A 71,514-nucleotide genomic window follows, 5' to 3' on the forward strand; every position below is an offset into this window, starting at 1 on the left:
GTGATTCCTAATCTGGTCTAACTTTCTAAGTATTAGCTACAGTTTAGTTCAGTGGTAATGCAGGTAAGTAAAGGAAGAATTACTGGCTATGGATGATTGCCGAGAAAGGGTCCCCCTTTGTATTACAAAGCAACCACCACGATACAGCCAACGATAGGTGGGGCGGAAGCAGCACAGTCACGCCAAAAAAAGGAAGAGAAAACAAAAAAGAAACAAATGCCGAGAACGGCGGATCAACGAAAAACGAAGAAGCCTCGCGACCGCTGCACCCACCGGAGAACTCCTGCCAAGCTCCACGACTCCGGAATGCCGGCACCAAGCAACACCTCCAAGAAGGGATGCAAAGACGACCACGCTACTGCGAAGGGTTTCCCCCGGCACGCGGCGAGGGGATAGGAAGGGTCGCCCCGACGCCCTCCAGGAAGGACTGACGACACCTGCAAGCGCCGCCACGCCGACAGGGATTTCTCTCGATCCCAATCCACCCCTCAGGCGCTCCGGAGCGCGCCACCAAACCGACCACCACCCTGCGCCAACACGGACTAGAAGCTTCCACGCCGTCTCACCACGGCACCACGAAGTAGGGTCTGCACAACGACGAGGAGGAGCTGGGACTAGGGTAGCAGCACCGTCGGTACGCGGGAGGGCTCAACCTCCACCGTCGACGACGGAAACCGACCGGACGCAATAGCAGGGGAAAACCAGACCCGTGGGCACACAGCTTCGGCCAGGCGCTCAAATGCCCATAAAGCCCCCGCCTTCGCGCTGCAGAAGACGTACCAACGGCGCCGCCGCCCGCCGTCCGAGCCGCTCCACCTCATCACCGCGCAGAGAGAAGCGAGGCAACACCAAGACTGACCCGCTAGGACCCAGATGGGGCCCATAGGGCCCAGATCTGGGCAGGGTTCGCGCCGCCGGCCGACCTGCGCCATCCCGCCGCCCCGCCGCCAAAGGGCGTCGCCCCCACCGCGACAGGTCGCCGCCAGCCGCCACCAGGCAGCTGGGCCGCCGTAGGCCATGGAACACCGCCGCCGAAAACGCCGCCCGAGCCGAGAATCCGCGCCGGGAAAGAGCAGGGGGCCGCCACCGCGAGCCAGCCCACGGCACCGCGCGGGCAGCGCACGACCGCGCCGGCCGGCGGCAGCGGCAGGAGGAGGAGGAGGTACGGGGCGAACTAGGCGGCGCGGTAGGGGAGCCGCCCCGGTCGCCCCGCTCGGGGGGGGGGGGGGTACGGGGGGAGGAGGGGAGGGGGTGGGGCGGGGGAGGCGCTGGGGTGCCCGCGCCGGCTGCCGGCGGCGGTAGGAGGCCGCCGGCGGTGAGGGGAAACCCTAGCAGGAGGACGAGAGGAGCGGGTAGGGGGGGGGGGCTATGGGTGATTGCTATGAGCGTATGAAATTATTAGTTGTGTAGGTTTCTTAAGCTACATGGGTTATTCTAGCTTGTGATGGTTAAATTGTTTTGGCAATGGCAGTACAAGATTACTTGTTCTAGCTTCATTAGTTGTAACCAATTGAAGTTTTTTTTTTTTGCGGGAGAACTCAAGGTAATTTGAAGATCCCACACCAGAGTATTCCGTTTTTTATTAACCTGCAACAGAGTGTGTATAGGAAAGTATACTTTTGTGAATTGTTAGTGCTCGCTTATCTTACTGTATTGTATCAGGCTGTTCATGTTCAAATTCTTCAGCGTTTTGTACACATGAAAGGTACTTCTGTAAATCAGTATTTCAAATTGGCATGGATAAGATGCATATAGATGCATGTATCCTTCTCAAGAATTAACATCAATTTTTCATTAGTTTTATGAGATCATTCCTTTTTCTTTTGGATAGCTTTCGTAGATATTTAAGATAGCTTTTTCTGTGAGCAAGCTGGACCTGATGCTCAAAGGACATAAAGTTCTAACCAAAGATGACAATGTGGATAGTCACATTTCAAAGTGATTTTTTTTCTCAGACACGTGTAAGTTTTGTCTCACTGTGTATCAAGTGAATGGTGAAAAGGTGAGAACCATTATAAACTGGGGATGGAGGATCATGCTTTCAAAGTTGGTCATGTTTCACAATAATACTTGTGCATGTGTTTGTGTGTCATCATCTTTATAATGGGTGTGATGGATGTTGTAGGTTCATTGGTGACAACCAAGAGCTCATGCTCAGAAATGACATCGTCTTGCTTCGTTTCTTCGCCCCAGCTAAAGTGCTTGATCTTGAGAAGATGACAGACAATTGATAAGAGTAGTCTTGACAGGTGCATTTGTCAAATTCTAGCTAACAGATTGAAAGCAAGTCTGCCTATTTGTGAGGTTAAGTTCCAATCAATCTTCCTTTTCTTTTTGGATCCAAAGTAGAGGAGATCATGTGACAGGCTGTTGATTGTCCAAACACTCTTTCCTCTAAAAGAGTGTAAATCTTGTCGATGGTTGTTTCCAACATGCAAGGACATGAGTACACACATTATATGTATCTATGTAAATCTTATATATGCTATGAAAGTTTTCCAGTGGAGACACGAGGCACCTTTCTGATTTAAGGAAATGGTTATTGATTTTATTTAAACTAGATGAAACCCGACATGTTGTGGGAATGTTTTTTGGTACATTTTGTGTAAACTATTCAAATCATCACTTCATTTTTTGTAAATGGTGAAAATATGCACTTGAAATAATTAACTTGTTATTCCAGGAATATTTTGCAAAATATTGTACTTATCATCTTAGATACAATCCTTGCACATTATACGGATCACGTTTTCATTCATTCATTTGTGCGAATAGCACATATCACATTATTTTAGAACTACAAATGTTTAATAATATAATGCGTGTTAGTGTTGACATTGCACGTGCAAGCTTACTTCTATTTTTTAAAGTTGCCGAGCAAGGCCTTAATCGTGGCAGATTTAGTGTTGACATTGCAAGAAAGTAGGAAACGTACGACACACTTGATACTGATACTCTCAACTAGTTAGTTAGGTGCACTTACCTTGGAATCTCATTCAGTTGGATGTTCAGAAATGTCTGCAACTGGATCATTAAGCTCCATGCCAAAATTTCCTTCACTAAAACAAAGAAGAAAGGCTGTTTAAATATATTTACCGCACGCCCAAATGTAACTAGCCTGAAGGGCGCAAAACTCCTACATCTGTGCGTTGGAAAACCGAAGAAACATGACTGAATTAGCATATGCCCAGTTACAAGTTACATCAGCTGTTGCTGTTCCACGAGGCTGGGGCGACCCTATAAAGAATCGATTTGCATGCAACTTGAGTACCTGGCAGACATGGCTATCATGAAGAAGCTGCTACCCGTCTTTGCCCTCGTGATGTTCCTGTCACACCTCCACGTCCATGCCGTCTCCGTATCCGTGCGCAGCAGCGCCAACGTTACCACAGAGAACAAAGAACAGCCACCGTCAAGGCAGGTGCCACATCAGTGGCTTCCTACATGGCAAATCCGGTCACTGCAACAGGGATCAGGGCTCGGTCTGTTGTAAATACGGTCACCGCTACCCGCAATTCAGGTGCTCGCCCCCGGTGTCGGCCGACACACCGGCGATACTAACTTTGAACAGCTTCGCACGAGGTAGAGACGGCGCTGGCAAATCGTTCTGCGACAACCGCTTCCACAAGGACACTGAGCTGATGGTGGCGCTGTCCACGGGGTGGCTGCGCCTGGACAGCAAGCGCAGGTGCAACAAGTTTATCCGCGTCAACGGGAACGGGCATGCCATGCTGGCCAAGGTCGTCGACGAGTGCGACTCGGTGTACGGCTGCGACGCCGAGCACAACTTCAAGACACCGTGCCCATACAACGACGTAGACGCGTCACCGGCCATATGGAAGGCGTTGGGGCTCAAGGAGGAGATTGGAGTGTTCAAGATCACTTGGTCTGATGTGTGAGCTATGCCATTAAGACCTTGCATTAAGCTATGTACACGCAGACATGCGGAAACGTAGATGTGTGCGTTGTTCTCTTGGTGATGGAGTCGCTGCTAATTAAAATAAGCCACCACTCGCTTGTATTTGATATTTTCACAACTTTATGTATTTGTCCTGTCTTGGTGCTATATTTACGATTCACATGTATATGATATTTTCTTGATTTATGTACTTACCTTGTTTCGGTGCTATATGTATTATTTGCGTGGATCTAATATTTTTTGAAATTTATGTATTTGCCCAGTTTGGGTACACACACTAGTAGAAAAAGAGGCTTCCATACGCCCCCATTAGTCCCCAAAATAATCGAACCGCGACCAAAGGGGTCTTTAGTCGCGGTTCGGGAGGAGACCCGCGACCAACTATCTGGGCCCAGCGCGCTCGGTCGACAGCTGGCGGACGGGAGGGGCTTTAGTCCCGGTTGGCCTGGCCAACCGGGACTAAAGGTCCTCAGGCTGGCCCGAAGGCCTTTAGTCGCGGTTGGCCAGTCCAACCGGGATTAAAGGTTAGACCTTTAGTCCCGGTTGGTCTGGCCAACCGCGACTAATGGCCCGAACCTTTAGTCGCGGTTGGCCAGACCAACCGGGACTAAAGGTCTAACCTTTAATCCCGGTTGGTCTGGCCAACCGCGACTAAAGGGATTTGAGGCCTCATTTTCAAACTCTACCCCCCCCCCCCTTGGATCGCCTTTTCAGTTTTAGAAAAAACAAAAGAAAATGATGGAAATGTCAAAAAAAATAAAATAAAATAAGTTTCTCATGTGATATGTGGTCTAGTTGTTGGGAAAATTAACAAATATGAATTTCGACTTTATTTGCAAAATCTCTCTGGAAATTCTTAAAATGGGCATAACTTTTGCATACGAACTCGGATGAAAAAGTTTTTTATATAAAAAATCATCTACTCGAAAAGTTACATCCGAATTTAATCGGGGGAACCCCGTTAAACATTTTCAAAATCCTCAAAAACCTAATAGAAAAAAAGATACGAGGCTTTTAAGATCTGGAGAGGCAAAAAAATTCAAAAAATTCAAATTGTGGTCAAACTGTGGTCAAACAATGGTCAAACTAATTATTCTAGAATATTAGTGTTACTAAATAATTATTTCATTTTTTTTTAAATTTTGGTCAAATCTGGTCAAACTGTGGTCAAACAGTGGTCAAACAATGGTCAAACTAATTATTCCAGAAATATTAGTGTTACTAAATAATTATTGTTTTTTAAAACAATAGTTTCAAACTCAAACAGTGAAATGTGTCACTTCATGCTCAAGCTAAATTCCTGAGGGTTAATAGAATTGACATCCTACTATTGTCAGGAAAACAACAAGTGCAGACTTGGAAACGAGGGAGAGGATGGGTGAGAGGATGGGTGCTCAGACTTGGAAACAACAAGTATAGAACCCGGAAGTTAAGCGTGCTCAGGCTGGAGTAGTGAGAGGATAGGTGACCGTCCGGGAAGTTAGATGATTTGGAATGATGAGGGGTGATTAGAGATTAGAGGATAAATTGAGCAGTGATGAGGGGTGGTGATTAGAGATTAGAGGTTAAAATAATTCAGAAATTTGAAAATAAAAAAAATTAAAAAAATTCGCAAAAAAACCAGGTTTAAACCTGCGGAGGAGGCCTTTAGTCCCGGTTAGCCACGAGAACCGGGACTAAAGGACGGGCCTTTAGTCCCGGTTAGCCACGAGAACCGGGACTAAAGCCTTTAGTCGCGGTTCGTAAGAGGCGCGACTAAAGGGGGGGTCTTTAGTCGCGCATATTTAGTCCCGGTTGCACAGCCGGGACTAAAGGCCTTTGCGAACCGGGACTAAAGGACTTTTTTCTACCAGTGACAGTATGAAATGAAATTGGAAAAATACATCAATTTTTAGTTCAACAAGACCTTGCATATATGACTGAGTACACACACACACACACACACTACCATATGTGATGTTATGCTCGTCATAGACATATATTTCACTATTTATACACAAAAACATTGAATTCTTCGGGCGGTAAAACTCGATGATTTTTGAGTTGCTCCTGGAATCGGTTCTTTCAGCGCCTACTGGAAAGAAACACCAGTATTGAGAAAAAAGAGAACCCTAAATGATGTGGAGGGAGCTGGTGAAATTAAAAAGCGCTTTGAGTACCACGAAATAACAAATTGCCAGGGAATATACAGAGGGAAACTCTAGTGCGTTACATTTGTAATAATTTAATCCGGTGGTGTATTACTTTGATGTTGCCGAGCTACACCTTAATCTTGGTGGATTCCATCCCATATATAATATAAGAAATTAGGAAACATATGTCGCTCATACGGATAGTCTAAACTAGTTAGTTAGTTGCACTACTTTCCCGTGAATTTCATTCACTTGGTTGTTCACAAATGACTATTAATGAAAACTCCATGCCAAAATACCATTCACTGAAACAAAGAAGGCGGCTGTTTAAAAATATTTGTTGCACGCCCAATTGTGATAAGCCCGAAGGTTGTAGAATACCAACCATCTGTTGGTTGCAAAACCAAAGAAAGAGACTGAATTAGTGCCAAAGAAAGTCAAATTTATTGTGAAAAAACTTCCATATTTTTGTGACTTATTACTACTATTATTATTATTGTTATTATTATTATTATTACTTTCTATGTGAGGTGTATATAAATCCAGGAACTAAAGGATATTTCCCACCGGGGCATGCTCTACCATATTTGATGATTTACAGGTTACATACTTATATTTATACCCCCATAAAATAGAATTCAAAATTCATTTGAATTCTATGGGCGGTAAAATACCGAGATTTATGAGTTTTTTCCAAAAACCGATTCTTCCGGTGCCTCCCAAAAAGACAGATGGTATGGAGAAGGGCGTGGAAGGTAGCTGCTGGAATTACAAAGCACTTTGAGTAACACCAAATAGAAAATTACAAGAAAAACTAGATACAAGGTTAATCACAAGTGAGTTACATTTGTAATAATTCAATCTGTCTTTATGTTATTCTGATGTTACCGAGCTAGACCTTAATATTGGCGGCTTCCATCCCCAGATATAATACAAGTAGGAAACGTACATCACTCTTGATACATATAATCTCACACTAGTAGAAAACAGGGCATAGGTCACAGGGCAGTTTTCACATTAGCCCCGGTTGAGTCACGAACCGGGACCCATGGGGGCATTCGTCCCGGTTCGTGAGCCCAGGGGGCCGGCCGGGGCCTCGTGGGCATTGGTCCCGGTTTGTATGGAACCATTTGTCCCGGTTCGAGCCACGAACCGGGACTAATGGTCCTCGCTCCTGGCCCACAACCATTTGTCCCGGTTCTTGGCATGAACCGGGACAGAAGGCCCGGATTTAGTACCGGTTCATGCCATGAACCAGGACCAATGAGGTGCCTATATATACCCCTCGCCCGTGACCAGAGCACTCCAGTGCTCTGTTTTTCTCTGGCCGGCGAGGGGAGGGCTTTGTGGTGCTCTAGCTCACCTCCTATGCACATGAGGTGTTCGATGAAATGCCCGAGCCACACTAGTTAAGCTTTGTCCTCTCGAAGCTCGACCTCAAAGCTCCATTTTCCTCGAGATTTGTCTAGGTTTAGCGGCCCGTCACGTCCCATTCCCGTCTTCACCGCCGTCGACCGCCCGCGCCGATCTCGTCGCCGGCACCACCGTGGTGAGCCTCTTGTTCTTATCTTCTTTTTGAAAGAAAAAAATTCTTACTTTAGATAGATACTTGTCTAATTTTCTTACTATTTTATTCCTTCTTATTACATAGTGCGATGGTTTTGGTATCCGCCCCCGTCGGCCCTCGTCCTGTCTATGATTCGGATGTGGTATATATTATCTTTTTATAACTATTTGATTCATTTATTGTTTATGACAAATATACCGACCAGCGTGACATAGATTTTATTTATCTAGGAGGTGGTTGAACCGGAAATTCTAACCGACCCTATTGTCGAGAGGTTAAATTTAGTTGAAGAAGAAAACAATTACTTGAAGGAAAAAATAAAAAAAATTGAGGAGGAGAAGATGATATTGGAGTTGCATGTTGCGGATGTCGTCGATGATCACAAGATCAAGATGGATGCAATGCGCTTGAAGATTAGAAAGATTAGAAAATATGCCATTCATACCGAGGCTTGGTATCATTATGCCGTTGGATCAATTGTTACCTTGGTTGCGATTATGATCGCATTTGTTTTCGCATTGAAATGTTTTACATAGTTTCAATGTATGGTTTAATTAATTAGATGCTCTGGAGAGCTATATATATGTTGTTAGATGAGAACTATGTATGTACTTTGGTTCTAATGTGATGATGAACTTCTATTAATTTGGTCACTTAATTATCTATTCATGATGTTCTGTAATGGTTTTTGACACACTTAATTATATATAATGCACGCAGATGAACCGGCAATGGATGTACGGTGACAGACACACCTCCGAGTACATTAAGGGCGTGCATGATTTTCTCGAAGTGGCTGAGGCAAACAAGCAGAATGGTTTTATGTGTTGTCCATGCCCTACATGTGGGAATACGAAGTCTTACTCTGACCGGAAAATCCTTCACGCCCACCTGCTTTACAAGGGTTTCATGCCACACTATAATGTTTGGACGAGGCACGGAGAAATGGGGGTTATGATGGAAGACGGCGAAGAAGAAGAGGACGATGACAACTATGTGCCCCCTGAATACGGTGATGCTGCAACGGGGGAAGCTGCTGAAGATCAAGAGGAACCAGACGATGTGCCCAATGATGCTGCAAGGGGGGAAGCTGCTGAAGATCAAGAGGAACCAGTGCCCGATGATGATGATCTCCGCCGGGTCATTGTCGATGCAAGGACGCAATGCGAAAGTCAAAAGGAGAAGCTGAAGTTCGATCGCATGTTAGAGGATCACAAAAAAGGGTTGTACCCCAATTGCGAAGATGGCAACACAAAGCTCGGTACCGTACTGGAATTGCTGCAGTGGAAGGCAGAGAATGCTGTGCCTGACAAAGGATTTGAGAAGCTATTGAAAATATTGAAGAAGAAGCTTCCAAAGGATAACGAATTGCCCGACAGTACATACGCAGCAAAGAAGGTCGTATGCCCTCTAGGATTGGAGGTGCAGAAGATACATGCATGCCCTAATGACTGCATCCTCTACCGCGGTGCGTACAAGGATCTGAACGCATGCCCGGTATGCGGTGCATTGCGGTATAAGATCAGACGAGATGACCCTGGTGATGTTGACGGCGAGCCCCCCAGGAAGAGGGTTCCTGCGAAGGTGATGTGGTATGCTCCTATAATACCACGGTTGAAACGTCTGTTCAGAAACGAAGAGCATGCCAAGTTGATGCGATGGCACAGTGAGGACCGTAAGAAAGACGGGAAGTTGAGAGCACCCGCTGACGGGTCGCAGTGGAGAAAAATCGAGAGAAAGTACTGGGCTGAGTTTGCAGCTGACCCAAGGAACGTATGGTTTGGTTTAAGCGCGGATGGCATTAATCCTTTCGGGGAGCAGAGCAGCAATCACAGCACCTGGCCCGTGACTCTATGTATGTATAACCTTCCTCCTTGGATGTGCATGAAGCGGAAGTTCATTATGATGCCAGTTCTCATCCAAGGCCCTAAGCAACCCGGCAACGACATTGATGTGTACCTAAGGCCATTAGTTGAAGAACTTTTACAGCTGTGGAATGGAAACGGTGTACGTACGTGGGATGAGCACAAACAGGAGGAATTTAACCTGCACGCGTTGCTGTTTGTAACCATCAACGATTGGCCCGCTCTCAGTAACCTTTCAGGACAGACAAACAAGGGATACCACGCATGCACGCACTGTTTAGATGACACTGAAAGTATATACCTGGACAAAAGCAGGAAGAATGTGTACCTGGGCCATCGTCGATTTCTTCCGACCAACCATCAATGTCGAAAGAAAGGCAAGCATTTCAAAGGCGAGGCAGATCACCGGAAGAAGCCCGCCATGCGTACCGGTGATCACGTACTTGCTATGGTCAATGATTTACACGTAATCTTTGGAAAGGGTCCCGGCGGACTAGCTGTTCCGAATGACGTTGAGGGACACGCACCCATGTGGAAGAAGAAATCTATATTTTGGGACCTACCCTACTGGAAAGAGCTAGAGGTCCGCTCTTCAATCGACGTGATGCACGTGACGAAGAACCTTTGCGTGAACCTGCTAGGCTTCTTGGGCGTGTATGGGAAGACAAAAGATACACCTGAGGCACGGGAGGACCTGCAACGTTTGCACGAAAAAGACGGCATGCCTCCGAAGCAGTATGAAGGTCCTGCCAGCTACGCTCTTACGAAAGAAGAGAAAGAAATCTTCTTTGAATGCCTGCTCAGTATGAAGGTCCCGACTGGCTTCTCGTCGAATATAAAGGGAATAATAAATATGCCAGAGAAAAAGTTCCAGAACCTAAAGTCTCATGACTGCCACGTGATTATGACGCAACTGCTTCCGGTTGCATTGAGGGGGCTTCTACCGGAAAACGTCCGATTAGCCATTGTGAAGCTATGTGCATTCCTCAATGCAATCTCTCAGAAGGTGATCGATCCAGAAATCATACCAAGGCTAAGGAGTGATGTGGCGCAATGTCTTGTCAGTTTCGAGCTGGTGTTCCCACCATCCTTCTTCAATATCATGACGCACGTCCTAGTTCATCTAGTCGACGAGATTGTCATTCTGGGGCCCGTATTTCTACACAATATGTTCCCCTTTGAGAGGTTCATGGGAGTCCTAAAGAAATATGTCCGTAACCGCGCTAGGCCAGAAGGAAGCATCTCCATGGGCCATCAAACAGAGGATGTCATTGGGTTTTGTGTTGACTTCATTCCTGGCCTTAAGAAGATAGGTCTCCCTAAATCGCGGTATGAGGGGAGACTGACTGGAAAAGGCACGCTTGGAGGGGGGAACTCAATAATATGCAGGGACGGATATTCTTGGTCTGAAGCACACTACACAGTTCTACAGAACTCTACCTTGGTGACCCCGTATGTCGATGAACACAAGAACAGTCTGCGCTCCAAACACCCGGAGCAGTGTGACGACTGGATTACATGTGAACACATCAGGACTTTCAGCAGTTGGTTGGAAACACGTCTCAGAGGTGACACCACTGTTTGTGATGAGTTGTACTCGTTGTCCAGGGGACCATCTTCGACTGTATTGACTTACAAAGGATACGAGATAAATGGGAATACATTTTACACGATCGCCCAAGATCAAAAGAGCACCAACCAAAACAGCGGTGTCCGCTTTGATGCAGCAACCGAGAGGGGAAAGGACACATATTATGGTTACATAATGGACATATGGGAACTTGACTACGGACATGATTTTAAGGTCCCTTTGTTTAAGTGCAAATGGGTCAATCTGTCAGGAGGCGGGGTACAGGTAGACCCACAGTACGGAATGACAACAGTGGATCTGAACAATCTTGGGTACACTGACGAACCGTTCGTCCTAGCCAATGATGTGGCACAGGTTATCTATGTGAAGGACATGTCTACCAGACCGAGGAAAAGAAAAGATAAGGAAGCGAATACATCATACGATGAGCCAAAGCGGCACATAGTTCTTTCAGGAAAAAGGGACATTGTGGGAGTGGAGGGCAAGACAGACATGTCTGAAGATTATGAAAAGTTTCATGAAATTCCTCCCTTCAAAGTCAAGGCTGACCCAAGCATCCTGATAAACGATGAAGATTATCCATGGTTACGGCGCAATAAGCAAATGACACAAGCGAAGAAAAAGTGAAGACTTTCTCCCGCAACTATTATGATGATACCATGCCAACTTTGTAATAGACGAGTATGATACCATTGTCCGTTTTGTACAAGAAGTGCATCTAGTTTTTGCCGTAACCCTCTCAACTTTCTTGCACATGCTATGTGGATGAAATGATGATACCATGCCAACTTTCAACCTTTTCAGAGTTCATTTGAAATGCTTTATAAGCCCTGAGTGCAGAGAGGTTAGGCCCGTAAGCCTGCTTTAGAGAGGAGCTCGACAGCTCAGGCGCACCGCACCTTATAAACAGGTGCGGCTCTCTCTTAGCTAGCGAGGTGGGACTAAACTCACCACCACGCCGCTGTGCAAGGCCATTGGTCCCGGTTGGTGGCACGAACCGGGACCAATTCCACCCTTTGGTCCCTGTTGGTGCCACGAACCGGTACTAATGAGGCTGTGGCCCCACGAGCACCTTTAGTACCTGTTCGTGGCACGAACCGGTACTAGAGTTTCTTACTAGCTAAGCAGTTTTTTAGTCCCACCTCGCTAGCTGAGAGGCACTAGGAGCGGTTTATAAGCCCTGAGTGCAGAGACGATGAAGAAGAGGCGCAATGCTCACGTTGCTTAGCTTCAAGCCTTGAGGAATAAGGTAGACTGCATCGAGCTATGTGCAGTGCAGTCTACACTATTCCGAAAGGCTTGAAGCAAATCAACGCGCATTGCGCCTCTTTTTTATTTTTAATCATTAAAAGCAAAAAGAATTTTCATAAAGAACTTTTTTTGATAGAAACTTTAATAGCAGAAAGAATTATCATAAAGTAAAATAAATAAGTAATTAGAAACAAAATAAAATAAAATAAATAAGTTTTTTGTTGTAAGTAGAAACAAAACAAAATAAATATAGCAAAAAAGAAAAAAAAAACTAAATACAGCAAAAAGAATTTTCATAAAGAACTAATGGCACTAATAGAAAGTTTATATGTTTTCTAAAACTAATGGCACTAACAGACAGTTTATAATTTTGCTGACCTAAAAGCAAAAAGAATTAAAAAATAAAGCAAAAAACAAAAGAAAATAAATAATGCAAAACAGAACCAAAAACTGGATTTTTTAAAAAAACTGCCACCTATTGGGCCACCACGGCCTGAATACGACTAGAAACCCAACCTGGGCCAGGATTCAGGCCCGCAGAAGGCCCAATAGGCCAACAGACAGCACAGTGTGACATTAGGCCCGTAAGCCTGCATTTGAGAGGAGCTCGAGAGGGCAGCCGCAGTGGGGCTTATAAACCACTCCGAGCCCCTCTCAACTAGCGAGGTGGGACTAAACTTTTGGCCGCGGGCAGCGCAAGGCCTTTGGTCCCGGTTGGTGGCACCAACCGGGACCAATGCCCCCCCTTTAGTCCCGGTTGGTGCCACCAACCGGGACCAAAGGCCGCCGCTTCCCGCCCTTTGGGCTGCTGAAAAGAGGCCTTTGGTCCCGGTTGGTGGCACCAACCGGGACTAATGCCCACCTTTAGTCCCGGTTGGTGCCACGAACCGGGACTAAAGGCTTTGCTATATAAGTCCACACTTAGGAAATTTTCGACATACCTCGCCAGTTGCCCCCGACGCCGCCAGGCTGCCCGTGCTCGCCGTCGCCGCCCGCTCCTCATCGCCGTCGCCCCGCGCCCTTGCCTCGACGGGTCGCCGCCCGGTGCTCGTCGCCGTCGCCCTGCCCCCACGCGCCGCCCCGCCTCGTGCTCCCCTGCTCGCGCGCGCCGCCTCGGCGCCCCGAGCCCCCCTGCCCGGCCCGCGCGTGCTCGCCGGCGCCCTCGCCGCCCCCGCCCCGTCCCGGCCCCGTGCGCCGGCGCCCTCGCCGCCCCCGCCCCCGCCGTCGCCATCGTCCTAGCCGCCCCCGCTGTGAGAGCCGCCGCCCCGGCTCTGTTTTTTTATTTTTATTAGTTTAATTTTTTTGTTCATATGTGATGTATATGTGTATGTGGCTATAATGTATATGTGAACAAAAAAATTTGTATGTATGTAGATGTTCAAAATGTATGAATATATATGTCAAAAATGTTTTTTTGTTCATAGAAAGTTTTTTGTTCATATATAGAAAGTTTTTATATATGACAATGGATATATATTCGATATATATGAGAAATGATGATCCACATGGAAAAGTTTTATATATGCAAAAGTTACAATTTTAGAAAAGTTTTATATATCTAGCTAGGAAGGGAAGAAGAAGAAAAAGAAGGATAGGAAAGAAGAAAATAAGAAGAGGAAAGAAAGAAGAAGAGGAGAGGAAGAAGAGGAGATATAAATAAGAAGAGGAAAAAAGAAGAAAAAGAAGAGGAGAAGAAGAAAGGAATAGAGGAGAAGAAGAAAAAATAGAAAATATTCTATTTTTTCTTCTTCTCCTCTATTCCTTTCTTCTTCTCCTCTTTTTTTTCTTCTTTTTTCTTTTTTTCTTCAATCCTCTCCTCTATTCCTTTCTTCTTCTCTCCTCTTTTTATTTCTTCTTCGTTTTCTTATGTTTTATCGGGTCTGTCGTCGTCGATATATACCCCCTCCCGATAACTTCAACACGAGGGGGGGTCGATATACCCCCTCCCCGATAACATTATTTTCCCGTGTATATATGTCGTCGTTGTCGATATAACCCCCTCCTGATAACTTCAACACGTGGGGGGGGGTCGATATACCCCCTCCCCGATAACATTATTTTCCCGTGTATGTATGTTGTCGTTGTCGATATTACCCCCTCCCGATAACTTCAACACGAGGGGGGATAACTTCAACACGAGGGGGGGTCGATATACCCCCTCCTCGATAACATTATTTTCCCGTGTATGTATGTCGTCGTTGTCGATATAAAACCCCCTCCCGATAACTTCAACACGTGGGGGGGGGTCGATATATACCCCCTCCCCGATAACATTATTTTCCCGTGTATGTATGTCGTCGTTGTCGATATATATAACTCCCTCCCAGATAACTTCGACATGATGGACGGTCGATATGTATACCCCCTCTCGACCGTGATAACTTATACCACGGGAGCACCCCCCGGCCCTCTCGCTCGACCAAAACTCTCGAGGACACCCAAACCCTAGAAAAAAACGATGTCGGTCTCCTACCCCCTCCCGCCGCGCCCCTACCCTTGAAGCGTTGCCTAGGCCACCCCAAACCCGGAATAAGCTAGGTCTACGTTTGCACTAATATATCCACCTGCTGTCATGTTTGTGTAATAATTGCCATGTTGTAATATTTGCAGAAACAATGGAGCACGGACGAGATGAGCAAGCAGAAGATGTGTTGGGGGACATAATCTTAGCCGGAGGTGATATCTTGTCGTATCTTAACGACAATGATGGTCTGGAAGAACAGGGTGAAGAAGCAGGCTGCGGTGATCGAAGAGTGGAGGAGGAAAGACATGATTATGATGGCTCCGGTGACCCAATGCTGGTGCAAGAAGGAGCCCGTGGTGACGGCTCCGGTGACCGAACAGAGTCCGGCCAGGTAAATATATTAGTTAAGCCTGTGCTGACTAGCTAATTGATGCATTCATTGTTTTGGTATGTACACATATTAATTAACACTCGTCTTTCTTCTTTTTTCTAGCCCTCCGGATCGAGCACAACTGCGGTAAAGAGACGAGGCCCGAAGAGAAAGTTGCGCTCGGATGAAAGGTTTGAGATCACAGCAATCGCGCGCGACGGCCAACCGATTGAACCCCTCCGGACAAAGGATGCTTTTGCTGCTCAGTGCGGGGTTCTAGTTAGGGACAAGATCCCGATCAGCATCCACCAATGGTATAAGCCTAAGAAGGAAGACCCTGAGGTGTCTTATGTCAATGATATGCAGAAAGATGATCTTTGGACTGAGCTGAAGGCAAATTTCACCCTACCGCCAGAGGAGGATCCGGAGAAGCCAGTTATAGAGCAATTAATCAAGTCTCATGCTCTTAAGAAGATGGCAGACCTATTCAGGAGGTGGAAGAATGAGCTGAAAACTTTTGTCGACAAAGAAGAGACACCAGAATTCGTCGGCCGGTATGAGAAGATCAGAGATCACTGGCCCGCATTTGTGGCCCACAAGACATCGGAAAAGAGTAAGAAGATGTCAGCGACAAACAAGCAGAATGCTGCGAAGAAGAAGCTTCACCATCGCACGGGGTCAGGTGGCTACCTCAAAGCCCGGCCTAAGTGGGCCAAGTCTGAGAGGGATCTGCTTGATAAAGGGATCGAACCAGAGACAATGAACTGGCCAGACCGTTGCCGGACTTGGTTCTTCGGGGCTGGCGGAACCTTGGACCCTGTATCAGGGAGGTGTCGTTGGACGGACGAGCAACTTGCAATACCCGTCAAGAAGCTTAAGCACTATATCGATGCAGCGCAGCAAGGGACGTTCGTTCCAGACAGAGAGAACGACGAGCTCACAATGGCCCTCGGGAATCCTGAGCACCCTGGACGGACACGAGGCACGCCAGGCTCCGTTCCGTGGAAGGCTGGTTTTCCGGACGCGGGCGGTTACAAAACCCAGGAGAGGAGGAAAAAAGTGGAGCAGATCCAAATTCAGCGTCTGCACGAAAGGGTTCAAGTGCTAGAGGAACGAGACGGCAATAGAGATGCCGAAACTGCCCCCGAAGCTACACCGCCATCTCAGCGTAGAAGCAGCGTGGCTTCCACCGAGCTGCCTCAGCTGGAGCATGCGGCTACTCCTAGCTACCCCGTGGATGCTATCACGGAGTCTCAACATTGCCACCTTATGGCGGAATGGCAGAACTTGAAAGTCAAGGCGGCTGTTGGCTCTGTTTTACCTACTGAACCCGGCGCAACCTACCACTGCCGGCCGATTCCAGAAGGATATGCTAGGGTGATGGTGGATGAAATAACGGAGGGATTTGAGGACCTCCAGCTTGACCACCCTACCGGTGAAGGGGAGACTCGGCTGGGTTTAGCTCTGAAGACTCCATGCCTATGGCGGAAGGAGCTCATCAAGCTTCCGAACTGGACGGCTCCGGCGAGTAAGGGCACTCCGCCTCCTCCCTCCTCCGGCGAGTGATCAGGGCACTCAGCCTCCTTCTCCGGCGCGTGGCGGCACTCCGCCTCCTTCTCCGCCAGCGCCGGCGCGCCAGAGCAGCCAGCCTCCTCCTTCTCCGCCTCGTCAGCAAGGGCGGAAGAGACCCGCCGCCGCTGCGGCTGCTCCGGCGCGTCGTAGTCCTTCTCCTCCGCCTCGTAAGCAAGGAAAGAAGACAGCCGCAGCCGCTCCGTCTGCTCTGCCGGCGTCTAGCAGTACAGCTGCCAGAGGCGGGAGGCAATACAGATTCGGTCCTTCTCTGAAGACTCCAGAGAAGTTACCATATGAGAGGACCGAGGAGGAGAACGCGAAGATCGTGCGAGCCGAAGTGAAGAACTTCTTTGAAGGGGTCAAAGCAAAGAAACATCCACCTCCGGAGGAGAAGGTAGATCCGGTGAAAGCAAAGCGCACTCTGGCTGCCCTGACAAAACCACCAAAGTCTCCGCCAAGAGGCAACTATGAGCGCGTTCTTGGAAAGGCATATGCCGAAGCGGAGCGGTCGGGAAGTACTGTCAGTGATAAAAGGATGAAAGAACGACGAGCTGGGAAAAAAATTGCCCAGCTCGGCGAACAAGCGAACCAATCGTGCCCCCCGCTCAAGGTGTCAAAAGACATCGTCGCTAATGATCCGGGTATGGTGCCCGGTTATAGCAATCTTGGAGATTACCTGCCCGACGATGTACATTATGAAATCATGGAGGTGGACAACCACAAATACCATTACGGGAAGCCTCTCGTCAAAGATGTCAGATCTCTAAGCACGATGATGCGAAGACTACATGATTGGTACATGAAAACCTGCAGAGAGTCTGATGGGATGAGTACTTTGACGCTGAGAGTTAAACCGGAGCATGACCTCGTTGGAATTGAACTGCTGAATGTTCCATTTGAGGATTTCTTCCAGTTTTACAATCTAAAGTCCCTCGATAAAACAACGATCACTTGCTACTGTCTGTAAGTAGTACTACTTCTGTCATTAAGTCTCTCTATATAGGTCAGCTCTTTCATTGCATGTATTTATACTTATCCTCACTATATTATGCAGATTGAAGATCGCCGAATTGAAGAAAAGACAAATCGGTGATATTGGGTTCATCAACACAAATCTCATAGATGCATATACGGTTGAAAAACATCCCAAAGAAGCCGAGGCCAACTTGCTACAATCGTTGGTATTAAATCAAAACAAAGATATAATACTCTTTCCTTACAACTTCAAGTGAGTGTTACTGTCTTCTGCATATTCGGTTTCCCTTATTAGTCCAGGTTATGGTAATGTAATTGATGACTTATGCATGCATGCGCAGCTTCCACTATATTCTCCTAGAGATTAAGCTTGAGCCGGGAGTAGTAACCGTCTTAGACTCGAGACGAAAAGATCCCCAGGACTATGCGAACATGACTCAAATGCTCCAGAAGTAAGTTAAATCGATCATTATCCACCATATCAGCAACTTTGTTCATTTCCTGATATCAAGTAATTGTTTTCTTTGTCTGGCAGGGTTTGGAGAAAATTCACCTCAAAAGCCCCGGGACTGCCGAACCAGCTGCAATTTAGACACCCGAAAGTAAGTACTATAGTAGCATGTTCCGCGCATCTCCTAGTGATTCAAGCGCTAGTTTGATCAATACCATTTAGCATGCTTGCTTATCAGTTTGATTGACCTCTATTTCTTGTAAAGTGGTTGTGGCAGCAACCCGGGAATAATTACTGTGGATACTACGTTTGCGAGTCCATCCGCTACCATACCTGTGAGCGGGGCTACACTGAAGAACAATATGAAGTGCGTAAGCAATAATATTCACAATTTTATTTTATTACCATCATTTGTGTTGAGTTTCATTTATTCATATATATATGTATTGACCCCCTTCTTCAAATTAGATTTTTCGGAAGCGGGATCAACTCCTAGCAGAAGATCGTATGCGAGGAATTCAAGAGGAATTGGCGGCATTCTTCCTTGACCACGTGATCGCTGAAAACGGAGAATACTATGTGGACCCTGTGTTCCTACAATATAATTAGGAGATTGTATTGTAAGAGATAATTATTGTATATATGTAGCCGGTAGTGTCGGATAGATATACGAGAACTTGTTGTTCGACCAATATCTCGGAGAAGGAGAGGTGGTCGATATCACTTCTCTCTGTATGCATATGTTCATGACGATCTTCTGTTTCCTTCATTTGATTACTAGCTAGCGTGTCTACTCCTCTCCATACGTATATAGTACGTAGCGTCGACCAAGCACGGAGATAAGAGAGGACACTTCTCTCTATTAATTAGCTAGCTAACACAATATATGAAACACCTAAATTAACCCCCCAAAACCCCTAAACCACCCCCTTTGAAAAAAAACAAAAACGTCAGCTCCTGCCAGGTGCTGACGCGTGGATGCCTATTGGTCCCGGTTGGTGGCACCAACCGAGACCAAAGGCCCTCCTGCCTGGGCTCCCCGCACCGGCCACGTGGACGGCCTTTAGTCCCGGTTCGTGTAAGAACCGGGACTAAAGGGCTAGGGCATTAGTAACGACCCTTTAGTCCCGGTTCCTGAACCGGGACTAAAGGCCCTTATGAACCGGGGTAAAAGCCCCTTTTCCTACTAGTGATCAACTAGTTACTTACACTACTTCACTGTGCATGTCATTCACTCGGATGTTCACGCATGTCTCCACCTCGACTATTAATGGATGATCCATGCCAAAAGTTCATTCACTAAATAAAGACTGACAGTTGTTTAAAAGTATATGTTGCACGCCCAAATGTTACAAGGCCGAAGGTTGCAGAACATCAACCATCCTGGGTTACAAAACCGAAGAAACGAGACTGAATTAGATAATCCAGTTGGATGAACAGTTGATGTTCCTTGGGGCTTGGGCCCTATATAAAGAACATGGATCAACTAATATATCCTCACAGACATGGCTAACTTGAAGAAGCTATTAATATTTGCTCTCGTGATGTTCCTGTCACAGCTCCGCGTCCATGGTGTCTCCGTGTCTGTGGGCAGCAGCGCGAACGTTACTACAGAGACCAAACATCCTCAATTAGTGCAAAAGAAATTCAAATATATTGTAAAAATATCCAAACTTTTGTGACTTATTAATATCATTATTATTTTCTATGTGAGGTGTATATACACCCACGAACTAAAGGGTATTTCCCACCAGGGCATGCTCTACCATATTTGATGATTTACAGGTTACATACTTATATTTATACCCAATAAAATAGAATTCAAAATTCATTTGAATTCTATGGGCGGTAAAATACCGAGATTTCTGAGTTTTTCCAAAAACCGATTCTTTCGGTGCCTCTCAAAAAACACCTGGTATGGAGAAGGGCGTGGAAGGTAGCTGCTGGAATTACAAAGCCCTTTGAGTAACACCAAATAGAAAATTACAAGAAAAATTGGATACAAGGTTAATCACAAGTGAGTTACATTTGTAACAATTCAATCTATCTTTATGTCATTCTGATGTTACCGAGCTAGACCTTAATCTTGGTGGCTTCCATCCCAAGATATAATACAAGTAGGAAACGTACATCACTCTTGATACAGATAGTCTCAACTAGTTACTTACACTACTTCACTGTGCATGTCATTCACTCGGATGTTCACGCATGTATCCACCTCGACTATTAATGAAAGCTCCGTGCCAAAAGTTCATTCACTAAACTAAAGAAGAGACGGTTGTTTAAAAGTATATGGTGCACGCCCAAATGTTACAAGCCCGAAGGTTGCAGAACATCAACCATCTCTGGGTTACAAGACCGAAGAAATGAGACTGAATTAGCTGTTCCTTGGGGCTTGGGCCCTATATAAAGAACATGGATCAACCAATATATCCTCACAAACGCACAAGCACAAATTGCAGATTTGCAAGCAACGTGAGTACCTCATAGACATGGCTAACTTGAAGAAGCTATTAGCTATGTTTGCTCTCGTGATGTTCCTGTCACAGCTCCGCGTCCATGGTGTCTTCGTGTCTGTGGGCAGCAACGCGAACGTTACTACAGAGACCAAGCATCTTCGCGGCAGGTGCCACATCAATGGCTTCCTGCATGGCAAATACGGCGACTGCAACAGGGATCACTGCTCGGTCTGCTGTAAAGACGGTCACCGCTACCCGCAATTCAGGTGCTCACCCCCGGGGTCGGCCGATACGCCTGCGATCCTAACTCTAAACAGCTTCGCACGAGGTGGAGACGGCGGCGGAAAATCGTTCTGCGACAACCGCTTCCACAAGGACACCGAGCTGGTGGTGGCGCTGTCCATGGGGTGGCTGCGCCTGGACGGCAAGCGCAGGTTCAACAAGATGATCCGCATCAACGGGAACGGGCGTGCGGTGCCAGCCAAGGTCGCCGATGAGTGTGACTCGGTGTACGGCTGCGACGCCGAGCACAACTTCGAGCCACCGTGCCCATACAACGTCGTAGACGCGTCACCGGCCGTGTGGAAGGCGCTGGGGCTCAAGGAGGAGATTGGAGTGTTCAAGATCACTTGGTCTGATGTGTGAGTTATGCCATGAAGACCTTGCATTAAGCTATGTACACGCAGATATGCGGAAACGTAGATGTGTGCGTTGTTCTCTTGGTGGTGGAGTTGCTGCTAATTAAAATAAGCCACCACTCGCATGTATTTGATATTTTCACAACTTTATATATTTGTCCTGTCTCTGTGCTATATTTATGATTCACATGTATATGATATTTTTCTTGATTTATGTATTTACCTTGTTTCCGTGCTATATGTATTATATATGTGTATTTAATATTTTTTGAGATTTATGTACTCGCCCAGTTTTGGTACAATATGAAATGACATTGGCAAATACATCAATTTTTAGTTCAACAAGACCTTGCATACATGATTCAGTACACACGCACTCATACACACGCACACACTACCCTATGTGATGTTATGCTCGTCATAGACATATATTTCACTATTTATACACAAAAACATTGAATTCTTCGGGCGGTAAAACTCGATGATTTTTGAGCTGTTCCTAGAATCGGTTCTTTCAGCGCCTCCTGGAAAGAAACACCAGTATTAAGAAAAAAGAGAACCCTAAACGATGTGGATGGAGATGGTGAAATTAAAAAGCGCTTTCAGTACCATGAAACAACAAATTGCCAGTGAATATACAAAGGGAAACTCTAGCGTTACATCTGTAATAATTTAATCCGGTGGTGTATTACTTTGATGTTGCCGAGCTACACCTTAATCTTGGTGGATTCCATCCCATATATATTATAAGAAATTTGGAAACGTATGTCACTCCTACGGATAGTATAAACTAGTAAGTTAGTTGCACTACTTTCCCGTGAATTTCATTCACTCGGTTATTCACAAATGACTATTAGTGGAAGCTCCATGCGAAAATTTCATTCGGTGAAACAAAGAAGGCGGTTGTTTAAAAATATTTGTTGCACGCCCATTTGTTATAAGCCCGAAGGTTGCAGAACACCAACCATCTGTTGGTTGCAAAACCAAAGAAAGAGACTCAATTAGTGCAAAAGAAATTCAAATATGTTGTAAAAAAAATCCAAACTTTTGTGACTTATTAATATCATTATTATTTTCTATGTGAGGTGTATATACACCCACGAACTAAGGGGTATTTCCCACCAGGGCATGCTCTACCATATTTGATGATTTACAGGTAACATACTTATATTTATACCCAATAAAATAGAATTCAAAATTCATTTGAATTCTATGGGCGGTAAAATACCGAGATTTCTGAGTTTTTCCAAAAACCGATTCTTTCGGTGCCTCCCAAAAAAACACCTGGTATGGAGAAGGGCGTGGAAGGTAGCTGCTGGAATTACAAAGCCCTTTGAGTAACACCAATTAGAAAATTACAAGAAAAATTGGATACAAGGTTAATCACAAGTGAGTTACATTTGTAACAATTCAATCTATCTTTATGTCATTCTGATGTTACCGAGCTAGACCTTAATCTTGGCGGCTTCCATCCCTAGATATAATACAAGTAGGAAACGTACATCACTCTTGATACAGATAGTCTCAACTAGTTACTTACACTGCTTTACTGTGCATGGCATTCACTGGGATGTTCACGCATGTATCCACCTCGACTATTAATGGAAGCTCCATGCCAAAAGTTGATTCACTAAACGAAAGAAGAGACGGTTGTTTAAAAGTATATGTTGCACGCCCACATGTTACAAGCCCGAAGGTTGACGAACATCAACCATCTCCGGGTTACAAAACCGAAGAAATGAGACTGAATTAGCTGTTCCTTGGGGCTTGGGCCCTATATAAAGAACATGGATCAACCAATATATCCTCACAAATGCACAAGCACAAATTGCAGATTTGCAAGCAAGGTGAGTACCTCACAGACATGGCTAACTTGAAGAAGCTATTAGCTATGTTTGCTCTCGTGATGTTCCTGTCACAGCTCTGCATCCACGGTGTCTCCGTGTCTGTGGGCAGCAGCGCGAACGTTACTACAGAGACCAAACATCTTCGCGGCAGGTGCCACATCAGTGGCTTCCTGCATGGCAAATCCGCCGACTGCAATAGGGATCACGGCTCGGTCTGCTGTAAAGACGGTCACCGCTACCCGCAATTCAGGTGCTCACCCCCCGGTGTCGGCCGATACTCCGGCGATCCTAACTCTAAACAGCTTCGCACGAGGTGGAGACGGCGGCGGCAAATCGTTCTGCGACAACCGCTTCCACAAGGACACCGAGATGGTGGTGGCGCTGTCCACGGGGTGGCTGCGCCTGGACGGCAAGCGCAGGTGCAACAAGATGATCCGCATCAACGGGAACGGGCGTGCCGTGCTCGCCAAGGTCGTCGATGAGTGTGACTCGGTGTACGGCTGCGACGCCGAGCACAACTTCGAGCCACCGTGCCCATACAACGACGTAGACGCGTCGCCGGCCGTGTTGAAGGCGCTGGGGCTCAAGGAGGAGATTGGAGTGTTCAAGATCACTTGGTCTGATGTGTGAGCTATGCCATGAAGACCTTGCATTAAGCTATGTACACGCAGACATGCGGAAACCTAGATGTGTGCGTTGTTCTCTTGGTGGTGGAGTTGCTGCTAATTAAAATAAGCCACCACTCGCTTGTATTTGATATTTTCACAACTTTATATATTTGTCTTGTCTCGGTGCTATATTTATGATTCACATGTATATGATATTTTTCTTGATTTATGTATTTACCCCTTTTCCGTGCTATATGTATTATTTAGGTGTATTTAATATTTTTTGAGATTTATGTATTTGCCCAGTTTGGGTACAATATGAAATGAAATTGGCAAATACATCAATTTTTAGTTCAACAAGACCTTGCATATATGACTTGAGTACACACACACAAACAGAAACGCACACACTACCATATGTGATGTTATGCTGGTCATAGACATATATTTCACTATTTATACAAGAAAACATTGAATTATTCGGGCGGTAAAACTCGATGACTTTTGAGTTGTTCCTAGAATCGGTTCTTTCAGTGCCTCCTGGAAAGAAACACCAGTATTAAGAAAAAAGAGAACCCTAAACGATGTGGATGGAGATGCTGAAATTAAAAAGCGCTTTGAGTACAACGAAACAACAAATTGCCTGTGAATATACAAAGGGAAACTCTAGTGCGTTACATCTGTAATAATTTAATCCGGTGGTGTATTACTTTGATGTTGCCGAGCTACACCTTAATCCTGGTGGATTCCATCCCATATATTATATAAAAATTTGAAAACGTATGTCACTCATACGGATAGTATAAACTACAAATGACTATTAGTGGAAGCTCCATGCCAAAATTCCAGTCAGTGAAACAAAGAAGGCGGTTCTTTAAAAATATTTGTTGCACGCCCAGTTGTTATAAGCCCGAAGGTTGCAGAACACCAACCATCTGTTGGTTGCAAAACCAAAGAAAGAGACACAATTAGTGCAAAAGAAGTCAAATTTATTGCAAAGAAAATTCCAAACTTTTGTGACTTATTAATATCATTATTATTTTCTATGTGAGGTGTATATACACCCACGAACTAAAGGGTATTTCCCAGCAGGGCATGCTCTACCATATTTGATGATTTACAGGTTACATACTTATATTTATACCCAATAAAATAGAATACAAAATTCATTTGAATTCTATGGGCGGTAAAATACCGAGATTTCTGAGTTTTTCCAAAAACCGATTCTTTCGGTGCCTCCCAAAAAAACACCTGGTATGGAGAAGGGTGTGGAAGGTAGCTGCTGGAATTACAAAGCGCTTTGAGTAACACCAGATAGAAAATTACAAGAAAAACTAGATACAAGGTTAATCACAAGTGAGTTACATTTGTAACAATTCAATCTATCTTTATATTATTCTGATGTTACCGAGCTAGACCTTAATCTTGGCGGCTTCCATCCCAAGATATAATACAAGTAGGAAACGTACATCACTCTTGATATAGATAGTCTCAACTAGTTACTTAGACTACTTCACTGTGCATGTCATTCACTCGTACGTTCACGCATGTCTCCACCTCGACTATTAATTGAAGCTCCATGCCAAAAGTTCATTCAACAAAATAAAGAAGAGACGGTTGTTTAAAAGTATATGTTGCACGCCCAAATGTTACAAGCCCGAAGGTTGCAGAACATCAACCATCTCTGGGTTACAAAACCGAAGAAATGAGACTGAATTAGATAACCCAGTTGTTGTTCCTTGGGGCTTGGGCCCTATATAAAGAACATGGATCAACCATTATATCCTCACAAACGCACAAACACAAATTGCAGATTTGCAAGCAACGTGAGTACCTCACAGACATGGCTAACTTCAAGAAGCTATTAGCTATGTTTGCACTCGTGATGTTCCTGTCACAGCTCCGCGTCCATGGTGTCTCGGTGTCTGTGGGCAGCAGCGCGAACGTTACTACAGAGACCAAACATCTTCGCGGCAGGTGCCACATCAGTGGCTTCCTGCATGGCAAATCCGGCGACTGCAACAGGGATCACGGCTCGGTCTGCTGTAAAGACGGTCACCGCTACCCGCAATTCAGGTGCTCGCCCCCGGTGTCGGCCGACACGCCGGCGATCCTAACTCTGAACAGCTTCGCACGAGGTGGAGACGGCGGCGGCAAATCGTTCTGCGACAACCGCTTCCACAAGGACACCGAGCTGGTGGTGGCGCTGTCCACGGGGTGGCTGCGCCTGGACGGCACGCGCAGGTGCAACAAGATGATCCGCATCAACGGGAACGGGCGTGCCGTGCTGGCCAAGGTCGTCGATGAGTGTGACTCGGTGTACGGCTGCGACGCCGAGCACAACTTCGAGCCACCGTGCCCATACAACGACGTAGACGCGTCACCGGCCGTGTGGAAGGCGTTGAGGCTCAAGGAGGAGATTGGAGTGTTCAAGATCACTTGGTCTGATGTGTGAGCTATGCCATTAAGGCCTTGCATTAAGCTATGTACACGCAGACATGCGCAAACGTAGATGTGTGCGTTGTTCTCTTGGTGGTGGAGTCGCTGCTAATTAAAATAAGCCACCACTCGCTTGTATTTGATATTTTCACAACTTTATGTATTTGTCCTGTCTCGGTGCTATATTTACGATTCACATGTATATGATATTTTTCTTGATTTATGTATTTACCTTGTTTCCGTGCTATATGTATTATTTATGTGTATTTAAATTTTTTTGAGGTTTATGTATTTGCCCAGTTTGGGTACAATATGAAATGAAATTGGCAAATACATCAATTTTTAGTTCAACAAGACCTTGCATATATGACTGAGTACACACACACACAAACACACACAGACTACCATATGTGATGTTATGCTGGTCATAGACATATATTTCACTATTTATACACAAAACATTGAATTCTTCGGGCGGTAAAACTCGATGCTTTTTGAGTTGTTCCTAGAATCGGTTCTTTCAGTGCCTCCTGGAAAGAAACACCAGTATTAAGAAAAGAGATAACCCTAAACGATGTGGATGGAGATGTTGAAATTAAAAAGCGTTTTGAGTACCACGAAACAACAAATTGCCAGTGAATATACAAAGGGAAACTGTAGTGCGTTACATATGTAATAATTTAATCCAGTGGGGTATTTACTTTGATGTTGCCGAGCTACACCTTAATCTTGGTGGATTCCATCCCATATGTAATATAAGAAATTTGGAAACGTATGTCACTCATACGGATAGTATAAACTAGTTAGTTAGTTGCACTACTTTCCCGTGAATTTCATTCACTCGGTTATTCACAAATGACTATTAGTGGAAGCTCCATGCCAAAATTCCATTCAGTGAAACAAAGAAGGCGGCTCTTTAAAAATATTTGTTGCACGCCCAGTTGTTATAAGCCCGAAGGTTGCAGAACACCAACCATCCGTTGGTTGCAAAACCAAAGAAAGAGACACAATTAGTGCAAAAGAAAGTCAAATTTATTGCGAAAAAAATTCCAAACTTTTGTGACTTATTAATATCATTATTATTTTCTATGTGAGGTGTATATACACCCACGAACTAAAGGGTATTTCCCAGCAGGGCATGCTCTACCATATTTGATGATTTACAGGTTACATACTTATATTTATACCCAATAAAATAGAATACAAAATTCATTTGAATTCTATGGGCGGTAAAATACCGAGATTTCTGAGTTTTTCCAAAAACCGATTCTTTCGGTGCCTCCCAAAAAACACCTGGTATGGAGAAGGGCGTGGAAGGTAGCTGCTGGAATTACAAAGCGCTTTGAGTAACACCAAATAGAAAATTACAAGAAAAACTAGATACAAGGTTAATCACAAGTGAGCTACATTTGTAACAATTCAATCTATCTTTATATTATTCTGATGTTGCCGAGCTAGACCTTAATCTTGGCGGCTTGCATCCCCCAGATATAATACAAGTAGGAAACGTACATCACTCTTGATATAGATAGTCTCAACTAGTTACTTACACTACTTCACTGTGCATGTCATTCACTCGTACGTTCACGCATGTCTCCACCTCGACTATTAATTGAAGCTCCATGCCAAAAGTTCATTCAACAAAATAAAGAAGAGACGGTTGTTTAAAAGTATATGTTGCACGCCCAAATGTTACAAGCCCGAAGGTTGCAGAACATCAACCATCTCTGGGTTACAAAACCGAAGAAATGAGACTGAATTAGATAACCCAGTTGTTGTTCCTTGGGGCTTGGGCCCTATATAAAGAACATGGATCAACCAATATATCCTCACAAACGCACAAGCACAAATTGCAGATTTGCAAGCAAGGTGAGTACCTCACGGACATGGCTAACTTCAAGAAGCTATTAGCTATGTTTGCACTCGTGATGTTCCTGTCACAGCTCCGCGTCCATGGTGTCTCGGTGTCTGTGGGCAGCAGCGCGAACGTTACTACAGAGACCAAACATCTTCGCGGCAGGTGCCACATCAGTGGCTTCCTGCATGGCAAATCCGGCGACTGCAACAGGGATCACGGCTCGGTCTGCTGTAAAGACGGTCACCGCTACCCGCAATTCAGGTGCTCGCCCCCGGTGTCGGCCGACACGCCGGCGATCCTAACTCTGAACAGCTTCGCACGAGGTGGAGACGGCGGCGGCAAATCGTTCTGCGACAACCGCTTCCACAAGGACACCGAGCTGGTGGTGGCGCTGTCCACGGGGTGGCTGCGCCTGGACGGCACGCGCAGGTGCAACAAGATGATCCGCATCAACGGGAACGGGCGTGCCGTGCTGGCCAAGGTCGTCGATGAGTGTGACTCGGTGTACGGCTGCGACGCCGAGCACAACTTCGAGCCACCGTGCCCATACAACGACGTAGACGCGTCACCGGCCGTGTGGAAGGCGTTGAGGCTCAAGGAGGAGATTGGAGTGTTCAAGATCACTTGGTCTGATGTGTGAGCTATGCCATTAAGGCCTTGCATTAAGCTATGTACACGCAGACATGCGCAAACGTAGATGTGTGCGTTGTTCTCTTGGTGGTGGAGTCGCTGCTAATTAAAATAAGCCACCACTCGCTTGTATTTGATATTTTCACAACTTTATGTATTTGTCCTGTCTCGGTGCTATATTTACGATTCACATGTATATGATATTTTTCTTGATTTATGTATTTACCTTGTTTCCGTGCTATATGTATTATTTATGTGTATTTAAATTTTTTTTGAGGTTTATGTATTTGCCCAGTTTGGGTACAATATGAAATGAAATTGGCAAATACATCAATTTTTAGTTCAACAAGACCTTGCATATATGACTGAGTACACACACACACAAACACACACAGACTACCATATGTGATGTTATGCTGGTCATAGACATATATTTCACTATTTATACACAAAAACATTGAATTCTTCGGGCGGTAAAACTCGATGCTTTTTGAGTTGTTCCTAGAATCGGTTCTTTCAGTGCCTCCTGGAAAGAAACACCAGTATTAAGAAAAGAGATAACCCTAAACGATGTGGATGGAGATGTTGAAATTAAAAAGCGTTTTGAGTACCACGAAACAACAAATTGCCAGTGAATATACAAAGGGAAACTCTAGTGCGTTACATATGTAATAATTTAATCCAGTGGGGTATTTACTTTGATGTTGCCGAGCTACACCTTAATCTTGGTGGATTCCATCCCATATGTAATATAAGAAATTTGGAAACGTATGTCACTCATACGGATAGTATAAACTAGTTAGTTAGTTGCACTACTTTCCCGTGAATTTCATTCACTCGGTTATTCACAAATGACTATTAGTGGAAGCTCCATGCCAAAATTCCATTCAGTGAAACAAAGAAGGCGGCTCTTTAAAAATATTTGTTGCACGCCCAGTTGTTATAAGCCCGAAGGTTGCAGAACACCAACCATCCGTTGGTTGCAAAACCAAAGAAAGAGACACAATTAGTGCAAAAGAAAGTCAAATTTATTGCGAAAAAAATTCCAAACTTTTGTGACTTATTAATATCATTATTATTTTCTATGTGAGGTGTATATACACCCACGAACTAAAGGGTATTTCCCAGCAGGGCATGCTCTACCATATTTGATGATTTACAGGTTACATACTTATATTTATACCCAATAAAATAGAATACAAAATTCATTTGAATTCTATGGGCGGTAAAATACCGAGATTTCTGAGTTTTTCCAAAAACCGATTCTTTCGGTGCCTCCCAAAAAACACCTGGTATGGAGAAGGGCGTGGAAGGTAGCTGCTGGAATTACAAAGCGCTTTGAGTAACACCAAATAGAAAATTACAAGAAAAACTAGATACAAGGTTAATCACAAGTGAGCTACATTTGTAACAATTCAATCTATCTTTATATTATTCTGATGTTGCCGAGCTAGACCTTAATCTTGGCGGCTTGCATCCCCCAGATATAATACAAGTAGGAAACGTACATCACTCTTGATATAGATAGTCTCAACTAGTTACTTACACTACTTCACTGTGCATGTCATTCACTCGTACGTTCACGCATGTCTCCACCTCGACTATTAATTGAAGCTCCATGCCAAAAGTTCATTCAACAAAATAAAGAAGAGACGGTTGTTTAAAAGTATATGTTGCACGCCCAAATGTTACAAGCCCGAAGGTTGCAGAACATCAACCATCTCTGGGTTACAAAACCGAAGAAATGAGACTGAATTAGATAACCCAGTTGTTGTTCCTTGGGGCTTGGGCCCTATATAAAGAACATGGATCAACCAATATATCCTCACAAACGCACAAGCACAAATTGCAGATTTGCAAGCAAGGTGAGTACCTCACGGACATGGCTAACTTCAAGAAGCTATTAGCTATGTTTGCACTCGTGATGTTCCTGTCACAGCTCCGCGTCCATGGTGTCTCGGTGTCTGTGGGCAGCAGCGCGAACGTTACTACAGAGACCAAACATCTTCGCGGCAGGTGCCACATCAGTGGCTTCCTGCATGGCAAATCCGGCGACTGCAACAGGGATCACGGCTCGGTCTGCTGTAAAGACGGTCACCGCTACCCGCAATTCAGGTGCTCGCCCCCGGTGTCGGCCGACACGCCGGCGATCCTAACTCTGAACAGCTTCGCACGAGGTGGAGACGGCGGCGGCAAATCGTTCTGCGACAACCGCTTCCACAAGGACACCGAGCTGGTGGTGGCGCTGTCCACGGGGTGGCTGCGCCTGGACGGCACGCGCAGGTGCAACAAGATGATCCGCATCAACGGGAACGGGCGTGCCGTGCTGGCCAAGGTCGTCGATGAGTGTGACTCGGTGTACGGCTGCGACGCCGAGCACAACTTCGAGCCACCGTGCCCATACAACGACGTAGACGCGTCACCGGCCGTGTGGAAGGCGTTGAGGCTCAAGGAGGAGATTGGAGTGTTCAAGATCACTTGGTCTGATGTGTGAGCTATGCCATTAAGGCCTTGCATTAAGCTATGTACACGCAGACATGCGCAAACGTAGATGTGTGCGTTGTTCTCTTGGTGGTGGAGTCGCTGCTAATTAAAATAAGCCACCACTCGCTTGTATTTGATATTTTCACAACTTTATGTATTTGTCCTGTCTCGGTGCTATATTTACGATTCACATGTATATGATATTTTTCTTGATTTATGTATTTACCTTGTTTCCGTGCTATATGTATTATTTATGTGTATTTAAATTTTTTTTGAGGTTTATGTATTTGCCCAGTTTGGGTACAATATGAAATGAAATTGGCAAATACATCAATTTTTAGTTCAACAAGACCTTGCATATATGACTGAGTACACACACACACAAACACACACAGACTACCATATGTGATGTTATGCTGGTCATAGACATATATTTCACTATTTATACACAAAAACATTGAATTCTTCGGGCGGTAAAACTCGATGCTTTTTGAGTTGTTCCTAGAATCGGTTCTTTCAGTGCCTCCTGGAAAGAAACACCAGTATTAAGAAAAGAGATAACCCTAAACGATGTGGATGGAGATGTTGAAATTAAAAAGCGTTTTGAGTACCACGAAACAACAAATTGCCAGTGAATATACAAAGGGAAACTCTAGTGCGTTACATATGTAATAATTTAATCCAGTGGGGTATTTACTTTGATGTTGCCGAGCTACACCTTAATCTTGGTGGATTCCATCCCATATGTAATATAAGAAATTTGGAAACGTATGTCACTCATACGGATAGTATAAACTAGTTAGTTAGTTGCACTACTTTCCCGTGAATTTCATTCACTCGGTTATTCACAAATGACTATTAGTGGAAGCTCCATGCCAAAATTCCATTCAGTGAAACAAAGAAGGCGGCTCTTTAAAAATATTTGTTGCACGCCCAGTTGTTATAAGCCCGAAGGTTGCAGAACACCAACCATCCGTTGGTTGCAAAACCAAAGAAAGAGACACAATTAGTGCAAAAGAAAGTCAAATTTATTGCGAAAAAAATTCCAAACTTTTGTGACTTATTAATATCATTATTATTTTCTATGTGAGGTGTATATACACCCACGAACTAAAGGGTATTTCCCAGCAGGGCATGCTCTACCATATTTGATGATTTACAGGTTACATACTTATATTTATACCCAATAAAATAGAATACAAAATTCATTTGAATTCTATGGGCGGTAAAATACCGAGATTTCTGAGTTTTTCCAAAAACCGATTCTTTCGGTGCCTCCCAAAAAACACCTGGTATGGAGAAGGGCGTGGAAGGTAGCTGCTGGAATTACAAAGCGCTTTGAGTAACACCAAATAGAAAATTACAAGAAAAACTAGATACAAGGTTAATCACAAGTGAGCTACATTTGTAACAATTCAATCTATCTTTATATTATTCTGATGTTGCCGAGCTAGACCTTAATCTTGGCGGCTTGCATCCCCCAGATATAATACAAGTAGGAAACGTACATCACTCTTGATATAGATAGTCTCAACTAGTTACTTACACTACTTCACTGTGCATGTCATTCACTCGTACGTTCACGCATGTCTCCACCTCGACTATTAATTGAAGCTCCATGCCAAAAGTTCATTCAACAAAATAAAGAAGAGACGGTTGTTTAAAAGTATATGTTGCACGCCCAAATGTTACAAGCCCGAAGGTTGCAGAACATCAACCATCTCTGGGTTACAAAACCGAAGAAATGAGACTGAATTAGATAACCCAGTTGTTGTTCCTTGGGGCTTGGGCCCTATATAAAGAACATGGATCAACCAATATATCCTCACAAACGCACAAGCACAAATTGCAGATTTGCAAGCAAGGTGAGTACCTCACGGACATGGCTAACTTCAAGAAGCTATTAGCTATGTTTGCACTCGTGATGTTCCTGTCACAGCTCCGCGTCCATGGTGTCTCGGTGTCTGTGGGCAGCAGCGCGAACGTTACTACAGAGACCAAACATCTTCGCGGCAGGTGCCACATCAGTGGCTTCCTGCATGGCAAATCCGGCGACTGCAACAGGGATCACGGCTCGGTCTGCTGTAAAGACGGTCACCGCTACCCGCAATTCAGGTGCTCGCCCCCGGTGTCGGCCGACACGCCGGCGATCCTAACTCTGAACAGCTTCGCACGAGGTGGAGACGGCGGCGGCAAATCGTTCTGCGACAACCGCTTCCACAAGGACACCGAGCTGGTGGTGGCGCTGTCCACGGGGTGGCTGCGCCTGGACGGCAAGCGCAGGTGCAACAAGATGATCCGCATCAACGGGAACGGGCGTGCCGTGCTGGCCAAGGTCGTCGATGAGTGTGACTCGGTGTACGGCTGCGACGCCGAGCACAACTTCGAGCCACCGTGCCCATACAACGACGTAGACGCGTCACCGGCCGTGTGGAAGGCGTTGAGGCTCAAGGAGGAGATTGGAGTGTTCAAGATCACTTGGTCTGATGTGTGAGCTATGCCATTAAGGCCTTGCATTAAGCTATGTACACGCAGACATGCGCAAACGTAGATGTGTGCGTTGTTCTCTTGGTGGTGGAGTCGCTGCTAATTAAAATAAGCCACCACTCGCTTGTATTTGATATTTTCACAACTTTATGTATTTGTCCTGTCTCGGTGCTATATTTACGATTCACATGTATATGATATTTTCTTGATTTATGTATTTACCTTGTTTCCGTGCTATATGTATTATTTATGTGTATTTAAATTTTTTTTGAGGTTTATGTATTTGCCCAGTTTGGGTACAATATGAAATGAAATTGGCAAATACATCAATTTTTAGTTCAACAAGACCTTGCATATATGACTGAGTACACACACACACAAACACACACAGACTACCATATGTGATGTTATGCTGGTCATAGACATATATTTCCCTATTTATACACAAAAACATTGAATTCTTCGGGCGGTAAAACTCGATGCTTTTTGAGTTGTTCCTAGAATCGGTTCTTTCAGTGCCTCCTGGAAAGAAACACCAGTATTAAGAAAAGAGATAACCCTAAACGATGTGGATGGAGATGTTGAAATTAAAAAGCGTTTTGAGTACCACGAAACAACAAATTGCCAGTGAATATACAAAGGGAAACTCTAGTGCGTTACATATGTAATAATTTAATCCAGTGGGGTATTTACTTTGATGTTGCCGAGCTACACCTTAATCTTGGTGGATTCCATCCCATATGTAATATAAGAAATTTGGAAACGTATGTCACTCATACGGATAGTATAAACTAGTTAGTTAGTTGCACTACTTTCCCGTGAATTTCATTCACTCGGTTATTCACAAATGACTATTAGTGGAAGCTCCATGCCAAAATTCCATTCAGTGAAACAAAGAAGGCGGCTCTTTAAAAATATTTGTTGCACGCCCAGTTGTTATAAGCCCGAAGGTTGCAGAACACCAACCATCCGTTGGTTGCAAAACCAAAGAAAGAGACACAATTAGTGCAAAAGAAAGTCAAATTTATTGCGAAAAAAATTCCAAACTTTTGTGACTTATTAATATCATTATTATTTTCTATGTGAGGTGTATATACACCCACGAACTAAAGGGTATTTCCCAGCAGGGCATGCTCTACCATATTTGATGATTTACAGGTTACATACTTATATTTATACCCAATAAAATAGAATACAAAATTCATTTGAATTCTATGGGCGGTAAAATACCGAGATTTCTGAGTTTTTCCAAAAACCGATTCTTTCGGTGCTCCCAAAAAACACCTGGTATGGAGAAGGGCGTGGAAGGTAGCTGCTGGAATTACAAAGCGCTTTGAGTAACACCAAATAGAAAATTACAAGCAAAACTAGATACAAGGTTAATCACAAGTGAGTTACATTTGTAACAATTCAATCTATCTTTATATTATTCTGATGTTGCCGAGCTAGACCTTAATCTTGGCGGCTTGCATCCCCAGATATAATACAAGTAGGAAACGTACATCACTCTTGATATAGATAGTCTCAACTAGTTACTTACACTACTTCACTGTGCATGTCATTCACTCGTACTTTCACGCATGTCTCCACCTCGACTATTAATTGAAGCTCCATGCCAAAAGTTCATTCAACAAAATAAAGAAGAGACGGTTGTTTAAAAGTATATGTTGCACGCCCAAATGTTACAAGCCCGAAGGTTGCAGAACATCAACCATCTCTGGGTTACAAAACCGAAGAAATGAGACTGAATTAGATAACCCAGTTGTTGTTCCTTGGGGCTTGGGCCCTATATAAAGAACATGGATCAACCAATATATCCTCACAAACGCACAAGCACAAATTGCAGATTTGCAAGCAAGGTGAGTACCTCACGGACATGGCTAACTTCAAGAAGCTATTAGCTATGTTTGCACTCGTGATGTTCCTGTCACAGCTCCGCGTCCATGGTGTCTCGGTGTCTGTGGGCAGCAGCGCGAACGTTACTACAGAGACCAAACATCTTCGCGGCAGGTGCCACATCAGTGGCTTCCTGCATGGCAAATCCGGCGACTGCAACAGGGATCACGGCTCGGTCTGCTGTAAAGACGGTCACCGCTACCCGCAATTCAGGTGCTCGCCCCCGGTGTCGGCCGACACGCCGGCGATCCTAACTCTGAACAGCTTCGCACGAGGTGGAGACGGCGGCGGCAAATCGTTCTGCGACAACCGCTTCCACAAGGACACCGAGCTGGTGGTGGCGCTGTCCACGGGGTGGCTGCGCCTGGACGGCACGCGCAGGTGCAACAAGATGATCCGCATCAACGGGAACGGGCGTGCCGTGCTGGCCAAGGTCGTCGATGAGTGTGACTCGGTGTACGGCTGCGACGCCGAGCACAACTTCGAGCCACCGTGCCCATACAACGACGTAGACGCGTCACCGGCCGTGTGGAAGGCGTTGGGGCTCAAGGAGGAGATTGGAGTGTTCAAGATCACTTGGTCTGATGTGTGAGCTATGCCATTAAGGCCTTGCATTAAGCTATGTACACGCAGACATGCGCAAACGTAGATGTGTGCGTTGTTCTCTTGGTGGTGGAGTCGCTGCTAATTAAAATAAGCCACCACTCGCTTGTATTTGATATTTTCACAACTTTATGTATTTGTCCTGTCTCGGTGCTATATTTACGATTCACATGTATATGATATTTTTCTTGATTTATGTATTTACCTTGTTTCCGTGCTATATGTATTATTTATGTGTATTTAAATTTTTTTTGAGGTTTATGTATTTGCCCAGTTTGGGTACAATATGAAATGAAATTGGCAAATACATCAATTTTTAGTTCAACAAGACCTTGCATATATGACTGAGTACACACACACACAAACACACACAGACTACCATATGTGATGTTATGCTGGTCATAGACATATATTTCACTATTTATACACAAAAACATTGAATTCTTCGGGCGGTAAAACTCGATGCTTTTTGAGTTGTTCCTAGAATCGGTTCTTTCAGTGCCTCCTGGAAAGAAACACCAGTATTAAGAAAAGAGATAACCCTAAACGATGTGGATGGAGATGTTGAAATTAAAAAGCGTTTTGAGTACCACGAAACAACAAATTGCCAGTGAATATACAAAGGGAAACTCTAGTGCGTTACATATGTAATAATTTAATCCAGTGGGGTATTTACTTTGATGTTGCCGAGCTACACCTTAATCTTGGTGGATTCCATCCCATATGTAATATAAGAAATTTGGAAACGTATGTCACTCATACGGATAGTATAAACTAGTTAGTTAGTTGCACTACTTTCCCGTGAATTTCATTCACTCGGTTATTCACAAATGACTATTAGTGGAAGCTCCATGCCAAAATTCCATTCAGTGAAACAAAGAAGGCGGCTCTTTAAAAATATTTGTTGCACGCCCAGTTGTTATAAGCCCGAAGGTTGCAGAACACCAACCATCTGTTGGTTGCAAAACCAAAGAAAGAGACACAATTAGTGCAAAAGAAAGTCAAATTTATTGCGAAAAAAATTCCAAACTTTTGTGACTTATTAATATCATTATTATTTTCTATGTGAGGTGTATATACACCCACGAACTAAAGGGTATTTCCCACCAGGGCATGCTCTACCATATTTGATGATTTACAGGTTACATACTTATATTTATACCCAATAAAATAGAATACAAAATTCATTTGAATTCTATGGGCGGTAAAATACCGAGATTTCTGAGTTTTTCCAAAAACCGATTCTTTCGGTGCCTCCCAAAAAACACCTGGTATGGAGAAGGGCGTGGAAGGTAGCTGCTGGAATTACAAAGCGCTTTGAGTAACACCAAATAGAAAATTACAAGCAAAACTAGATACAAGGTTAATCACAAGTGAGTTACATTTGTAACAATTCAATCTATCTTTATATTATTCTGATGTTGCCGAGCTAGACCTTAATCTTGGCGGCTTCCATCCCCCAGATATAATACAAGTAGGAAACGTACATCACTCTTGATACAGATAGTCTCAACTAGTTACTTACACTACTTCACTGTGCATGTCATTCACTCGTACGTTCACGCATGTCTCCACCTCGACTATTAATTGAAGCTCCATGCCAAAAGTTCATTCAACAAAATAAAGAAGAGACGGTTGTTTAAAAGTATATGTTGCACGCCCAAATGTTACAAGCCCGAAGGTTGCAGAACATCAACCATCTCTGGGTTACAAAACCGAAGAAATGAGACTGAATTAGATACCCAGTGCATGGCAGTTGTTGTTCCTTGGGGCTTGGGCCCTATATAAAGAACATGGATCAACCAATATATCCTCACAAACGCACAAGCACAAATTGCAGATTTGCAAGCAACGTGAGTACCTCACAGACATGGCTAACTTGAAGAAGCTATTAGCTATGTTTGCTCTCGTGATGTTCCTGTCACAGCTCCGCGTCCATGGTGTCTCCGTGTCTGTGGGCAGCAGCGCGAACGTTACTACAGAGACCAAACATCTTCGCGGCAGGTGCCACATCAGTGGCTTCCTGCATGGCAAATCCGGCGACTGCAACAGGGATCACGGCTCGGTCTGCTGTAAAGACGGTCACCGCTACCCGCAATTCAGGTGCTCGCCCCCGGTGTCGGCCGACACGCCGGCGATCCTAACTCTGAACAGCTTCGCACGAGGTGGAGACGGCGGCGGCAAATCGTTCTGCGACAACCGCTTCCACAAGGACACCGAGCTGGTGGTGGCGCTGTCCACGGGGTGGCTGCGCCTGGACGGCAAGCGCAGGTGCAACAAGATGATCCGCATCAACGGGAACGGGCGTGCCGTGCTGGCCAAGGTCGTCGACGAGTGTGACTCGGTGTACGGCTGCGACGCCGAGCACAACTTCGAGCCACCGTGCCCATACAACGACGTAGACGCGTCACCGGCCGTGTGGAAGGCGTTGAGGCTCAAGGAGGAGATTGGAGTGTTCAAGATCACTTGGTCTGATGTGTGAGCTATGCCATGAAGACCTTGCATTAAGCTATGTACACGCAGACATGCGCAAGCGTAGATGTGTGCGTTGTTCTCTTGGTGGTGGAGTCGCTGCTAATTAAAATAAGCCACCACTCGCTTGTATTTGATATTTTCACAACTTTATGTATTTGTCCTGTCTCGGTGCTATATTTACGATTCACATGTATATGATATTTTTCTTGATTTATGTATTTACCTTGTTTCCGTGCTATATGTATTATTTACGTGTATTTAAATTTTTTTGAGGTTTATGTATTTGCCCAGTTTGGGTACAATATGAAATGAAATTGGCAAATACATCAATTTTTAGTTCAACAAGACCTTGCATATATGACTGAGTACACACACACACAAACACACACAGACTACCATATGTGATGTTATGCTGGTCATAGACATATATTTCACTATTTATACACAAAAACATTGAATTCTTCGGGCGGTAAAACTCGATGCTTTTTGAGTTGTTCCTAGAATCGGTTCTTTCAGTGCCTCCTGGAAAGAAACACCAGTATTAAGAAAAGAGATAACCCTAAACGATGTGGATGGAGATGTTGAAATTAAAAAGCGTTTTGAGTACCACGAAACAACAAATTGCCAGTGAATATACAAAGGGAAACTCTAGTGCGTTACATATGTAATAATTTAATCCAGTGGTGTATTTACTTTGATGTTGCCGAGCTACACCTTAATCTTGGTGGATTCCATCCCATATGTAATATAAGAAATTTGGAAACGTATGTCACTCATACGGATAGTATAAACTAGTTAGTTAGTTGCACTACTTTCCGTGAATTTCATTCACTCGGTTATTCACAAATGACTATTAGTGGAAGCTCCATGCCAAAATTCCATTCAGTGAAACAAAGAAGGCGGCTCTTTAAAAATATTTGTTGCACGCCCAGTTGTTATAAGCCCGAAGGTTGCAGAACACCAACCATCCGTTGGTTGCAAAACCAAAGAAAGAGACACAATTAGTGCAAAAGAAAGTCAAATTTATTGCGAAAAAAATTCCAAACTTTTGTGACTTATTAATATCATTATTATTTTCTATGTGAGGTGTATATACACCACGAACTAAAGGGTATTTCCCAGCAGGGCATGCTCTACCATATTTGATGATTTACAGGTTACATACTTATATTTATACCCAATAAAACTAGAATTCAAAATACATTTGAATTCTTTGGGCGGTAAAATACCGAGATTTCTGAGTTTTTCCAAAAACCGATTCTTCTGGTGCCTCCCAAAAAAACACCTGGTATGGAGAAGGGTGTGGAAGGTAGCTGCTGGAATTACAAAGCGCTTTGAGTAACACCAGATAGAAAATTACAAGAAAAACTAGATACAAGGTTAATCACAAGTGAGTTACATTTGTAACAATTCAATCTATCTTTATATTATTCTGATGTTACCGAGCTAGACCTTAATCTTGGCGGCTTCCATCCCAAGATATAATACAAGTAGGAAACGTACATCACTCTTGATATAGATAGTCTCAACTAGTTACTTAGACTACTTCACTGTGCATGTCATTCACTCGTACGTTCACGCATGTCTCCACCTCGACTATTAATGGAAGCTCCATGCCAAAAGTTCATTCACTAAAATAAAGAAGAGACGGTTGTTTAAAAGTATATGTTGCACGCCCAAATGTTACAAGCCCGAAGGTTGCAGAACATCAACCATCTCTGGGTTACAAAACCGAAGAAATGAGACTGACTTAGATAACCCAGTTGTTATTCCTTGGGGCTTGGGCCCTATATAAAGAACAGGGATCAACCAATATATTCTCACAAACGCACAAGCACAAATTGCAGATTTGCAAGCAACGTGAGTACCTCACAGACATGGCTAACTTGAAGAAGCTATTAGCTATGTTTGCTCTCGTGATGTTCCTGTCACAGCTCCGCGTCCATGGTGTCTCCGTGTCCGTGGGCAGCAGCGCGAACGTTACTACAGAGACCAAACATCTTCGCGGCAGGTGCCACATCAGTGGCTTCCTGCATGGCAAATCCGGCGACTGCAACAGGGATCACGGCTCGGTCTGCTGTAAAGACGGTCACCGCTACCCGCAATTCAGGTGCTCGCCCCCGGTGTCGGCCGACACGCCAGCGATCCTAACTCTGAACAGCTTCGCACGAGGTGGAGACGGCGCCGGCAAATCGTTCTGCGACAACCGCTTCCACAAGGACACCGAGCTGGTGGTGGCGCTGTCCACGGGGTGGCTGCGCCTGGACGGCAAGCGCAGGTGCAACAAGATGATCCGCATCAACGGGAACGGGCATGCCGTGCTGGCCAAGGTCGTCGACGAGTGCGACTCGGTGTACGGCTGCGACGCCGAGCACAACTTCGAGCCACCGTGCCCATACAACGACGTAGACGCGTCACCGGCCGTGTGGAAGGCGCTGGGGCTCAAGGAGCAGATTGGAGTGTTCAAGATCACTTGGTCTGATGTGTGAGCTATGCCATGAAGACCTTGCATTAAGCTATGTACACGCAGACATGCGGAAGCGTAGATGTGTGCGTTGTTCTCTTGGTGGTGGAGTTGCTGCTAATTAAAATAAGCCACCACTCGCTTGTATTTGATATTTTCACAACTTTATGTATTTGTCCTGTCTCGGTGCTATATTTACGATTCACATGTATATGATATTTTTCTTGATTTATGTATTTACCTTGTTTCCGTGCTATATGTATTATTTACGTGTATTTAATATTTTTTGAGATTTATGTATTTGCCCAGTTTGGGTGCAATATGAAATGAAATTGGCAAATACATCAATTTGTAGTTCAACAACACCTTGCATATATGACTGAGCACACACACACACACACACACACACACACACGAACAAACACACATGCATACACGCACACACTACCATATGTGATGTTATGCAGGTCATAGACATATATTTCACTATTTATAGACAAAAACTTTGAATTCTTCGGGTGGTAAAACTCGATGATTTCTGAGATGTTCCAAGAACCGGTTGTTTTCGCGCCTCTTGGAAAGAAGCACCGGTACTGAGAAAAAAAAGAACCCTAAACGATATGGAGGGAACTAGTGAAATTACGAAGCGCTTTGAGTACCACGAAACAACAAATTGCAAGGGAATTAGATAAAGGTAAATTCTAGTGAGTTACATTTGTAATAATTTAATCAGATGGTGTATTACTTTGATGTTGCTGAGCTACACCTTAATCTTGGCGGATTCCGTCCCATATATAATATATGATATTAGGAACGTATCTCACTCATACGGATAGTCTAAACTAGTTAGTTAGTTGCACTACGAAATTCACTCGGATGTCCACAAATGACTATTAATTGATGCTCATTGCCAAAATTCCATTCACTGCAACAAAGAAGGCGGCTGCTTAAAAATATTTGTTGCACACCCAGATGTTTCAAGCCCGAAGGTTGCATAACACCAACCATCTGTTGGTTACAAAATCGAAGAAAGAGACTGAATTAGTGCAAAAGTGAGTCAAGTTTATTGTAAAAAAAACTTCCAAACTTTTGTGAGTTTTTAGTATTACTATTTTTTCTATATGAGGTGTGTATACACCATGGAACTAAAGGGTATTTGCCATTGGGCATGCTCTACCAGATTTGATCATTTACAGGTTACATACTTATATTTATACCCAATAAACTAGAATTCAAAATACATTTGAATTCTTTGGACGGTAAAATACCGAGATTTCTGAGTTTTTACAAAAACCGATTCTTCTGGTGCTTCCCAAAAAAACACCTGATATCGAAAAGGGCGTGGAAGGTAGCTGCTGGAATTACAAAGCGCTTTGTGTAACACCAAATAGAAAATTACAAGAAAAATTAGATACAAGGTTAATCACAAGTGAGTTACATTTGTAACAATTCAATATGTCTTTATATTATTTTGATATTACCAAGCTAGACCTTAATATTGGCGGCTTCCATCCCATAGATATAATACAAGTAGGAAACGTACATCACTCTTGATACAGATAGTCTCAACTAGTTATTTACACTACTTCACTGTGAATGTCATTCACTCGGATGTTCACGCATGTCTCCACCTCGACTATTAATAGAAGCTCCATGCCAAAAGTTCGCTCACTAAAATAAAGAAGAGACGGCTGTTTAAAAATATATGTTGCACGCCCAAATGCTACAAGCCCGAAGGTTGCAGAACATCAACCATCTCTGGGTTACAAAACCGAAGAAACGAGACTGAATTAGCATACCCAGTTGCATGAGCAGTTGTTGTTCGTTGGGGCTTGTGCCCTATATAAAGAACATGGATCAACCAATATATCCTCACAAACGCACAAGCACAAATTGCAGATTTGCAAGCAACGTGAGTACCTCACAGACATGGCTAACTTGAAGAAGCTATTAGCTATGTTTGCTCTCGTGATGTTCCTGTCACAGCTCCGCGTCCATGGTGTCTCCGTGTCTGTGGGCAGCAGCGCGAACGTTACTACAGAGACCAAACATCTTCGCGGCAGGTGCCACATCAGTGGCTTCCTGCATGGCAAATCCGGCGACTGCAACAGGGATCACGGCTCGGTCTGCTGTAAAGACGGTCACCGCTACCCGCAATTCAGGTGCTCGCCCCCGGTGTCGGCCGACACGCCGGCGATCCTAACTCTGAACAGCTTCGCACGAGGTGGAGACGGCGGCGGCAAATCGTTCTGCGACAACCGCTTCCACAAGGACACCGAGCTGGTGGTGGCGCTGTCCACGGGGTGGCTGCGCCTGGACGGCAAGCGCAGGTGCAACAAGATGATCCGCATCAACGGGAACGGGCGTGCCGTGCTGGCCAAGGTCGTCGATGAGTGCGACTCGGTGTACGGCTGCGACGCCGAGCACAACTTCGAGCCACCGTGCCCATACAACGACGTAGACGCGTCACCGGCCGTGTGGAAGGCGCTGGGGCTCAAGGAGGAGATTGGAGTGTTCAAGATCACTTGGTCTGATGTGTGAGCTATGCCATTAAGACCTTGCATTAAGCTATGTACACGCAGACATGCGGAAACGTAGATGTGTGCGTTGTTCTCTTGGTGGTGGAGTTGCTGCTAATTAAAATAAGCCACCACTCGCTTGTATTTGATATTTTCACAACTTTATGTATTAGTCCTGTCTCGGTGCTATATTTACGATTCACATGTATATGATATTTTCTTGATTTATGTATTTACCTTGTTTCCGTGCTATATGTATTATTTACGTGTATTTAATTTTTTTGAGATTTATGTATTTGCCCAGTTTGGGTACAATATGAAATGAAATTGGCAAATACATCAATTTGTAGTTCAACAACACCTTGCATATATGACTGAGCGCCACACACACACACACACACACACACACACACACGAACAAACACACATGCATACACGCGCACACTACCATATGTGATGTTATGCAGGTCATAGACATATATTTCACTATTTATAGACAAAAACTTTGAATTCTTCGGGTGGTAAAACTCGATGATTTCTGAGATGTTCCAAGAACCGGTTCTTTTCGCGCCTCTTGGAAAGAAGCACCGGTACTGAGAAAAAAAAGAACCCTAAACGATATGGAGGGAACTAGTGAAATTACGAAGCGCTTTGAGTACCACGAAACAACAAATTGCAAGGGAATTAGATAAAGGTAAATTCTAGTGAGTTACATTTGTAATAATTTAATCAGATGGTGTATTACTTTGATGTTGCTGAGCTACACCTTAATCTTGGCGGATTCCGTCCATATATAATATATGATATTAGGAACGTATCTCACTCATACGGATAGTCTAAACTAGTTAGTTAGTTGCACTACGGAAATTCACTCGGATGTCCACAAATGACTATTAATTGATGCTCATTGCCAAAATTCCATTCACTGGAACAAAGAAGGCGGCTGCTTAAAAATATTTGTTGCACACCCAGATGTTTCAAGCCCGAAGGTTGCATAACACCAACCATCTGTTGGTTACAAAATCGAAGAAAGAGACTGAATTAGTGCAAAAGTGAGTCAAGTTTATTGTAAAAAAAACTTCCAAACTTTTGTGAGTTTTTAGTATTACTATTTTTTCTATATGAGGTGTGTATACACCATGGAACTAAAGGGTATTTGCCATTGGGCATGCTCTACCAGATTTGATGATTTACAGGTTACATACTTATATTTATACCCAATAAACTAGAATTCAAAATACATTTGAATTCTTTGGACGGTAAAATACCGAGATTTCTGAGTTTTTACAAAAACCGATTCTTCTGGTGCTTCCCAAAAAAACACCTGATATCGAAAAGGGCGTGGAAGGTAGTTGCTGAATTACAAAGCGCTTTGAGTGACACCAAATAGAAAATTACAAGAAAAATTAGATACAAGGTTAATCACAAGTGAGTTACATTTGTAACAATTCAATCTGTCTTTATATTATTTTGATATTACCAAGCTAGACCTTAATCTTGGCGGCTTCCATCCCCAGATATAATACAAGTAGGAAACGTACATCACTCTTGATACAGATAGTCTCAACTAGTTACTTACACTACTTCACTGTGAATGTCATTCACTCGGATGTTCACGCATGTCTCCACCTCGACTATTAATGGAAGCTCCATGCCAAAAGTTCGTTCACTAAAATAAAGAAGAGACGGTTGTTTAAAAGTATATGTTGCACGCCCAAATGCTACAAGCCCGAAGGTTGCAGAACATCAACCATCTCTGGGTTACAAAACCGAAGAAACGAGACTGAATTAGATACCCAGTTGCATGGGTTGTTCGTTGGGGCTTGTGCCCTATATAAAGAACATGGATCAACCAATATATCCTCACAAACGCACAAGCACAAATTGCAGATTTGCAAGCAAGGTGAGTACCTCACAGACATGGCTAACTTGAAGAAGCTATTAGCTATGTTTGCTCTCGTGATGTTCCTGTCACAGCTCCGCGTCCATGGTGTCTCCGTGTCTGTGGGCAGCAGCGCGAACGTTACTACAGAGACCAAACATCTTCGCGGCAGGTGCCACATCAGTGGCTTCCTGCATGGCAAATCCGGCGACTGCAACAGGGATCACGGCTCGGTCTGCTGTAAAGACGGTCACCGCTACCCGCAATTCAGGTGCTCGCCCCCGGTGTCGGCCGACACGCCGGCGATCCTAACTCTGAACAGCTTCGCACGAGGTGGAGACGGCGGCGGCAAATCGTTCTGCGACAACCGCTTCCACAAGGACACCGAGCTGGTGGTGGCGCTGTCCATGGGGTGGCTGCGCCTGGACGGCAAGCGCAGGTGCAACAAGATGATCCGCATCAACGGGAACGGGCGTGCCGTGCTGGCCAAGGTCGTCGACGAGTGCGACTCGGTGTACGGCTGCGACGCCGAGCACAACTTCGAGCCACCGTGCCCATACAACGACGTAGACGCGTCACCGGCCGTGTGGAAGGCGCTGGGGCTCAAGGAGGAGATTGGAGTGTTCAAGATCACTTGGTCTGATGTGTGAGCTATGCCATGAAGACCTTGCATTAAGCTATGTACACGCAGACATGCAGAAGCGTAGATGTGTGCGTTGTTCTCTTGGTGGTGGAGTTGCTGCTAATTAAAATAAGCCACCGCTCGCTTGTATTTGATATTTTCACAACTTTATGTATTTGTCCTGTCTCGGTGCTATATTTACGATTCGCATGTATATGATATTTTTCTTGATTTATGTATTTCCCTTGTTTCCGTGCTATATGTATTATTTACGTGTATTTAAATTTTTTTGAGGTTTATGTATTTGCCCAGTTTGGGTACAATATGAAATGAAATTGGCAAATACATCAATTTTTAGTTCAACAAGACCTTGCATATATGACTGAGCACACACACACACACACCACACACACACACACACGAACAAACACACATGCATACACGCACACACTACCATACGTGATGTTATGCAGGTCATAGACATATATTTCACTATTTATAGACAAAAACTTGGAATTTTCGGGTGGTAAAACTCGATGATTTCTGAGATGTTCCAAGAACCGGTTCTTTTCGCGCCTCTTGGAAAGAAGCACCGGTACTGAGAAAAAAAAGAACCCTAAACGATATGGAGGGAACTAGTGAAATTACCGAAGCGCTTTGAGTACCACGAAACAACAAATTGCCAAGGGGAATTAGATAAAGGTAAAATTCTAGTGAGTTACATTTGTAATAATTTAATCAGATGGTGTATTACTTTGATGTTGCGAGCTACACCTTAATCTTGGCGGATTCCGTCCCATATATAATATATGATTTAGGAACGTATCTCACTCATACGGATAGTCTAAACTAGTTAGTTAGTTGCACTACGAAATTCACTCGGATGTCCACAAATGACTATTAATGGATGCTCATTGCCAAAATTCCATTCACTGAAACAAAGAAGGCGGCTGCTTAAAAATATTTGTTGCACACCCAGATGTTTCAAGCCCGAAGGTTGCATAACACCAACCATCCGTTGGTTACAAAATCGAAGAAAGAGACTGAATTAGTGCAAAAAGGAGTCAAGTTTATTGTAAAAAAACTTCCAAACTTTTGTGAGTTTTTAGTATTACTATTTTTTCTATATGAGGTGTGTATACACCATGGAACTAAAGGGTATTTGCCACTGGGCATGCTCTACCAGATTTGATGATTTACAGGTTACATACTTATATTTATACCCAATAAACTAGAATTCAAAATACATTTGAATTCTTTGGACGGTAAAATACCGAGATTTCTGAGTTTTTACAAAAACCGATTCTTCTGGTGCTTCCCAAAAAAACACTGGTATCGAAAAGGGCGTGGAAGGTAGCTGCTGGAATTACAAAGCGCTTTGAGTAACACCAAATAGAAAATTACAAGAAAAACTAGATACAAGGTTAATCACAAGTGAGTTACATTTGTAACAATTCAATCTATCTTTATATTATTCTGATGTTACCGAGCTAGACCTTAATCTTGGCGGCTTCCATCCCAAGATATAATACAAGTAGGAAACGTACATCACTCTTGATATAGATAGTCTCAACTAGTTACTTAGACTACTTCACTGTGCATGTCATTCACTCGTACGTTCACGCATGTCTCCACCTCGACTATTAATTGAAGCTCCATGCCAAAAGTTCATTCAACAAAATAAAGAAGAGACGGTTGTTTAAAAGTATATGTTGCACGCCCAAATGTTACAAGCCCGAAGGTTGCGGAACATCAACCATCTCTGGGTTACAAAACCGAAGAAATGAGACTGACTTAGATAACCCAGTTGTTGTTCCTTGGGGCTTGGGCCCTATATAAAGAACATGGATCAACCAATATATCCTCACAAACGCACAAGCACAAATTGCAGATTTGCAAGCAAGGTGAGTACCTCACAGACATGGCTAACTTGAAGAAGCTATTAGCTATGTTTGCTCTCGTGATGTTCCTGTCACAGCTCCGCGTCCATGGTGTCTCCGTGTCTGTGGGCAGCAGCGCGAACGTTACTACAGAAACCAAACATCTTCGCGGCAGGTGCCACATCAGTGGCTTCCTGCATGGCAAATCCGGCGACTGCAACAGGGATCACGGCTCGGTCTGCTGTAAAGACGGTCACCGCTACCCGCAATTCAGGTGCTCGCCCCCGGTGTCGGCCGACACGCCAGCGATCCTAACTCTGAACAGCTTCGCACGAGGTGGAGACGGCGGCGGCAAATCGTTCTGCGACAACCGCTTCCACAAGGACACCGAGCTGGTGGTGGCGCTGTCCACGGGGTGGCTGCGCCTGGACGGCAAGCGCAGGTGCAACAAGATGATCCGCATCAACGGGAACGGGCGTGCCGTGCTGGCCAAGGTCGTCGATGAGTGTGACTCGGTGTACGGCTGCGACGCCGAGCACAACTTCGAGCCACCGTGCCCATACAACGACGTAGACGCGTCACCGGCCGTGTGGAAGGCGTTGGGGCTCAAGGAGAAGATTGGAGTGTTCAAGATCACTTGGTCTGATGTGTGAGCTATGCCATTAAGACCTTGCATTAAGCTATGTACATGCAGACATGCGGAAACGTAGATGTGTGCGTTGTTCTCTTGGTGGTGGAGTTGCTGCTAATTAAAATAAGCCACCACTCGCTTGTATTTGATATTTTCACAACTTTATGTATTAGTCCTGTCTCGGTGCTATATTTACGATTCACATGTATATGATATTTTTCTTGATTTATGTATTTACCTTGTTTCCGTGCTATATGTATTATTTACATGTATTTAATATTTTTTGAGATTTATGTATTTTCCCAGTTTGGGTACAATATGAAATGAAATTGGCAAATACATCAATTTTTAGTTCAACAAGACCTTGCACATATGACTGAGTACACACACACACAAACACACACGCACTACCATATGTGATGTTATGCTGGTCATAGACATATATTTCACTATTTATACACAAAAACATTGAATTCTTCGGGCGGTAAAACTCGATGCTTTTTGAGTTGTTCCTAGAATCGGTTCTTTCAGTGCCTCCTGGAAAGAAACACCAGTATTAAGAAAAGAGATAACCCTAAACGATGTGGATGGAGATGTTGAAATTAAAAAGCGGCTTGAGTACCACGAAACAACAAATTGCCAGTGAATATACAAAGGGAAACTCTAGTGCGTTACATATGTAATAATTTAATCCGGTGGTGTATTTACTTTTATGTTGCCGAGCTACACCTTAATCTTGGTGGATTCCATCCCATATGTAATATAAGAAATTGGAAACGTATGTCACTCATACGGATAGTATCAACTAGTTAGTTAGTTGCACTACTTTCCCGTGAATTTCATTCACTCGGTTATTCACAAATGACTATTAGTGGAAGCTCCATGCCAAAATTCCATTCAGTGAACAAAGAAAGCGGTTGTTTAAAAATATTTGTTGCACGCCCAATTGTTATAAGCCCGAAGGTTGCAGAACACCAACCATCTGTTGGTTGCAAAACCAAAGAAAGAGACTCAATTAGTGCAAAAGAAAGTCAAATTTATTGCAAAAAAATTCCAAACTTTTGTGACTTATTAATATCATTATTATTTTCTATGTGAGGTGTATATACACCCACGAACTAAAGGGTATTTCCCACCAGGGCATGCTCTACCATATTTGATGATTTACAGGTTACATACTTATATTTATACCCAATAAAATAGAATACAAAATTCATTTGAATTCTATGGGCGGTAAAATACCGAGATTTCTGAGTTTTTCCAAAAACCGATTCTTTCGGTGCCTCCCAAAAAAACACCTGGTATGGAGAAGGGCGTGGAAGGTAGCTGCTGGAATTACAAAGCGCTTTGAGTAACACCAAATAGAAAATTACAAGCAAAACTAGATACAAGGTTAATCACAAGTGAGTTACATTTGTAACAATTCAATCTATCTTTATATTATTCTGATGTTGCCGAGCTAGACCTTAATCTTGGCGGCTTGCATCCCCAGATATAATACAAGTAGGAAACGTACATCACTCTTGATATAGATAGTCTCAACTAGTTACTTACACTACTTCACTGTGCATGTCATTCACTCGTACTTTCACGCATGTCTCCACCTCCACTATTAATTGAAGCTCCATGCCAAAAGTTCATTCAACAAAATAAAGAAGAGACGGTTTTTTAAAAGTATATGTTGCACGCCCAAATGTTACAAGCCCGAAGGTTGGAGAACAGCAACCATCTCTGGGTTAGAAAACCGAAGAAATGAGACTGACTTAGATAACCCAGTTGTTGTTCCTTGGGGCTTGGGCCCTATATAAAGAACATGGATCAACCAATATATCCTCACAAACGCACAAGCACAAATTGCAGATTTGCAAGCAAGGTGAGTACCTCACAGACATGGCTAACTTGAAGAAGCAATTAGCTATGTTTGCTCTCGTGATGTTCCTGTCGCAGCTCCGCGTCCATGGTGTCTCCGTGTCTGTGGGCAGCAGCGCGAACGTTACTACAGAGACCAAACATCTTCGCGGCAGGTGCCACATCAGTGGCTTCCTGCATGGCAAATCCGGCGACTGCAACAGGGATCACGGCTCGGTCTGCTGTAAAGACGGTCACCGCTACCCGCAATTCAGGTGCTCGCCCCCGGTGTCGGCCGACACGCCGGCGATCCTAACTCTGAACAGCTTCGCACGAGGTGGAGACGGCGGCGGCAAATCGTTCTGCGACAACCGCTTCCACAAGGACACCGAGCTGGTGGTGGCGCTGTCCACGGGGTGGCTGCGCCTGGACGGCAAGCGCAGGTGCAACAAGATGATCCGCATCAACGGGAACGGGCGTGCCGTGCTGGCCAAGGTCGTCGATGAGTGTGACTCGGTGTACGGCTGCGACGCCGAGCACAACTTCGAGCCACCGTGCCCATACAACGACGTAGACGCGTCACCGGCCGTGTGGAAGGCGTTGGGGCTCAAGGAGAAGATTGGAGTGTTCAAGATCACTTGGTCTGATGTGTGAGCTATGCCATTAAGACCTTGCATTAAGCTATGTACATGCAGACATGCGGAAACGTAGATGTGTGTGTTGTTCTCTTGGTGGTGGAGTTGCTGCTAATTAAAATAAGCCACCACTCGCTTGTATTTGATATTTTCACAACTTTATGTATTAGTCCTGTCTCGGTGCTATATTTACGATTCACATGTATATGATATTTTTCTTGATTTATGTATTTACCTTGTTTCCGTGCTATATGTATTATTTACGTGTATTTAATTTTTTTTGAGATTTATGTATTTGCCCAGTTTGGGTACAATATGAAATGAAATTGGCAAATACATCAATTTTTAGTTCAACAAGACCTTGCACATATGACTGAGTACACACACACACAAACACACACGCACTACCATATGTGATGTTATGCTGGTCATAGACATATATTTCACTATTTATACACAAAAACATTGAATTCTTCGGGCGGTAAAACTCGATGATTTTTGAGTTGTTCCTAGAATCGGTTCTTTCAGTGCCTCCTGGAAAGAAACACACTTATTAAGAAAAGAGAGAACCCTAAACGATGTGGATGGAGATGTTGAAATTAAAAAGCGCTTTGAGTACCACGAAACAACAAATTGCCAGTGAATATACAAAGGGAAACTCTAGTGCGTTACATCTGTAATAATTTAATCCGGTGGTGTATTACTTTGATGTTGCCGAGCTACACCTTAATCTTGGTGTATTCCATCCCATATATAATATAAGAAATTTGGAAACGTATGTCACTCATACGGATATATAAACTAGTTAGTTAGTTGCACTACTTTCCCGTGAATTTCATTCATTCGATTATTCAAAAATGACTATTAGTGGAAGCTCCATGCCAAAATTCCATTCAGTGAAACAAAGAAGGCGGCTCTTTAAAAATATTTGTTGCACGCCCAGTTGTTATAAGCCTGAAGGTTGCAGAACACCAACCATCTGTTGGTTGCAAAACCAAAGAAAGAGACACAATTAGTGCAAAAGAAAGTCAAATTTATTGCAAAAAAATTTCCAAACTTTTGTGACTTATTAATATCATTATTATTTTCTATGTGAGGTGTATATACACCCACGAACTAAAGGGTATTTCCCACCAGGGCATGCTCTACCATATTTGATGATTTACAGGTTACATACTTATATTTATACCCAATAAAACAGAATACAAAATTCATTTGAATTCTATGGGCGGTAAAATACCGAGATTTCGGAGTTTTTCCAAAAACCGATTCTTTCGGTGCCTCCCAAAAAACACCTGGTATGGAGAAGGACGTGGAAGGTAGCTGCAGGAATTACAAAGCGCTTTGAGTAACACCAAATAGAAAATTACAAGAAAAACTAGATACAAGGTTAATAACAAGTGAGTTACATTTGTAACAATTCAATCTATCTTTATATTATTCTGATGTTACCGAGCTAGACCTTAATCTTGGCGGCTTCCATCCCAAGATATAATACAAGTAGGAAACGTACATCACTCTTGATATAGATAGTCTCAACTAGTTACTTAGACTACTTCACTGTGCATGTCATTCACTCGTACGTTCACGCATGTCTCCACCTCGACTATTAATTGAAGCTCCATGCCAAAAGTTCATTCAACAAAATAAAGAAGAGACGGTTGTTTAAAAGTATATGTTGCACGCCCAAATGTTACAAGCCCGAAGGTTGGAGAACATCAACCATCTCTGGGTTACAAAACCGAAGAAATGAGACTGACTTAGATAACCCAGTTGTTGTTCCTTGGGGCTTGGGCCCTATATAAAGAACATGGATCAACCAATATATCCTCACAAACGCACAAGCACAAATTGCAGATTTGCAAGCAAGGTGAGTACCTCACAGACATGGCTAACTTGAAGAAGCTATTAGCTATGTTTGCTCTCGTGATGTTCCTGTCACAGCTCCGCGTCCATGGTGTCTCCGTGTCTGTGGGCAGCAGCGCGAACGTTACTACAGAGACCAAACATCTTCGCGGCAGGTGCCACATCAGTGGCTTCCTGCATGGCAAATCCGGCGACTGCAACAGGGATCACGGCTCGGTCTGTTGTAAAGATGGTCATCGCTACCCGCAATTCAGGTGCTCGCCCCCGGTGTCGGCCGACACACCGGCGATCCTAACTTTGAATAGCTTCGCACGAGGTGGAGACGGCGGCGGCAAATCGTTCTGCGACAACCGCTTCCACAAGGACACCGAGCTGGTGGTGGCGCTGTCCACGGGGTGGCTGCGCCTGGACGGCAAGCGCAGGTGCAACAAGATGATCCGCATCAACGGGAACGGGCGTGCCGTGCTGGCCAAGGTCGTCGATGAGTGTGACTCGGTGTACGGCTGCGACGCCGAGCACAACTTCGAGCCACCGTGCCCATACAACGACGTAGACGCGTCACCGGCCGTGTGGAAGGCGTTGGGGCTCAAGGAGGAGATTGGAGTGTTCAAGATCACTTGGTCTGATGTGTGAGCTATGCCATTAAGACCTTGCATTAAGCTATGTACATGCAGACATGCGGAAACGTAGATGTGCGCGTTGTTCTCTTGGTGGTGGAGTTGCTGCTAATTAAAATAAGCCACCACTCGCTTGTATTTGATATTTTCACAACCTTATGTATTTGTCCTGTCTCGGTGCTATATTTACGATTCACATGTATATGATATTTTTCTTGATTTATGTATTTACCTTGTTTACGTGCTATATGTATTATTTACGTGTATTTTTTTTTGAGATTTATGTATTTGCCTAGTTTGGGTACAATATGAAAAGAAATTGGCAAATACATCAATTTTTAGTTCAACAAGACCTTGCATATATGACTGAGTACACACACACAAACATACACACACTACCATATGTGATGTTATGCTGGTCATAGACATATATTTCACTATTTATACACAAAAACATTGAATTATTTGGGTGGTAAAACTCGATGATTTTTGAGTTGTTCCTAGAATCGGTTCTTTCAGTGCCTCCTGGAAAGAAACACCAGTATTAAGAAAAGAGAGAACCCTAAACGATGTGGATGGAGATGGTGAAATTAAAAAGCGCTCTGAGTACCACGAAACAACAAATTGCCAGTGAATATACAAAGGGAAACTCTAGTGCGTTACATCAGTAATAATTTAATCCGGTGGTGTATTACTTTGATGTTGCCAAGCTACACCTTAATCTTGGTGTATTCCATCCCATATATAATATAAGAAATTGGAAACGTATGTCATTCATACGGATATATAAACTAGTTAGTTAGTTGCACTACTTTCCCGTGAATTTCATTCATTCGGTTATTCAAAAATGACTATTAGTGGAAGCTCCATGCCAAAATTCCATTCAGTGAAACAAAGAAGGCGGCTCTTTAAAAATATTTGTTGCACGCCAGTTGTTATAAGCCCGAAGGTTGCAGAACACCAACCATCTGTTGGTTGCAAAACCAAAGAAAGAGACACAATTAGTGCAAAAGAAAGTGAAATTTATTGCAAAAAAAAATTCCAAACTTTTGTGACTTATTAATATCATTATTATTTTCTATGTGAGGTGTATATACACCCACGAACTAAAGGGTATTTCCCACCAAGGCATGCTCTACCATATTTGATGATTTACAGGTAACATACTTATATTTATACCCAATAAAATAGAATTCAAAATTCATTTGAATTTTATGGGTGGTAAAATACCGAGATTTCCGAGTTTTTCCAAAAACCGATTCTTTCGGTGCCTCCCAAAAAACACCTGGTATGGAGAAGGGCGTGGAAGGTAGCTGCTGGAATTACAAAGCGCTTTGAGTAACACCAAATAGAAAATTACAAGAAAAACTAGATACAAGGTTAATCACAAGTGAGTTACATTTGTAACAATTCAATCTATCTTTATATTATTCTGATGTTACCGAGCTAGACCTTAATCTTGCCGGCTTCCATCCCCCAGATATTATACAAGTAGGAAACGTACATCACTCTTGATATAGATAGTCTCAACTAGTTACTTACACTACGTCACTGTGCATGTCATTCACTCGCACGTTCACGCATGTCTCCACCTCGACTATTAATTGAAGCTCCATGCCAAAAGTTCATTCAACAAAATAAAGAAGAGACGGTTGTTTAAAAGTATATGTTGCACGCCCAAATGTTACAAGCCCGAAGGTTGGAGAACATCAACCATCTCTGGGTTACAAAACCGAAGAAATGAGACTGACTTAGATAACCCAGTTGTTGTTCCTTGGGGCTTGGGCCCTATATAAAGAACATGGATCAACCAATATATCCTCACAAACGCACAAGCACAAATTGCAGATTTGCATGCAAGGTGAGTACCCCACAGACATGGCTAACTTGAAGAAGCTATTAGCTATGTTTGCTCTCGTGATGTTCCTGTCACAGCTACGCGTCCATGGTGTCTCCGTGTCTGTGGGCAGCAGCGCGGACGTTACTACAGAGACCAAACATCTTCGTGACAGGTGCCACATCAGTGGCTTCCTGCATGGCAAATCCGGCGACTGCAACAGGGATCACGGCTCGGTCTGCTGTAAAGACGGTCACCGCTACCCGCAATTCAGGTGCTCGCCCCCGGTGTCGGCCGACACGCCGGCGATCCTAACTCTGAACAGCTTCGCACGAGGTGGAGACGGCGGCGGCAAATCGTTCTGCGACAACCGCTTCCACAAGGACACCGAGCTGGTGGTGGCGTTGTCCACGGGGTGGCTGCGCCTGGACGGCAAGCGCAGGTGCAACAAGATGATCCGCATCAACGGGAACGGGCGTGCCGTGCTGGCCAAGGTCGTCGATGAGTGTGACTCGGTGTACGGCTGCGACGCCGAGCACAACTTCGAGCCACCGTGCCCATACAATGACGTAGACGCGTCACCGGCCGTGTGGAAGGCGTTGGGGCTCAAGGAGAAAATTGGAGTGTTCAAGATCACTTGGTCTGATGTGTGAGCTATGCCATTAAGACCTTGCATTAAGCTATGTACACGCAGACATGCGGAAACGTAGATGTGTGCGTTGTTCTCTTGGTGGTAGAGTTGCTGCTAATTAAAATAAGCCACCACTCGCTTGTATTTGATATTTTCACAACTTTATGTATTTGTCCTGTCTCGGTGCTATATTTACGATTCACATGTATATGATATTTTTCTTGATTTATGTATTTACCTTGTTTCCGTGCTATATGTATTATTTACGTGTATTTAATTTTTTTTGAGATTTATGTATTTGCCCAGTTTGGGTACAATATGAAATGAAATTGTCAAATACATCAATTTTTAGTTCAACAAGACCTTGCATATATGACTGAGTACACACACACACAAACATACACACACTACCATATGTGATGTTATGCTGGTCATAGACATATATTTCACTATTTATACACAAAAACATTCAATTATTCGGGCGGTAAAACTCGATGATTTTTGAGTTGTTCCTAGAATCGGTTCTTTCAGTGCCTCCTGGAAAGAAACACCAGTATTAAGAAAAGAGAGAACCCTAAACGATGTGGATGGAGATGGTGAAATTAAAAAGCGCTTCGAGTACCACGAAACAACAAATTGCCAGTGAATATACAAAGGGAAACTCTAGTGCGTTACATCTGTAATAATTTAATCCGGTGGTGTATTACTTTGATGTTGCCGAGCTACACCTTAATCTTGGTGTATTCCATCCCATATATAATATAAGAAATTTGGAAACGTATGTCACTCATATGTCACGACCGGGTTTTCGGGATATAATTTCCCAGAAAAACGGCCCTGTGCCCACCAGCCCCAGGATTACTGTTAGCTGATGAGGCACCAACTTGATACAAGAATTCCAAGCGAGGTACAAAAATATGTAGTACAAGACCATTAGGCCTAGGAGTACAACACTTGGTTTCTAATGGTTGAGGGCGGAAGCGGTTGGATACATCTGCGTCTATGGGACTCCATTTCCCACAAAAACAGCTGACCAGGAAAATCCAAGATGCACACATGTGGTTAAAAAATAATCCAAAGTAAAGTACTGGGTGCCAAACGAGGGTCTGAATGACTCCTCGAGAGGAAACTGCAAGAATAGTAATACTGGTGCCAAGCGAGGGTCTGAATGACTCCTCGAGAGGAAACTGCAAGGATAATAATGCCGCAGTCGGGCGTCGGGGCGACACCACATAAAGGGCTTATAAAAGATAAATGAACAACAAGCATGCCGCAGTCGGGCGTCTGAGCGACACCACAGAAAGGGCTTATAAGAGAATAATCACGGTGAATATCCAGGAGGTAGAACCATCCCAGGGATACTCAATAAAAATACATAATATAAATGGTTAGTCCAAAATAATAAAGATCACAATCCATATGCGCCATAATCATAAACAATATTTAGTTCAGTCGTTTCTCCATCCGAAAATCGATAATCTGGTCTAATCAAGCCGTATCTCCATCCGAAAACCGTACTATGATCCAGTTAGCCGTGTCTCCATCCGAAAACCGTCACTGAGTTCTAGTTAAATCATTCTCCATCCGAATACCGTTGCTAGATTCAACTCAAACTATGGTCCTTACTCAAGAACATGACTATCCAACAGGATATATCCTCTGCAGAGGGATTACCATTTTCCCACGAGTGACGGGTTTACTTAGTCCATCGGGACTAATTCCGTCTACGGTCTTTTAATTGAAAACACGCCTGACCTGCACACACCAGCTTAACTCACCGGTGTCTGGAATCACCCACGACACCTGCCAAGCAAAACTCTAAGTGGGGAGGCTACAACCTCGACGTAGCATGGGATCAAATTTCTATTCGCGCGCTCTAAGGGGGTGCCCCCCCTCTCGGTCCCAACCGGAAACACCCATGCCCCCGGACCAGGTGGCCTGCCTACCGGATGCACCCGGTATCTTCCACCATGGCCTCTCTGTACGGTGTGTGCTTTGGTAAGGGGTTGACAACCTACTGAACCATACCCCGTCTGCGACCGGGGCAAGTGGTGGTACCAACAAATAGGGAAGCTACTGATCAAGACTCGATCTACGACCGACACAGGTGGTCCAAGTATCCTCCAACAATATTACCACTTGTGAAATGAATCACCACTCCTCAAGCCTCACCATGCCAGACCGGACATACTCGTCTCGACGAGGGACTAGGGACAAGCTCGTGTCTACCCAAGACCACGACTCTCCCGGCTTCCTTCCAGTATGCATGAGGAGCTTACGAGGATGATCCAAGTCACTAGTGTATCCATCTCTGATCACAAAACAACTCCAAAGTGTGCTCATGTACGAGACTATACCGATACATAATGCTAACGCATACTCCAAGTCAAAAGGTGTTGTGATCGTATTAGAACACCACAACAAAATATTATGCCAGAGTTCAGAAATGCTTGCCTTCAAGAGTATGCAAAGGATGCACTTTTTGGAAGCTTTCCCTTTTCTCCAAAATCCTATTTTGCAAAATATACAAATAACAAATATTTCAAACACAGTACCAAAAGTTGTCTCAAATATTTTTGAAATAAACCTTAAAATAAACTAGATGAAATTTGAGAGAGGTAGGAAAAAGAATCAACTCATTTGGAGCTCTATTTTAAAAGTTATAGCTGGTCAAAGTCTGGTCAAACTCTGTTTTTTAAATAAAACCAGAAAAGAAAACGATTCAGAAGAAATACGCTTTCGCAGCAGAGGAGACACACTCGGGAGTTATGCGCCTTCACTTAAACAGAGAGAGGACGGCCGCGCGGGTCACTGACAGTGGGTCCAGAGGGCGCACTGGTCAGGTTTGACCGTTCTTCCCTCCTTCTCCTCTCTTCTGCCCGACGGGGGCGGGGCTCCGGCGATTGCCGTCGACGAACGGCAGCGCCTCACGGGCATCCAAGGGCGGGGATGGAACGGCCAGACCGAGGCGGTCCCCTAGGTGGTCGCTGGGCCGTCGGAGGTGGGAGGAGTCGCCGGCGGCGAGCTCCGCGGCGGAGGGGGCTACGGTGGCGAAGTGATCTTTGGGCTCCGGTGATCCCCGATCGAGCTTGGGTAGTTGGGCAGCTCCGCATGGACTAGAGGAAACTACTGGTGGCGTTGGTTGGGCGAAAGGGTGGCTGGCTGCGACGTATCGCACCGGAGTTTGGCGGCGGCCGAACTGGCCGGAGTTGGTGAAGACGGTCCTCTCCGGTCAATCTACTGCTAGGGGAGCTCTACGAGGAGGGTCTGATGTCGCCTGAGTTCTCGGAGGGGCTCGGGGTCCCCTTTTATAGCGTGACAAGGCTGGCTCTGCGGCGGCAGAAGATAAGATCGCCGGCGACAGCCGTTTCTGTAGCTGCAGGGCGTCGTGGCGGCGACGAATGCGTTCCGACGAGCTTTGGGATAAGATCGAGCTATTCCCAGGGGCAGCTGGCGCGCTGGTGTGGTTTGGGCGGTGCCGAACATGGCAGAGGCCGCTGCCGACGCCGGCGTGCCACCAAGGGCGCTGCCAGCAGCGCTGCAGGGCGCCAGAGATGCCGTGGAGCAGGGAGCGGGCTAGTGCGCGGTTCAACGATGCAGTAGGGGCCAGGGACGGGTCACGTCAAGTGCGGCAGTGCGGCGTGTCGGCTCAGTGCGCGTGCGTGCAAAACGTGCGCTCTGGGCGCGCCCAGAGCACGCACGGCAGGTGTTCGACGCAATGCCAGCGCGCTCTTGAGAGCTTGGGTGAGGCTGGCAAAGAACAGAACAAGGGTAGGGGTGGCTAGGAGCTCAGTGGACAAGGTTGTTGGGTCATTGGAGCAAGATCATAGTGCAAACAAAGAACTCATGCCAAAACAGACTGTGCACACCAGGTGTTCGACAGAATGCCAAAAGCACTTAGGCAACTCTTGGAGTGGCCAAAGTCTCCAGATCAGGGTCTCTTTAGATGCAGGAGATGGTGGTAAGATCACTTGGGCAAAACCAGAAACTTGTTAGTGCAAGTTTTGCAAAACTCCAGTTTTGGACAGAAAGAAAAAGGGTTTAAAGCATGCACTTAAAAACCTCTAATGAGTCCACTCTCCTGGACTTAAGGGTTTTGAAGGGAGGGCTACAAGTAGGAAAAAGCTCAGGGTTACTAGAGCAAGGAAAAATATGGTTGCAGTACAAATCACCAAATTGGGCCAGAATGCAAAAGAGGTTGATCCACTCAAATTTTTCAAAGAACATCACTGGGTTTTTGCTTGAAGATGAATTGTATGCATCGACTGACATCTCCAAACACTTGGATGAATTTTTAAAGAAATATTTAAATGGGTTGTAGTGCAAAAGTGCCTACTGGACCAGATTGGAAAAGTTGGTGTAGAGCTCAAAATCCCCAATGGCCAAAAGGTATTTTGCATAAAAGTGATGTGGGAACATCACATGTCATCCCCAAATTTTGGTGGAAATTTTAAATGCATTTGTCAAGTGGTTGCAGTGCAAAACAGGCTCCAAATGAAAAAGAAATCATTTTAAAAGAATAAAACTCTGAGAAAATAAATCTTGCAACATTTGAATCCACTAAATAATTGTTTCATCATAGAGAGTATTCAAGTTCAACATCCACTCTTTGAGAGTTTTTCCACTTGAAGTAAAAATCCATAATAACAAAAGGGTAAATCTTGACAAATGGAAAAGTTTTATTTCCTCGCAACATTTTAATAGATAAAACAAGGCCAAAATTTTGGGGTGTCACAACACTACCCCCCTTAAGAAAAATCTCGTCCTCGAGATTTGTTAAAAGTTGTTTTGAACAAGAATTGTTTTGAAATTAATTTGTTTTTATCAAAGAAATCCTTCAATTGCACAAAAACAAAACGGCTACAGTGAGAGGGCAGTAAGTGATGTAAAACCACAGTGTGGTACACTGGCGTAGTGTGGAAAAATTGTCACGACCGGTTTTTCAATAAAATAATTATTGAGAGACCAATCCCTTTTACGGACCAGCGAGGAAGAATTCCTTCTCACTGGTAGACAATATCTTGGTCACAGAAGAAAAATACCAGGAGTACTAAATATAATACAAGGTTGAGCAGAGACTGCCCAACAATTTATTACATGCCCGCCGCTAAAACAAGACGGCGGGTAGGGTGGCAAACTACTAACTCACGATAATAACGGTGGTGGAGTGAGGCTCGAGAAGACTTATAGCGGGTGGCGGAAGCGTATACAATACAAGTGACCAATATCCGGGATCGCGCAGGACTGACTGGGACTCCTCTAGGCATCGGACGCGCTATCAAACTCTTCATCCAAGAGATCGCCTTCGTCAACATCTGGCCAAATCAACAAGCCAGGTGAGTACTATGAAAGTACTCGCAAGACAGTTCGGACATAAGGTATAACAAATGTAAGCATGAAGCACATGAACAAGTTAACCAGTGCGATCAGACATAGACATAATAAATACTGGGTGCCAAGCGAGGGTCTGAATGACGCCTCGAGCGGAAACTGCAGAATAGTAATACTGGTGCCAAACGAGTGTCTGAAAGACTCCTTGAGTGGAAAATGCGGAATAATAATATTGGTGCCAAACGAATGTCTGAAAGACTCCTCGAGCGGAAAATGCGGAATAATAATACTGGTGCCAAACGAGTGTCTGAAAGACTCCTCGAGCGGAAAATGCGGAATAATAATACTGGTGCCAAACGAGTGTCTGAAAGACTCCTCGAGCGGAAAATGCGGAATAATAATGCGGGTGCCAAACGAGTGTCTGAAAGACTCCTCGAGCGGAAAATGCGGAATAATAATGCCACAGTCGGGTGTCGAGGCGACACCACATAAAGGGCTTGCAACAGAAAATAAAGACAGTGCATGCCACAGTCGGACGTCTGTGCAACATCACATAAAGTGCTTATATTTAAAGTAAGAAACAAGTACAAGCCACAGTCGGACGTCTGCGCGACGTCACATAAAGGGCTTATATCACAGCTCAATAATACAATCGTTCGGGAACATAAATTATCACAAGCATGCGACAAATATAAAGTTAGTCCATCCACAGGAATAACAATAAAACTGGATTTACCACTTGAGCTTGTTCACCGGGGACAAGTTTTTCACACGGATAGATATGGATATAATGTTTACACTACTTGATCATGGATACGATGATTTGGAAAGAATTGACTCTGCAGAGTTTGTACTTAACCACAGCCAACGGATTTCAGTAGTCACGGGGACTAGTTCCGTCTACGGTGTTTTGGAAGAAACACGTCTAACCAGTACACACCCAATTCAACCATCCGAAGCCAGGGATCACCCTCGGCAACATTCAAGAAAAACCTTGAGACGGGGAGGCTACAACCTCGCGTAGCATGGGATCAAATTTCTATACGCGCGCTCTAAGGGGGTGCCCCCCCTCTCGGTCCCAACCGGAAACACCCATGCCCCCTGACCGGATGACTGGCTTTAATCCTGGGCCAAGGTACCATCATCCCGGCCTCTCTGTTTGGTGTGTACACGGAAAGAGGTTACCAACTTACTAAACCGCATCCTGGCAATGAGACATGTGGTAGCACGGAAAGGGGAAAGAACGGTAACGTGGCTCCAACCACGTTAACGTCGGAGAAAGTCGGATGACGCAAGGCTGGTATGCTACAACAGTACCACCTTGCTGCCCTTCATGTCACCACATGATTAGGCCATCTCTCATCAGAGATCATCGCAACTTTGGAACATGCGGGAAAGGAACGATAACGTGGCTCCAACCACGTTAACGTCGGAGAAAGTCGGATGACGCAAGGCTGGTATGCTACAACAGTACCACCTTGCTGCCCTTCATGTCACCACATGATTAGGCCATCTCTCATCAGAGATCATCGCGACTTTGGAACAACCGGGTCGTTGCCTTACAAGCAACGAGGTATTTACCGACACTCATATGCCACGCACAAACTTTCACGCGAACATGCAAAACACCTGTCATATCAAATGTTCAAAACATGCTTGCCTGGTTCGGAGAAGTCGGAGTCTAGCTCGGCGAAGTTCGCGGCTCCTTCACCTCTTCCGGAACCTACGGCAATCACGAAACGGGTACTAACGTGAAAACCAACACTTGCACAGAAACTTTTCCAAATAATTTTCAAATAAATCCCATAAAAAACTAGACAAAATTTGAAGATTGTCAGAAAAAGAATCACTCAAAAATTCCTTTTTATTAAAAAGTTATAAAGGTTTCTGTCCAGGGACTTATCTGTAATGAAACAGAAAAGTTCCAGGGTTTTAACTGAGAAAACAGAAAACGCTTCGGTTGGGAATGCGCAAGCGCAAAGGAGAAAACGTATTTGCCCGAAGGCGCCAACAGAAAACGGTTCGAAGGAGAATAGAATAGAGGCTGACAGGCGGGGTCCACCTGTCAGGTTTAAAAAGCTCGCCGGCGCCCGAAGACTGCGGTGGACGCCGGCGTCGAACCACGGCGAGTTAGGAGAAACGGAGGGTACCAAGAGCTTCAGCGTCTTCTTCCGCGTCGGTGGGTGGTGGACTCGTCCAACGGGGAGCACCACGTCGACGGCGACACTATCTCCGGCGGACGGCGGCTCGGGTGAGGATGGGGAACTCCGGTGGAGGGCTGCAAACTACGAATTGAGGCGCGGGTCAGAACGAGGGATGCAAGGTGAAGCTACTGGCAAGAGAATGGAGGCGGAGGAGCACACACGGGGGCGAATCGGGCTGGATCCCGTGGCGGGTCGCGGCGGCCGGAGTCGAGGAAGGAGACCTCCTCGGGGCTCTACCAGTGGCTAGGCTTGCTCTAGGGGGAGTGCAGGGATGGTGGGTGCTCGAGTTGAAGCTCGGGGCCTCTATTTATAGGCAGATCGACGGGGTGGCCGTGAACGGAGAATCTCCGGCGAGCGATTACGGCGGAGCAGTGGATTGGCAGGAGGTTTGAGTGGCCAGGCAGCATCAGTGGAGGTTACTGGAGTCGTTTCACAGCTAAACGGGGTCGGTCTTGGCGTAATGGCGTCGGTCCACGGTGAGGTGACCGCACGGGCTCAACGGCGGCAGAGAGCGCGCTCCGCGCCCTGCGGTTCACGACGAGAGCGGCAGCGCGTTCGGGGGAGTGGAAGGCCACGCGGCGAGCTCCGGTGGTTTGGGCGGCGCTGGGTGGCGTCGTCGGCGCCGTGTCTCCCGCTGGCGTCCGCAAAGCCGCCGCCGGCGTCGGTCACGGGGCGGCGCACCTTCTGCTGCTCGTCGCCGACGCCCGCAAGGCGCCAGGCGTTCGTGCGGTGCAGGAACAAGAGGGCGGGGACGAGGAGCAAGGCGACGCGGTGGTACTGGCGAGATCGACGTCCTTCTCTGAAGAAAACGACAGCAGGCCACTGCAGTGATCTCTGAACTTTCTGAACTTGACATAGACAGTGCACTGCAGGTGTTCGACAGAAAGATTTTGCAATGAGATGAATTTTTCTGGAGCTGTAACTTGGTGAGGTGACCACTCAATGCACCCAGAGGCTGCCTGATTTTACTTGGAATTTTTGGAGAAGGTTTTGAATGAATTTCACCAAATTTGACAAATCTGGTCCAAACTTGCAGCAGGTGTAGTTTGAAAATTTTGAACTGAAGACCAGTGGATCTTCATGGTTCTTGGTTGAGGGTTCAAAGGACTAGGAGGGGAAAAAGGTTTGGTGGCAAAAATCAAGACAGAAAGTGGAGTTCCTTTGTAAATCTCCAAGTGCTAGAAGAGAAGGCAGAAATTTGTTTGAATAAGATTTAAATGGAAATAGATACATGGGGAGGTTCAACTTGCTGGATTTGATGCCAAACATGATCCAAAGGTGAGGAAAGGGTTAGGAGAGGGGATTTGCACTAAGGCCATGGCAAGAAGGAATTGTTGAAAGTGGCAAAGGATTTTCCAAAAGCCATAGTGCAAATTTCAAGGAGATTTTCAAAAGTCATTTCCCAAGTGAAAATATTTTGTCTTGAGTCCAAGTGAAAAGCAAGAACCTCCAAGACCAAAGACAGATCTTGGTTGAATCCAAATAAAACTTTTGCCATAAAGAAAAATATTTGAGAGTGAGAGTTCTCTTGAAGAAAAATTTAAATCACTCCCCTCAAGTCAAATAAAATCTTTGAAAAAATCCAAATAAAAACTTGGGTGTCACAACACCTACCCCCTTAGGAAAAATCTCGTCCTCGAGATTTCTGCTGATCCTCAAATAGATATGGATACTCTGCCCGAAGGAAATCTTCCCTTTCCCATGTAGCTTCATCCTCAGTGTGGTTGCTCCACTGAACCCTGAAAAACTTTGTCGTTTTCTGACGGGTCCTCCGTTCAGACTCTTCTAAAATCTTTACTGGCCTTTCTCTGTAGGTGAGATCTGGTTGCATATCAATGTCCTCATGAGGTACATGCTTTTCTGGGTTGCTCACACATTTTCTTAACTGTGAGACGTGGAACACGTCATGGACGTCTGACAGCTCCTTGGGGAGGTCTAGTTGGTAGGCTACCGTGCCTCTTCGTGCCTTTACACAAAATGGTCCAATAAATCTTGGGGCTAGCTTCCCCTTAATTTTGAACCGTTGTAGACCCCTCATAGGAGATACTCGGAGGTATACGGAATCACCGGGTTCAAAGCTGACCTCACGGTGCTTCTGATCATAGTAGCTCTTTTGGCGGCTCTGTGCTGTCTTGAGTCTGTCCCGGATTTGTTTAACTTTCTCCTCGGCCTCTTTAAGCATGTCTGGGCCGAAGATACGGCTGTCACCTGTTTCTGACCAATTCAGTGGGGTACGACACCTCCGTCCGTACAATGCTTCAAAGGGTGCCATTTGCAAGCTGGCTTGGTAACTGTTGTTGTAAGCAAATTCGGCATACGGCAAACTCTCTTCCCATCTGGATCCATAGGTGAGCACACAGGCTCTTAGCATATCCTCTAGGATTTAGTTCACACGTTCCGTTTGTCCATCAGTCTGAGGGTGGTATGCTGTACTGAAGGCTAGTTGCGTGCCCAGAGCTTGTTGTAGGTGATCCCAAAATTTGGAGACAAATTGGGTGCCTCGGTCTGATATTATAGTCTTTGGGACTCCGTGCAAGCAAACTATATGAGAGAGATAAAGCTTTGCCAGCCTTTGTGTGGAGTAGGTAGTCTTCAGAGGAATGAAATGAGCAACTTTGGTTAGTCGGTCTGTGATGACCCATATGGCGTCATTCCCACGTTGTGATCGGGGTAATCCGACGATGAAATCCATTCCTATTTCATCCCACTTCCACTCCGGTATCTTGTTTGGCTGGAGTAGCCCTGCTGGCTTTTGATGCTCGGCCTTGATGCGCTGACATGAATCGCAACAAGCAATGAATGTGGCTATATATCTTTTCATACCATGCCACCAAAATCTTTCCTGAATGTCCTTGTACATTTTGGTTCCTCCAGGATGAATCGAGTATGGAGCGGTGTGGCTTTCCGTCAAGATCTGTTGCTTGAGTTCCTCAATGTTAGGCACGCAAAGTCTGTCTCGGTACCATAATGTTCCTTCACTGTCGGTGACGAACTCGGAAGTCTTACGAAGATTCATTTTCTTCTTTATGCCTTCGATGCTGGGATGTCCCTGTTGAGCCTTCTTAATTTGTTCCACCAGGGTGGGTTGTATCTCCAGGTTCGATACGGTGCCCTCAGAGACTAACATCATGTTGAGCCTAGCGAACTCTCGCTGAAACTCAGGCCTCAAGTTTTGCGGACCGTCATTGTCCGGGCTGGGGTTTCGACTAAGGGCATCGGCCACTACATTTGCTTTCCCTGGGTGGTAGTGAATGCCGACGTCATAGTCTTTGACCAGTTCCAACCAGCGTCGTTGGCGTAAATTCAGCTCTGGCTGTGTGAAAATATATTTGAGGCTCTTATGGTCCGTATATATTTCACAGTGATTTCCCAACAGAAAGTGCCTCCACTCCTTGAGTGCATGTATGACTGCTGCTAGCTCCAAGTCATGTGTTGGGTAATTTTCCTCATGTTTTCGCAGCTGCCTGGAGGCATATGCGACAACCTTGCCATCCTGCATTAGTACGCATCCGAGTCCTTTCCGGGATGCGTCACAATACGCCTCAAAGCTCTTGTGTATGTCTGGCACAGTTAAGACCGGTGCGGTTGTCAACTTTTTCTTGAGTTCTTGGAAGCTCTGCTCGCATGCTCCCGTCCATACAAATTTCTTGTCCTTCTTGAGTAACTGTGTCATAGGTTTCGCCACAGTGGAGAAACCTTCAATAAATCTTCTGTAATATCCGGCCATTCCAAGGAAACTCCGCACATCAGTAACATTGGCAGGTGGCTTCCAGTCCAGTATGGCCTTGACTTTTTCTGGGTCTACGGCCATGCATTCTTGGTTCAGTATATGGCCCAAGAAGCCAACTTGTCTTAGCCAAAATTCGCACTTGCTAAATTTGGCGTACAACTGATGTTTCCTCAATTCTCCCAAAACAATTCTGAGGTGCTCAGCATGCTCTTCTGGTGTCGTTGAGTAAACCAGAATGTCGTCAATGAATACCACCACAAATTTGTCCATGAATTTCATGAACACTTTGTTCATGAGGTGGACGAAATATGCGGGGGCGTTCGTTAGTCCAAAAGGCATCACTGTGAACTCGTATAACCCATATCTGGAAGTGAAAGCTGTCTTGGGGATATCTTCCGTCCGTACCTTCAATTGGTGATATCCCGATCTCAAATCAATTTTTGAGAATACCTTGGCCTGTGCGAGCTGGTCAAACAAATCATTTATTCGTGGCATCGGATATTTGTTTTTGATGGTGACCATATTGAGGGCTCGATAGTCTATGCACAGCCTCAGTGTCCCATCTTTCTTTTTGGCGAACAACACAGGCGAACCCCAAGGTGAGGAGCTGGCTCGAATAAATCCTTTGTCCAACAATTCCTTTATCTGCTTCTTCAACTCCACCAATTCTGAGGGTGCCATTCTATACGGCTTCTTATAGATGGGAGCGGTGCCAGGTGCTAGTTCAATGCTGAATTCGATCTCTCGGTCTGGTGGCATGCCTGGTAGTTCTTCAGGGAACACATCAGGAAACTCGCATACCACTGGAACTTTTCTCAGTTCTGCAATGTCCATTTTGTTCAGTTTTGGTTTCTGTGATCGTGGCCTTTCTTGAGCGGAAACTCTTATAGTCTTGCCGTGATGGTGAGTGAGAATCACTGTCCGATTGAAACAGTCGATGAATCCTTTGTTGGTGGTCAACCAGTCCATCCCTAAAATGACATCCAGTCCTTTACTTTCCAACACGATGAGATTCGCGTGGAATTGTAGTCCTTCGAACTCAATGACCACTCCTTGGCAGTAACCTTGAGCGATTTGCTTATTTCCGGGGGACTTGATGATCATAGATTTTTCCAAGGGAAGTATCGGAAAACCGTGTTGCGAAACAAAACTCTTCGAAACGAACGAATGGGAAGCTCCAGAATCAAACAAAACCGTGGCAGGTACTGTGTTGACAGGGAACGTACCGAGCACGATGTCTGGGGCATTCTGCGCTTCTTCCCTGGTCACATGGTTCAGGTGACCCTTCCTGTGGTTGTTGCTGGGGTTGAAGTTGTTGCGCTTGGGGGCTGGATTGTTTCCACCATTGTTCGGCTTGGGTGCCGAGTCTCTTGGCTTCGGGCACTGTTTAGCATAATGCCCTTGTTGACCACAAGCATAGCAGGTGACCCCTGGACGGTATGTGAACTCCTTGTCCCTGGCATGAAACTGTCCGACGGGCCTTGGCTCAGTAGTCGTGGATCTCCTTGCGTCTGTCCTTGGGACCTCAGTCTTGCCTCGGTTGCTGCGGGCAAGAGTCGTCTTGTCCCTCTTCCGCTTACGGATATCTTCCAGACTACGGCGCTCATTCTCCAAGGTGATGGCCTTGTCCACCAGCGTCTTAAAATCCGGAAAGGTGTGCACAATCAGTTGGCATCTCAGTGCTGGTGCCAGGCCGTCCAGGAATTTTTCCATCTTCTTGCTTTCTGTCATGTGCTCGTCGTAGGCATAACGAGACAGCTGGGTGAACTGACCATTGTACTCTGTCACTGACATGCCTCTTTGCTTCAGGTCATCGAACTCTCTCTTCTTGATCTTTAGGATGCTTCTGGGGATGTGTGCCCCACGGAAGCCTTCCTTGAACTCTTCCCAGGTGATGTTGTGTTCCCTGGGATGCATGTGTAGGAAGTTTTCCCACCATGCTGCGGCTGCTCCAGTAAGGTAGTGTGGTGCATAAAGCACCTTCTCATGATCTGAGCACTGAGCAATAATCAGTTTCCTTTCAATCTCACGAAGCCAATCATCGGCTTCCAGCGGCCTATCGGTGTGAGCAAAAGTTGAGGGGCGAGTCTTCTGTAACTCGGATAACTTGGAATGTGGTTGATAGGGTTCACGGTGGTTTCCCATATTGATGACATGGTTCATCATCTCTTGGTGCTGTTGCTGGCTTTGCTCGAAGAGACGGCATACTTGAGACAGTGCTGCTTCGCTGTCTTGTTGGCTGGACTAACCCTGAGTGAAATTGTTGCTGGTCTGTGTCCCGTAAACCTCTTCTGGCTGATTGGGCATGGAGCAAGTCCACGGGTGAGACATTTTTCCAGTCTGGGGTATTATTTGCAAAACCCATGAGAAAAACTGTGTAGCACAAGAAAAATCTCGCAAAGGCAATAATCAAAAGGCTTCAAGGTTTTCAAAGAAACACAAATGATTTTTATGGAGGAGAAGTGCTTAACATAAATCTTACATGCGAAAAGCAAACACGTGATACAGCACTCAGGATGCGCGTATACAATCCTGACATGTTATTAAAAACTAGCGTACTACTCCGGAAGGCAGCAAACACACCAATACAAACTAGCGTACAGGATAAAACAGCACATCATACAGGCAGACATAACACGCGGCTACTCGGTGCTCTCAGTCGGAGATGGTGAAGATCTCCTTCCCCTTGCCGATGGCAAGGCTCAGCGGTCCAGGAGAGTCAACCTCCACCTCCTCTCTAGCTGGCTCCTGGCGCGTGACGCTGCGCTGCGGTGATGGTGCGGGGGCGACTGGTGGTAGAGCGTGTGCGGCAGGTGGTGCGGCTCTGACTGGAGTAGGAGCGATGACTCGGTCGAACTCCTCAGTGGTAGGCAGACGGCGAGCAGTGGCCAAAATGGCCGGTGCATAAGAGGCTGAAGACGAGACGAATGTCAGGGGCGGCGCCGTGTTGAGAAGCTCCTTCCTGCTGGCAGGACCGCCCCGGACTAAGTCCATGCGGGCAGCCACAAGATCATCTACGAGGTTGTCGAAAGACTCCTCCAGAGCCTTGAGATACTCCACAACCATCTCGATGGCTTCATCTCGTTCTCCCCGATGGCAGGCAAACGCATAGTGGCTGGTGTAAGGCACATGGCATGGGAGGTAGCGGTAGCGACGAGTCTTCATCGTAGGAAGGATGTCCCGAAGGCGAGCTATCGCCTCACGGGCAGCCATCTGCATGGCATGCCTCTCCGTAGGCATGGCCCTTCCCACAAAACGGAAGTGGCGAGCAGCAGAACGTCCTCCCTTGAACTGCACCACAGCTTGGTGCATAGACACGTCGTCACTGAGCTTGTGCTGGTAGAGTGTGAACTCCGGGCGAGCTGCTGGCCCGATCGCGAGCTTGGTGATGGAGACGAGGAGCTTGACAAACCCCTCGGGCACGTTGGTGAACACTCGATTCTCACAGCTGCTGCCAGCCATCTACAAAAGTAGGCAAAAATTCTGAGTAGTCATGTCATAAATTTATGATGACCAACAGAAAATAGCTACAATTGCAAAATGCTGAAAAAGCACAAAAGACGCTAATAACCGATTAGCGATCGCACCTAGTGGCTTCCTACAGTCAGCCTGGCTCTGATACCAAGCTTGTCACGACCGGTTTTTCAATAAAATAATTATTGAGAGACCAATCCCTTTTACGGACCAGCGAGGAAGAATTCCTTCTCACTGGTAGACAATATCTTGGTCACAGAAGAAAAATACCAGGAGTACTAAATATAATACAAGGTTGAGCAGAGACTGCCCAACAATTTATTACATGCACGCCGCTAAAACAAGACGGCGGATAGGGTGGCAAACTACTAACTCACGATAATAACGGTGGTGGAAATATCATCGCGAAGCGAGTGATATGATTCCAGAAGACTACAACTCTTCGAGCGTCGGAGTGAGGCTCGAGAAGACTTATTGCGGGTGGCGGAAGCGTATACAATACAAGTGACCAATATCCGGGATCGCGCAGGACTGACTGGGACTCCTCTAGGCATCGGACGCGCTATCAAACTCTTCATCCAAGAGATCGCCTTCGTCAACATCTGGCCAAATCAACAAGCCAGGTGAGTACTATGAAAGTACTCGCAAGACAGTTCGGACATAAGGTATAACAAATGTAAACATGAAGCACATGAACAAGTTAACCAGTGCGATCAGACATAGAGATAATAAATACTGGGTGCCAAGCGAGGGTCTGAATGA

At 45.0% G+C, this 71,514-nt stretch overlaps 7 protein-coding genes and 1 pseudogene across 7 annotated transcripts; all 8 read left to right on the forward strand.

The window, feature by feature from the left end:
- Window positions 1-20,649: 20,649 nt before the first annotated feature.
- Window positions 20,650-21,261, forward strand: LOC123126345 (putative ripening-related protein 4). The gene has a single exon (XM_044546700.1). It carries the CDS (start codon window positions 20,650-20,652, stop codon window positions 21,259-21,261), a length of 612 nt encoding a protein of 203 aa, XP_044402635.1.
- Window positions 21,262-23,118: 1,857 nt separating this feature from the next.
- On the forward strand, window positions 23,119-26,164 carry LOC123120993 (putative ripening-related protein 4; annotated as a pseudogene).
- Window positions 26,165-28,034: 1,870 nt separating this feature from the next.
- LOC123120994 (uncharacterized) lies at window positions 28,035-31,130 on the forward strand. The gene is made up of 2 exons (XM_044540950.1): window positions 28,035-28,640; window positions 30,489-31,130. The coding sequence occupies exons 1-2, from the start codon at window positions 28,035-28,037 to the stop codon at window positions 31,128-31,130; spliced, it is 1,248 nt and encodes a 415-aa protein (XP_044396885.1).
- A 1,872-nt stretch (window positions 31,131-33,002) lies between these two features.
- LOC123120995 (uncharacterized) lies at window positions 33,003-36,095 on the forward strand. Its single transcript, XM_044540951.1, has 2 exons — window positions 33,003-33,608; window positions 35,454-36,095. Exons 1-2 carry the CDS (start codon window positions 33,003-33,005, stop codon window positions 36,093-36,095), a joined length of 1,248 nt encoding a protein of 415 aa, XP_044396886.1.
- A 1,284-nt stretch (window positions 36,096-37,379) lies between these two features.
- On the forward strand, window positions 37,380-41,070 carry LOC123120996 (uncharacterized). The gene is made up of 5 exons (XM_044540952.1): window positions 37,380-37,398; window positions 37,935-37,959; window positions 38,111-38,584; window positions 40,379-40,441; window positions 40,593-41,070. The coding sequence occupies exons 1-5, from the start codon at window positions 37,380-37,382 to the stop codon at window positions 41,068-41,070; spliced, it is 1,059 nt and encodes a 352-aa protein (XP_044396887.1).
- A 1,695-nt stretch (window positions 41,071-42,765) lies between these two features.
- LOC123120997 (putative ripening-related protein 4) lies at window positions 42,766-46,096 on the forward strand. Its single transcript, XM_044540953.1, has 4 exons — window positions 42,766-42,782; window positions 42,895-42,957; window positions 43,109-43,580; window positions 45,455-46,096. Exons 1-4 carry the CDS (start codon window positions 42,766-42,768, stop codon window positions 46,094-46,096), a joined length of 1,194 nt encoding a protein of 397 aa, XP_044396888.1.
- A 1,893-nt stretch (window positions 46,097-47,989) lies between these two features.
- LOC123120998 (uncharacterized) lies at window positions 47,990-51,081 on the forward strand. Its single transcript, XM_044540954.1, has 2 exons — window positions 47,990-48,595; window positions 50,440-51,081. Exons 1-2 carry the CDS (start codon window positions 47,990-47,992, stop codon window positions 51,079-51,081), a joined length of 1,248 nt encoding a protein of 415 aa, XP_044396889.1.
- Window positions 51,082-52,949: 1,868 nt separating this feature from the next.
- On the forward strand, window positions 52,950-56,035 carry LOC123120999 (putative ripening-related protein 4). The gene is made up of 2 exons (XM_044540955.1): window positions 52,950-53,555; window positions 55,481-56,035. The coding sequence occupies exons 1-2, from the start codon at window positions 52,950-52,952 to the stop codon at window positions 56,033-56,035; spliced, it is 1,161 nt and encodes a 386-aa protein (XP_044396890.1).
- The last annotated feature ends 15,479 nt before the right edge of the window (window positions 56,036-71,514 follow it).

The sequence above is a fragment of the Triticum aestivum genome, chromosome 5D, assembly GCF_018294505.1.
Source record: "Triticum aestivum cultivar Chinese Spring chromosome 5D, IWGSC CS RefSeq v2.1, whole genome shotgun sequence".
Lineage (NCBI taxonomy): Eukaryota > Viridiplantae > Streptophyta > Magnoliopsida > Poales > Poaceae > Triticum > Triticum aestivum.

Coding starts and splice junctions, on each gene's coding strand:
- LOC123120995 (XM_044540951.1), top strand. CDS start 33,003: ATGGCTAACTTCAAGAAGCTATTAGCTATGTTTGCACTCGTGATGTTC. Junction 33,609..35,453: donor TCAAGATCACTTGGTCTGAT/GTGTGAGCTATG, acceptor CACAAATTGCAG/ATTTGCAAGCAAGGTGAGTA.
- LOC123120997 (XM_044540953.1), top strand. Junction 42,958..43,108: donor ATTGCAGATTTGCAAGCAAC/GTGAGTACCTCA, acceptor TCTTCGCGGCAG/GTGCCACATCAGTGGCTTCC. Junction 43,581..45,454: donor TCAAGATCACTTGGTCTGAT/GTGTGAGCTATG, acceptor CACAAATTGCAG/ATTTGCAAGCAAGGTGAGTA.
- LOC123120998 (XM_044540954.1), top strand. CDS start 47,990: ATGGCTAACTTGAAGAAGCTATTAGCTATGTTTGCTCTCGTGATGTTC. Junction 48,596..50,439: donor TCAAGATCACTTGGTCTGAT/GTGTGAGCTATG, acceptor CACAAATTGCAG/ATTTGCAAGCAAGGTGAGTA.
- LOC123126345 (XM_044546700.1), top strand. CDS start 20,650: ATGGCTAACTTGAAGAAGCTATTAGCTATGTTTGCTCTCGTGATGTTC.
- LOC123120996 (XM_044540952.1), top strand. Junction 37,960..38,110: donor ATTGCAGATTTGCAAGCAAC/GTGAGTACCTCA, acceptor TCTTCGCGGCAG/GTGCCACATCAGTGGCTTCC. Junction 38,585..40,378: donor AAGATCACTTGGTCTGATGT/GTGAGCTATGCC, acceptor CCCTATATAAAG/AACAGGGATCAACCAATATA.
- LOC123120994 (XM_044540950.1), top strand. CDS start 28,035: ATGGCTAACTTCAAGAAGCTATTAGCTATGTTTGCACTCGTGATGTTC. Junction 28,641..30,488: donor TCAAGATCACTTGGTCTGAT/GTGTGAGCTATG, acceptor CACAAATTGCAG/ATTTGCAAGCAAGGTGAGTA.
- LOC123120999 (XM_044540955.1), top strand. CDS start 52,950: ATGGCTAACTTGAAGAAGCTATTAGCTATGTTTGCTCTCGTGATGTTC. Junction 53,556..55,480: donor TCAAGATCACTTGGTCTGAT/GTGTGAGCTATG, acceptor TTCCTGTCACAG/CTACGCGTCCATGGTGTCTC.